Genomic DNA, 55,407 nt, shown 5'->3' on the forward strand with positions numbered 1-55,407 from the left:
ATTTATACATGAGCCACTCTCTTTCAACCGGAGGTAGCATCCCAACACATCTCCAGAGTCTCTATAAAGCTACCCCCGGACTGAATTACCTACATGGTGGCTGATCTACCATGTAGTGAGTTTTGTACAATTATAGCTTTAAATATAATTTTTTAAAGAAGATTCCATCACAGGTCTTACGCATATATTTTAAAACATTTGAGTAGATCAAAACAGAATCTTTTACCGCATAAAACAAAGATTGTTCTGTTTCTTCAGTGTTCTCAAGTCGACAGTACATTTTATGTTTATATATTTTATATGAAATAAAGGAGAAAAGTAGGTTGTACACTTTGATTGTGTTGTTTTGTGATGAGTAAAAACCTATAATCACATGTTTCCACTGAACTTGAAAAGTTACAAAATCACTGATTGCATTCCATATTTTCTGAACATTTTTACAATCAAAAATTAGATGTCTTATATTCTCTGTGTCATTTTGACACACTTTACATTTTTTATTTACTTGACTATTCCATTTGCTTAAATACAAGTTATTACATAAAATGTTATTAAGAAGTTTATAATTAAATTCTGCTATTTTTTTTATCTTCCATTGATTTTATTTTATTGAAATAGATACGTTCCCAATCTGACTTCGAGCTAATTTGGAACTCGTTACTTAATTTTTGCTGTGAACATGAGATTTGAAATTTCTTATTTTTTAGTATGGAATAAAAAAAATTGGTGTTCTCTTTTTCTGGAATTAATTTATCAATCTCTAGATGAATGTAATTTTTCTTTGAAAAATCAAAGTTTTTTTCATATTTCCTAAATACTTTTTGTAGTATGGTATATTCACAAAGCCAATTACTTTTGTTATGTATAACAGTTGCAAAATCATCTAAGGATTTTAGTTTTCCATTTGTATTGAAAAGGTGTTTTGTAAATAAAATTCCACTTTTTATCCAATTTTTAAAACAAACAGTTTTGCCCTTGTAAGTAAAAGAGCTATTAGACCAAATAGGTTGCTTCAAAAATGATTCTGTAGTTTTAAATTCAGGTCTCGTTTTGCAAATATTAAAACACGAAAAAATTTCTTTGTAGAATTGGGGCATTTTTTGAACAATATCGAATTTCTTAATTGATATTTCTGATGTGATAGAGATAAAGCGAATGTCTATGTTTAATTCTTTGAAAAAGCTGTTTACAAAGTCGTTTATAGCATGTTTAGTTTCTAATAATCTTGGTACCCATGCAGCTTTTAAAGCTTTTAATTTTGATTCAATATCTATTAAACCTATTCCTCCGTCTTTTATATCCCCTATCAAAGTATTTCTCTTTATTCTATCATGGTTGTTCCATAGAAATTTAAAAATTAATCTATTTATATTTTTTATATAGTTTTCTTCCGGTAATTCTAGTATTGTGGATAAATATATTAATTTCGGGACTGCTAGAGTATTTATTATAGAGCATTTACCAAAAAGTGTTAATTTTCTTTTCTTCCTAGATTCAAATAGTTTTTCTATGTCATGATAGACTTTCATCCAATTTTGTGTATAACATTCTGTTTTGTCGTGGCCTAGGTATATGCCTAGGCATTTTACGTGCTTTGAGACATTAATTCCGCTTATGGTTTCGTATTGATCTTTTAAAGTACCCAAAAGTATACATTCCGTTTTGTTTAAATTAATTTTTGACCCAGCATGTTTACCGAAGACCTCGATTGTATCAATTGCATGTGCCAAAGATTCAATATTTTTAAGTGTTAGCGTCATGTCATCTGCGTGTTGTATATTTTTAATTTCTTTATCTGAATTTCTGTGTTTAAACCCCTGAATATTTACATTATTCTTAATTTTTGCCGATAGGATTTCCGCTACAAAAAGATATAGAATCGCGGATATTGGACACCCTTGCCTGATTCCTCTTTTCATCTGGCATGTTTTTGACATCCAACCATTATTTTTTAATCGAAAGAGTGGATTTTTATACAATATTTTTATCCAGTTTATGAAGCATTTCCCAAAATTGAATTTTTCTAGGGTTTTAAACAGAAAATTCCATTCAACCGAATCAAAGGCTTTTTCAAAATCTAGAAATAAGAGTATCCCTTCCTGATTGTTATTTTCGCAATATTCAAAAATGTCTATAATCAATCTTGCATTTATACCTATAAATCTACCTTGAATATACGCTGTTTGCTCATTGCTGATGTATTTGTCTATGATATTTTTTAAGCGTCGAGCGAAGATAAAAGCGATTATCTTATAGTCCGTATTTGTTAAGCTGATTGGCCTGTAATTTTTTAACAAACGTTTACTTCCCTTTTTATGTATAAGTGAAATAACTGAGAGTTTTTGTGTGTAGCTCATTACGTCATTTATGTATGTTTCTTTCATCATACCATAGAATATGGTAGATAAATCTTTCCAAAAACTTTGATAAAATTCATTTGGTATTCCGTCTAGGCCCGGGGATTTATTTGATTTTAGATTCATCACTGCATCTTTACATTCTTCAAGTGTTGGAAAACTATCACAATTTTTTTTATCGTTTTCTGTTAAGTGTTTTATTTCACAATCACCTAGATATGAATTTATTTCGTTATCGGGTATTGAGTTAGAATTGTATAACTTTTCATAAAATCTGCACATTTCTCCTAAAATATCACTGGTGGAAGAGCGAATTTCTTTTTTTTCTGTTTCGATTTCATTTATCACATTGTTTGATTGATGTTTTTTTTCTAGTCCTAAAAAAAAATTGGTGTTTTTTTCACCCTCTTGGATCCATTTAGCACGAGATCGAATTTGTGCACCGTTTGCTTTTTTATCGATAAGGTAACTTAATTGAGTTTCCAATTCTCGTTTTCTATTCATATTTATTAGGTGATGAGGTAGAAGTTCGATTTCTGATATTTCTTTTTCAATATTCAAAATACTTTGTTTCAGTGTTTTCTGACGGTTTTTCGAATAATTTATTGAAAAATCTTTGACCCTTTCTTTAAGCGTTTCCCATTTTTCAACACATGATTTTTGTAATTTTTCTGTATCTCTTATTATTTGAATAATATTCTTTTTAAAATCATCTTCATTTAAAATTGAAACATTCATTTTCCAGTATCCTTTTCCTCGTTGGTTATTATAAATATTAAGTTCAAATTTAAGCGCTCTGTGATCTGACATCCTTGTACCGTTGCTATGGGTACCAGGGATTTTTCTAATTAAGATGTTTCTAAATTGATTTAGCAGGTCATTATTTACAAAAACAAAATCTATTCTACTTCTTGGTGTATCAGATGCATCGCACCATGTAAATCCATTTAAATCTTTGTGTTTGTCAAACCATAAATCGGTAATGTCTAAAATTTGTAAACATTCTTTGAGAATTTTAGTACTTTTATCATTCATGTTATTCATGTTGCAGTTAAAGTCTCCACAAAGGATAACATGAGACTCATATAATTTATGAATGTTAATATAGGTCTTCAATCTTTTAAAAAAATCTATTCTACTCGATTCTTTGTTTGGAGCATAAACATTAACCAAAGTAATGTTTTGTTCATTAATCTTGACATTGACAAGTAGTTTTCTACCATCTACTGATTTATGAATATCTATAATTTCTACATGTGTGTTTTTTTTAAATAAAATTGAAACTCCTCTGCTAAAGTTGGAATCTGAAAATGCATGAATTGATTTTCCTGACCAATTACAATTGTACTGGAATTCGTTTTTTTCAATGTAGTGTGTTTCTTGTAAAAAACATATGTCTATATTTGTGTCTGATATCCAGCTATAAAGTTTTTCTCTTTTTTCTTTTAAATTTAAACCTCGAGCGTTAACCGAAATTATTTTTAGTGCACACATTTTGATTAGTTCACATAATATTGCATATATATGGTAATAAAAGAAACATAATTAGGCAAACAAACAAGAGGTATCATTGGTATTGCTACTGTGAGTCTTTGGGGTAGTATGATCGATCTATCCGGAGTTTGGCGCCTTTTTTGCGCTGGTTTTTCGAGAACTAGCATTTTTATAATCCTGTATCATCTGTGACACATCCATCTGACCTGACTCTTTCCCCTTTGATCTCGAAGCTGATGCGGACCTTACCGACGGCGAGCGAGCGCGTAGGCGAGCAGACATGTCAGCTAGGATTTTTCCGAGGGTGTTCCTGCCGGGCCAGTGTTTAGCATTCGTATGGCTTGTTCCTATGACGTCTAATCCTGATGCCCAGAAGTTGTCGTATGTGGACTCTGCAAAAACTGTTGATTTTTTCGCGGCTTTCAGAGTATCGGCAAAAACGGGCACCTGTACAGCCTTGGCCTCTATGATCTCGGTCATCAAGGAGACCTGCTCAGCAGCGAACAACGGTGAAGGGGTGACAAGGTTGCCGATCTTTTTGGCCTCAAGAGCCGATTTAGCCGATTGGATGGCGGATGCTCGTGGTACATCCCCACTTCTCATGGCTTTTACATATTGGTAAGCGTGTTCGGCCGATTTGTGGTTGTGACCAAAGATAGAGATGTCGCAAGGGAAGAAGTTAGATAGACAACTTTTTTCCCCGGAGAAGGGCACAACATTTGTCGCAGGTTCTGTGTAATGCTTACATGCTGGATCGCCCGGAGTGTGTCCTTCTTCCTTACATACCTTACATCTAGGGCTGTTAGGACATTGTTTTTTGAAATGGGAGTCTTCCCAGCACTGGGTACAGTAAGGGGTGCGTTTGTTTGAGGGCTGGCCTCTATGATAAATGAAACACTTTAGACCCGCGCATGTACTTGTACGGGGAAGGAAAGTTCCTTCGCTTAAAGCTTTCACATAAATGAACCTGTTTCCATTCAAAATACCCGTCATTTTATGTGTTTCTGGGTGTCGGATCTTTTCATATTTGAGATCACTGTTAAAACTGAGATTGAATTTGTTGAGCATTTTCAGGACTTCATCGTCATCAACTGACAGAGGTACCCCCTTTACTGTTATTTTCAGGACTTGTTCATCAGGAGTTGATAGACCCGCAGAAAAGGGGTTTGTGTCATAGATTCGTATGTTTATGTTTCTAATTTCCAAACCTTCACAGACAAGTTTTCTGCGACTCTCTTGGGAGCTTACGTATAGCCTCCACAGATCGCGATCCTTCTGAACACATTTTAGATCAGGTGCGCTTGAAGACGCGGCAATGGACAACTCATAGTCAGAAATTCTGTTATTATGGTCTTGCGGGAGTTCAGAGTTTTTAAGATACACTGGTTTAATCATTTCCATTGTAGTTATACTTGGTTGGTTGTAACGGTATTTACAGTATTGACTGGCTCTATAGCGGGATTTTAAATAACGCTCTACATAACACAGTAGACTCAGGACTGAGCTTTACTCAGTTCCGTAAACACAAGTGTCTTGATAGATAATAGGATTAAAGTCTAACTTCAAAAATCTAAAGTTGCCAAAAAAACCAGAGTGGAATATACATACATACATACATAAATCTTGTCGATTTTCACACAAGAGGATCCGGGTTTACGCAGTAAATCCAGTAAAAAGAGCCAAAAAACACAGAGCAAGGAAAAACACATCCGATCATGTACGTGTGTTAATTTAAAATTCATCGTTACCAAATTTTTACAGCAGTGTTACCATGAAAATGAATGGACCTTTATGTTCGTTATAATTATTCCTGGAATTGGAACCGCGCTTTATTGTCTATTTAGGGAATTATCAATAATGTGTACATCTATTGTTTATTTTATAAAGTTAAACTTTTAGTTTTTAATATATATTTATTTTTTTGTTTCCTGAGGATTAAACAGACACAACTTTGAATTTTGTTGACAGTGTTTGTTTTGGAAATTCACGTTCTATAAATAATGTTAAATCAGAACAGTTGAGAAAATTAGATCCGGCAAAAATTTTATTGATGCAGGTATCAAAGAAATTTTTTGACCAATCAGAAGCGCCAATATCTTATCAAACTAACGATATATATTTTCCACATACAGTATGACTTATGATAATAAGGGAATAATATGGAAAAATAAAACACAAGAAACACAGTATTTTGAAATTTTTTAATTTTATCTAATCGTGTTGTTTTAGTATAAAAAAAACCGCTTTGCAGTTGCCATGGAATTTCTATTCATTCCTTCTTGAATAAAGGCGTGGCCTTTCATTTGAATAAACTTTTCCCCATTATCCTAAGATGCTTTGTGCCACGTTTAGTTGCAGTTGACACTTTGGTTCTAAAAAAATGAAATTGTGAATTTTTGCGACGATGACCACACCCCCTAAAAACCCAAACAATATAAAACCGGACAGAAAAACGAGCTTTTGGTCAAATAAACTTTACATCTAAAAATCAAGTGAAATTGGCATAATCCGATTTTCTTTGATCCTTTGTCTTTTGTTAAGCGTACTATGTTGGTTCTGCTGCTTCCTGAGCTTTTTAATCACGCAATACTTTGCACAGACATACGAAATGCAAATTAAAAAGAATATTCCAACCACACTGATAATGGAGTACCCAAGATATGGAAGCCATGGTGGTAACCTTTTTAACACTGAAATAGATAAGATTTTACTTAAAATGTTTAGTTTATATGTGTGTGTGTGTGTGTGTGTGAGAGAGAGAGAGAGAGAGAGAGAGAGAGAGAGAGAGAGAGAGAGAGAGAGAGAGAGAGAGAGAGTTCTACCTTTATCACAGATAGTTCCTTTGAAACCAGGGTCGCACTCACAAATGAAAGGCGACACCGTATCATTACACGAGCCATGCTTGCATGGATTTTCGCTGCATTTCACTTGCTCTGAAAAAAAATAAGAAGAGGCTAAGGGGCCACATCGCTCACCTGAGCAACAGTTGCAAACAAATTCTGTATATTGTATTCAGATTATCAATTACAAAATATTTAGTCAACCTATAGGAGTATTTTTTAATTTTATTCTTAAGTTAAACACTGAGCACCTTTTGTTGTTTACGTCATGATCCCTGTGGATTATGATATGTACAAACTTGAATTTACACTACATGAGAATGTTTCCACACAAGTTGCAGCTTTTCTGGCCATATGGTTTTTTGAGAAGAATATTTTAAAAGATTTTCGCTATACATTTATACGTAAAAATTCGACCCCTTTGTGGTCCACCGTACTTTCGGTGGCATGATTTGTACCACATAAATCTACACTAAATACCAGAGGATGATTTGTCACAATTTAAAGCTTATCTAGCCATATGGTTTTTAAGAGGTAAATATTATTAAAAATTTTTCTCTAAAGATTCCTATGTAAAATTTTGACCCCCCCCCCATTTTGGCCCCACCCTACCCCGGGGATCGGGATTTGAACATAATTGAATCTACTCTGCCTGAGGATGTTTCCACAAAAGTTTCGAAGTTAGCTTATTTGGCCAAATGGTTTTTGAGAAAAAGATTATTTAAATAAATCTTAGGGTGATCTCGATTTTGAAATGATACATTTTTCAATAATTTTAAATCATCTCCCCTTAAGAAAGGACGTGACCCTTCTATTGAACAAATTTGAATCCTCTTAACCCATTTATGCTTTATGCTTTTTGGATGAAATTGGCCCAGTGGCTTTGGAAGAGAATAAAAATTTGAAAAAGTAAATTTATGGCGACAACGACGACGACAACGACAGCCTTCGGCTCAGATGAACTAAAGATGAATATATTATGCATCTTGAAACATTAAGAAGATGACAAGCATATTACTTATTGATATTTATTGATATATTATATGCATCAAAAAATGTTCAAAAGGATATGTTGTTTAATCTATAAGTGGGAAAAACCTTTATAAATTATTCCGTATATACCTCTGTAGTAAAAGTTTAACTTTGAACCATTTATGCAGTAAATAGTGCATATTATATTATTTTAGAAAAGTTATTATATTTACTTGCAGCTATGTTCTGAATATCGTGTTTTACCAGTTATTAACGTATATATATTTAAATAAATCTAGGGGTGATCTCGATTTTGAAATGATACATATTATTCAGAGAAATTGTCATCGGAAAAATCATTAAAAATTAAAGCATTTTGTTGAATGAACTTTAGGCTAAGTAAACGCTTGTTGAACTAATTTTTGTCTATGAATACTTCATCGCAGTTTAAAGCAATATGAGCTGCAATTTTCATGTTGAATTTTAATTTTAGGAAAATGTTATTTTCTACCTATATGACAATTAATCTTGGTTTTTAAATTTCTGTTTGCTATGTTTTTGTGGGAAAAGCCATTAAAAGCCTTAATTATTGAAATTGAATTATTGTCGTCCTGTACAATAATTGATTTGCTATATATTCCTTTTAAGAGAATTCTTTCTTCTGACAAAAATTAATGGTTTTTACAAACCTTATTTACCCTAAAAGTTTAAGTTTAAGTTGCAGACTTATCTAACTGGGAGGTTGTTTGAGCAAAATAAAATTCCAAAAAATACAGCTCATATTGCTTTAATATAAAGGTGTTGCTTATTTAGAGTACTTGAAAGACAGGTGTCAGATAGTTTTTGGGTGCAATCATTCAAGCAATAATGAACACAAATAAATGAATAAATTAAGTTAAAATCAATAAAAAAAGAACAATGGCATGATTTATTTAATAAGGAAAAAAATCATAGACGATTTCTTTTCCTATGACACCTTTACCTATGACAACCTATGAGTCTCTGTCGTACGATAGCAATATGACTTACCACAACAATATGTTCCTTTGTGAGTTGGGGGACACTTGCATTTCTTTTGGTTTATATCGTAAATTCCTCCATTATTACATTTGTCACAGGGAGCCTCTTCTTGCCAATACAACGGGATATTACAGTAAGATGCACACCCCTCTCTTGTTGTTTGTCCTCCTGGACAACACATATGTCTCTCTCTTTTTTGAGTAGAATTACTACATGTGCAAGTCCAATCCATCCAAGAGTCGTAAGTGCAAAACGCATGACAAGTGCATTGGACGTTAGGAATGAATGTTATCAACATTAAAATAGAAATTGATAGGAACAAACACAATTTCCAAGTCGATAAAACTGTCATTGTTAAAGTTGATCACTTAGAACATGTCCAAAAATAAGCAAAGTAAAAGATAGTGTCCAGTAGAATTCTTTTAAAAAAGCATTAATCCTTAAGCAATCTTTTGATTTAGGCAAAATCCTTCCGATTTTTATGACCCTGAAATGTACGAAGCTTAATTCCTTTGCAAATTAAAATGGATAAAGCACCAAAGAATATGAATCGCATACTTAAGATAATTAAACGAATTTGAAAAAATAATTACCACCATAAAAGTTGTTTCGAATGCAGTGTTTAAGTTATTCCTTTGGAAATAGCAAGATAAACATCACTTCTTATAAAGTATGGATTTCATCTGAACTCTCAAATGTTTGCTTGGAATCAATTTGGTATTAAAGGAGCCATGATTTTTTTAGCGTAAATTTGTAGATAAAACACAATACTAAATGCCTAGAAATTTCATGAATTGAAGTTCAAATCTTTGATTACTAGTTTTAATAACATTAAATGTGAAACGAGTTTTAAGGGTGTTACGATTATCCAGTGTGATTTGTAAAGCTAAATACAGGATTTGATGGAATCGGAAAATTCTATTGGTTTTGACAAATATCCAATTTAATTTGATAACAAGCTCTAGGTAAAATATATGTGATTCTTACAATTTTCTACAGCGATACCATCAAACTTAAGAGAGACATCTGTGATCAAAAAGTTGTAAAACAATGCATACCATGTACTTTTGTTTGATAAAATAACAAAGCATACACTTGTCAAGATGTCTAAAATAGAGCAAGTAATTAAACACTTTGAAAGGAAATAGAACGTTTTGGAGAAGTTTAGGGATGACAAAGATTCAAGTCTCAACCACCGCCACCACTACGACTTTAATATTGCGGAATGATACATGTATACTTGTATTCGTTTTTATTTTCCACGATAGACATTTTTTTATGTTTAACATAAATTTACACATATTAGACATAAATGTAAATTTTGCATTTTTTCATATGAAATGTGGAATATTATACAAAACTGAAATCACTTCAAAAAATAAATCGGAATTTCTTCATTCAAATATAAAAAACATTATACTTTACGAAAACATCCGCTCTATCGTCGATTATCTGATGACAAAGAGTAAATTCCTTTGCACTAGCGTACCGGTGAGAGGGCTTGATTTGAGAAGGTTACTGCAACGGCAAGTTAATTTAAGTAGGGTTTAATATAGACTACCCATGTATATTCTATTGTTGAAATTTTTTCACAAACTATAGTTCATGTTTTACATTCTCTATGCTAATCAAACCCGATCACTTCTTCAATTGTTTTACTTTCCTATCTTACTTCCTGTAATCACAGTGTGGATAAACTTAAACATTATTTATATAACATTACTTTTTTCCATTAATTTCTCTACTCTTATAAGCCTGCGTTTAATAACAAAGAAAATTGAATCGGTCTTTCCATGCATTTTTAGGTACAAAGTGCGAATGAAAACAAAACATTGTTTTTATTTTATAACACCCAGCTGTAAGCCAATTAAAAATACTTCGTTAAATTCAAAAATTTAAATATTTTTTTTACATGTCTTTTACTAATTAACAAAATTTTATTTGCAATGAGTTCATGACTAAGTAATTAAACAATTTTTAAAAATAATAGTAATAGACACATGCAGAAAAACGTACAATCAATATTTGAAAACAAAAATAACAGTTAAATTCTGGTTATTATATTCTACTTCTACAATATGTTTTTTTTTCACCGTTATTTGCTGTATTTAAAACAACCATTTCAACAATTTTGAAAAACTAAGCTAATTATTCAATTTCATCAATTAAATCATACAGAGTGAACATAAAGGTTGACCTTAACGGTTTTCATGAATTTTTTATTATTATTCAGTCATTGATTAGTACGAGTCTTACTTTATGTCATTTTATATTATTGTGCGATTGTCCATGATATATAAAATCAAAAATCCAACCCAGAGCGTTTATTAAGCGATCGAGGATATTTGGTGTCTAGCGGAATGATATTGTCCCGTTTTGATTTTTTGGAGCCATCTTCATTCCGCTTTTCATCATCATCGTCATCGTTATCTCTTATGACACCACATGCTTTGCAACATTTCAGACAAATGCAACCCATCGTCATCATCCCAGTAAGTGACACCAGGGTCAATAGGGCATATTCCAAATAAGGAAACCATTTTGGCAGAAGGAGTTCCTCGGCCTTATCTGTTCCTAATAAGTTAACATAAACTATATATTAAAACATTATCATAATATATTTGATTATAAAACAATTTTAACTAGCTAGAAACCATCTTTTGTTAAAAGAAGAAAAATTGCCCAAGGCTTCGTCAGGACGCATGGTGAATTAATGTAAAATTCAAAACAAAAATGTAAGAAAGGAAAAAGCGTTCGGTTATTTAGGAGAAAATTATATACGAGGACATCTTTTGAAAATTTTCAGCCAGGCCTTTGAAAAGAAGAAAATAGTCTAACCTGGGTCCTCTTTTTCTGGCTTGTACTTTTATGTTGGGTAAACTTTTAACTTATATTTCATGACTCAAAAACTGATACCTCTTCCCTGCAAACTACATATAATAATGTTATGAATGTTAATTGAGATTGTTTTTACCTTTCTCACAGAAATCCCCTGAATAGGTAAGAAGACACTTGCACAGAAATGAACTACCTGCGTTGGTACACGATCCTCCATTTTGACATGGGGAATCACTGCATGTTAGAGCTTTTAGATTAAAACAAAACAATTAGTTCAGTTTTGTTTTTCACAGATGATAAAGATTTCAAAGTAAAATTATATTCAAAATTAATATAAGCGTATCGAAAGGGGATGAAGTTGAAAATTCCCTAGCTAACGATGCTTTGAAATTTAACAGTACTTGTATTTGTTTTCATCTTAGCACAATTTTAACAGAATTTTCCCCAAGAACTTCTTTCAGAATCGGCATTGGATTCTAAGAATAGTCACAAGAAATTAAGAATACGTACGTTGATCACATTTAATTCCTTTATATTTTACATCACACAAACAACTGAATCCGGACGAAGTGTCTGTACAGGTTCCATGCAGGCAAGGATTAGACAAACACAGTATCTCTGAAATCAAGTAACATATTAAGCCAAATATCCATATTTTTGTCAAATTAAAATCATTCCAGATATATATTCATATATACATTTAAGTGAATATTAACGACAAAAAATTGTTTAAAGAGTTCAGTATACATACTTTGATCACATTTAGCACCTGTGTACCTTGCATCACACGAACAACGGAATCCGGACGGAGTGTCTGTACAAGTTCCGTGAAGGCAAGGATTAGATGTACACGGTATAGCTGCAATAAAACTTGTAACTAGCAAACTAGGTTACATTTATACTATTTCGTTTAATTTTATAAATTGCGGAATAAATACCCGCAAAATATTCAAACTCCTTAAAATCAATCGATTTTTCTAAAACTGAATTTGAAAAAGATTCAAATACTAGCAAAACACATACGTTATACATAAGTTTACCCCCCATATCCCCTCTCTCTCCTTTTCAAGCACTGGAACAGAAATTAATTAATTTATCTTGAAAAATACATGTACAACTGGCCTGGTTTGACATATAAATCAAGCACTGATTAAAATTGAAAATTCCTGGAATAATTCATAAATAAGTTGACAACTTATTTTGAAAACCGATTTGTTAACAATAGCTACATGTACCTTTCGAACCCTTCTTGATGCCAATTTTTATTAGAAATTACTTCATAGATAATTTGATGTCGTTAAAAGTACGTAGGAAAATAGAGTTTACTTAAATTGTTGTTTTCGGCATATCATTCGTTGTTGTATTCCTTAATATCTGTATGCATGCTTTTTTGTCAATGATGTTTTGTTTAAATAACATCTTTAAACTGTAATTAGATTTTATTGAACAGTTCTAAAACAAGAGAATAATCAGAAGTTGAGTATACATGTACATACGTTGATCACATTTAACACCTTTGTGTTTTATATCACACGAACAACTGAATCCAGACGGACTGTCTGTACAGGTTCCATGCAGGCAAGGGAGAGACGAACACAGTATTACTGAAATAGAACATGTAATATGTAAATAAGAGTAGTTTTTATGACCCGCCATGAAATGGCTTGGACATATAGTGTGACACTGTTCCGTCATCATTCTCTTTCAGATCAGTAGGTCTTTCCATATTTTAGGGAAAAGACCTTTTGTATCTCTTATGTTTTTTATTATTTTATTCTTCTCTTTTTCCCCCGGCACAGCTTTTTAATTATTTGAGATAATGAAACAATTGTTTCTTTATGTTATTAGTCACAAAAAGTAGTTATTGCCCCTGAAAGTTTCTTGGGTTCTTGGAAAAAAACAGAAAACATTTTTTTACTCTACGTTGTAGAAACATCGGACCACTTGGGATTGAAGCGTCTACCTTGGCCGATCAAAATAGTAAATCTGTATATTATTTAGTTTTCATATTTCTTATGCTTACAATGATAGAAGAAAAACTTTCCCATGAATGTAGTAGGATTCCTAATGACATTTAAAAATAAAGCCCTTTAACCCCTATCAGGAAATAGTTATAGAGTTATTACCCTTATTGTACAAAATGCTCGTTATCGCTTCCATATAAATTTAAAACTTTAACCAATGTCTTTAGTTGACATACGTCGTAGAGACATCGGACCACTTGAAAATGAAAAATTGACCAGGGCCAATCAAAATAACATAAAGGTCAAAGTTCAAGATCACTAAAAAAAAATCACACTCAATATTTCAACATCATTTTTTCATGAGGTAATGCAGAGAGGGCATTTTATCAATTCTAATGAAACAAAAAAATTTAAGCATAAAAAATAAAGACTATTTAGTTAAACCGTTAGCCGGGTGAAAAGATCATTAATTGTTCGAGAAAATTAGCCTACTAGTTAACTCAATAACCGTTGCACAAATTCAACTCAAATTTAATATATGCAAGTGTCATATGAATATACAGGTTGAGTTCAAATTTGGTTCCGTTCCGATGATTCTTGACAGAATTACATGTACTCCTCTTGAACAAATTCAACTCATATTTGGTGTATGGATGTGTCATAGGAATATTCAGGTTGACTGAAGTTTGGTTTCGCTTTTTAACAGATTTATGCCTCTTGAATGTTAGAAAATTAAGTAATTTTCAGGAATATATACACATAGTAAATTCTTCTGAAATTTAACAAATATTTGCACTTTAAGTTTTGGCTGCCTGTTAATGAAACTGACTAATTAAAATGAATTTTCAAAAACAATTTACCTTTCTCACAAACATCTCCTGTATGAGTAGGTGGACACCTGCACTGAAAAGATCCTCTTACATTGGTACACGATCCTCCATTTTGACATGGGGCATCACTGCATGTTAGGGCTTATAAATAAAAACAGACGTTTAATCAGTCAAAGTTCATATGAAGATTATTTTTTATGTTAAAATCATTTATTCCTTTGTAATTCATAAAAATTTAGATTATGGGTTGATTTTAATCTTCAAACTGATTCAAATGAATCGCAATGCATAGTTTCTTCAGCATACGTATATCACAGAAGTCTCCCGAGAACTTTTTCGAGCACTGACATTGGAATCCATTTGGTCCATCGTGACATGTTCCACCCTTTTGACAAATGATTCCTTCGCTGCATGCCTTCCCTTATGAAAATGAGGAGGTTGTAAATTTTAGATACTCTATTCTGCTGGTATATTTAGCAGATAATAATGGTAAATAACACTATGAATTACATTGGCTTAAAGGTCAAAGTGATTTCAACACTGAACTACATTTTTCTCTTTGAAAATAAAAGCTCTCTAAATGCTAACATCTTTTTTCCTTTTCTCAGTATCAGATAACAGTCGAAGGCTAAAAAAAACATCTCTGAAATTTTAACGGAGTTTTGATAGATAATTTGTTAAGCATCCGTCCTACTTTATCATTAATCTTTATCTTTGTATGTAACATGTCACATAAATATATATACTAACGAGTGTCACAGACTGTGCCTTTGTATCCAGGATCACATGTGCAGGTAAAGGAGGGAGAATTGTCAGAGCACGTGCCGTGTTTACATGGGTTGTCAGTGCATTTCACCATGTCTAAAACAATACAATCAATTTAGAAACAAATAATCCAGTTTATATCATTGCAGTTCAAATGATGCTTTAAGAAATAAAAGAAAAAGCAGACGTAAAAATAAATATAGAGTAATCTTTAAGAAAGTGTAGCCAGTTGAGAATATCGACGCATAAAACAAGCAATTTTACACGTACAATGGTAATTAATAGAATATAAAACTATAATTGACTTTTTGATTGGGTGTTAAGAATTTCACAGATTGTAAGGATGGATCGTAAACATTTATAATTACTTTTATAAAAGAAGATGATTTTTTATAATTTACCAATTCTGATTTTCAATCATAAAGGGTAAGCTTTAGTAAAATGAAGAATAGACTTGTACTATTTATTTAGAGTTAGGATACCCCTTTAATATATTTTTTCATTGTTAGGAATCTTCATTAATAATTATCTCCATGTTATGTTATTAGGCATATTTATAAAATTTTAAATACCAAATATAACGGTAAAATCAGAAACGTCTTATACAATGAATTCCATTTCTATGCTTGATTTGGCCCCGATATCTAGGTATTAAGCTTAAGCACAGAAAGACTTATCTTCGTGTAATTTAAAATCGTTCGAAAAGCATAAACCTTTTGATTAATGAATACATTTTCATATATTTGTATAAAATAAAAAAATAATAAAACAGAGTAAAAGTGAGGTTTGATTTGGATCGATATATCCTTCATACTGAATCAATGTTCCAATAAATGCCTACCACATCTGATTTAAATTGTCTGCAAAATAACGATAATGGGTAAAAATATATAAAACGCCAATGAATGTCCGTGTCTTGATAAACTTTTAAATACCGAGACCCAATTTTCTTCTGGAACAACTAATGGCATTATGTTGTTTGCATTTCGTGATGTTTCCTAGTTTGGAATTGATAAATTGATCCCCTGGGAGACTCTATTCTGATATTGCGATTTTCGGCCAATTTAATCAATAAAATCACCTACACTGAACATATTTATGCAAACAGATTAGGAGTAAATTTGTTCCTATCATTTTATAAATGTTCAAGTCTTAATACCTTCTTCATTATTTAAGTCATTGTTCAATCTGGCAAACAAAAAAAAACAAAACAAAAAAAAAAAAACCAAAAAACAAAACAAAACACAAAACAAAACAAAAAAAACGTGATATTTTGTTTCGATATTAAATTAATATTTAAAGTAAAGTTTACGAAGCAATTTTTCAGACGTCTTAATATGTTATTTAAAGAGCATTGTAAAACACCGCTTTAAGCAAGAATCTAATTATTTCTTATATTTAAAAGATCTTTTTAAAGTCAAACTAAAGCGAACTACATCTACACGGACACACATCGCTTGAGCAATCAAAAACCATTTACACGGGAAAACATAACTTATAACATTAGAACAGAATATAGAATTAATCTAAATTCTAAACTCAGTGAAAAGACAAAGCCAAAACTATGTTATGTTTAAATTATGTTTTGACATAACTACAAGGTTTTAAAAGTCTAAGAGAAATGCATGACTACGATTAAGTATTGCAAAAAAGAAAAAAAAATATTAAATACATTAAACATCACACCATGCACTATGTTCAAATCACCGACTAACTATATGCTGCATACTGCAAAATTCACTATAAGAAGTCGAAATGAACGATTTCAAAAAGAATAATGATTTTGTATATCAAGATGTTTTTGCCATATTTAAAAACGATGCATTATTGTTTGCATTCATACAACGTGTATCGACTTCAATTGTTATATATATAAAAGGAAAAAATTGGCAGCAATAAGCCCAATTGATGTTTTGTATAAAAAATTATAGAATAATCAAATTATTTTATTGGCAATGACAATACCGATATATAAAGGATATGTATATTGTGTGATTTTATATTTGCTCTCTCCAACGAGTTGAAATGGTTTGTATATTTGCAAAGGAATGCCAAAGAAATATAAGTGGCACATAATCTCGTTGGGAATAAAGAACATAAAATTACACATTTTTCTCACTAAGTTTGATTTTAGTACATGCTCTTGGGTATATATAGGAAAATAACGACTTTCAATTCGATAAATAAAGGCAAAGAAATGTATTGTTGGCAAAACAAGATTTTCTACCGCTGTTATTTGTTTTTTATCATTTGTCTTCAAAATTGTTTCGTGAGCATAACTAATGTTTCATGTAATTTACATCATGTATTTATTTGTTTTTTAAAATATTGTTATGATTGTAAACAACTGTCATTTTCGATTTTTTAAATAATCTTTTCAATTGAGCTAGTGATCAATTTGAACTTGCATGAATTATACACTACAAATTTAAGCATATTTGGTTGTTGTTAATATAGACATTACGTTTAAAGCTGTCTATAAGTACTTATATCATGAGTAATACTGTAAATTCAAATAAGAAATTTCATACATTAAGACCTATAAAAATTAAAAAAAAAAATAAACACACATGTATACAATGTAAAATAATCAAATGTTCACTCTAACTGTGGTCCTGCTATGTTACACGATAAATTTATATAACTTGGGGATATTTAGATAATTAAACGACCGCCGTTACGATATCTTACAACACCTTGTCAATTTGTTTTGCAAAATAGCAGTACCTCAAATACTTAGATAAAGCTTTTACCAATATACGGCATCAAACGATATTAATGACACACTAAAAGATAACTTCTGTAAAATTATTCCTAAAATTCCTGTTTTCAAATTAAAGAAGTCAAATGTTTTCTTTTGTGGAACAAAACATCTCGTCGTTCTTGAGTTCTTTAATTCTAAAAAAAATCCAGAGCGAAAAACATAATTCAATATTAGTTGTTTTATCCAAAACTGATAATGTTCCAGAGTAACGAATGTAAAATCACCATATCAATATTAACCCCGAAATAATTGCCTGTAACGCATACATTTTAATTCCTGTCAATGAAATTCGACCCGAATGTTTCTACTACAGGTATAATTTATTTATCTATTAAAGGGGCATTCTCACGATTTCTTCTATAAATTTTACGTTTTCAATTTTTTGTTGTACAAGTACCAGTAAATGTATTTTTATATGCAAGTTAATTATGAATTCAATTAAATGGTTTCTATTGTTTTCACTTTTTAATTCGTTTCAAATACCGTAACATCTAATCAGCAATCTAAATGTAAACAAAATATATCACAATCCTTGTTTTAATAACGAAGCATTGTGAGGTCTTCATCTCGTTTGTTTATTGAATGCTGACGATACAATTTTGGTCCCTTTAACCATACGCATTCGTTCCGAAAAATTCATTCAAACATTCTTGCATATTTTGCTTTAACGTCCCAAAATCGATCTATTGAAAAATACTACCAGTCACAATAATACTGCTCGTGTTGAAAATTCAGTCATGCTGTATTTATACCTTAGCTCTGATAAGATTTTCTCAAACTTAACATCTTTATTGTGTTTGTGTGATTATTCAAACAACAGGGCGTTTAAAGATTCAAAGTTTAGTTGTCGTAAGAGAAGCCTGGTTTGAGCATGGCAGTTGAAAAGAAAATTGAATCGGAAATTTGACAAGTTTAAGTTTAAATCTTTACCATGCACCTTATTGTATATTCGTTTTGAAATATTATAATAGTATTTTTCAATTTAAGACAGTATCTCGTATTCAAATTAAAGAGAGGAAATAATTCATCTCCAATCTTTGCAACTGAATTTGTTTATGATAAAAAACATAATTTACAGGGCATTCTAAATAAGAAAAAGAATTTTTTTCCAGCTTAACTAAATGATTATTGGTTTGAACCTTTAACTTGCAATTTCTGTTAAAATCTGCTTGTTTTCAGATTTTTCCCCTTTTTTGGTGGGTTTGTATGCGAGAGATAGAGGGAAAGTTTATCCGTAGTTTATAAATAATCTTGCGTTAAACTTAAAGTATTAAGAATAATTGATTGAAGTTTGAACTTCAAAGTTATGTACACAACTTTAAGTCAAATAGCGGGTCTTAAATGTAATAAAGTACACTCACATTTAATGCAGAGAGACAATGACGATAATCCTTTTTACACAGATACCCCTTTAAAGAGATCCCCTGAGATAAGATAAACACCCCCAGTGTTCAAAACCATGTGTCAACTTGTAATAATTACTCGTAAAAGTGACACTTTAAAAGATACCGCAATTTGTTTGTCAGATTACCACAGGAAACAACTCATTTGGGACAACCGACCGATAGGAATAGTAAATAACACATAAATCTTATTATTTACTGTGATGTCGACGAAGAAACAAAGTGGACACCCTCCCCCCCCCCCCCCAACCAGAAACGAATTAAATTGCTTATGACGTCGCATAAACAAGTATTTACACATGACAAATCAAACAATGCATATATTTTGGTTGATTCTTATATGTACTCAGAATGATGATACTTGACAAAACAAAATATAAAAACATGTATTGCAAGGATTAAGGTCAAGTTTGTCGAACACTATATCACACATAAATGAGGTAATAAATGTATAATTATGCCTTATCAACATGTATTTCTACATCATTTAAAAATAGTGTTTGTAAATTATATGAAATCTTTCTTGGTTTCATAAATTTTCTTATCATTTAATCGAAATGTATCGTATTGATTTTAGAACCGGAAACTTCAATTAGAATTGAACGTTATAAATGGTTGCGGACACGTAATCATAGTTTTTTTTAAATCATGTAATACATGTATTTAGTCTAATTAATTTTTTTTATTATTAACTGAATATGAGCAATACATGTACAAAAATTCAAATTACCATCTCTTGCGTAGCTTAAATGGGAAATACTTAACTATTAGCAGTGTGAAAAATACATTTAATCTAAATATTGTGAAATGGACAAGTTTTATTAAAGATGGACACCGTGTCTTCTAGTTATTACATTTGATAGTTTGGCGTAAGCCCCTACTACATGAGATATTACAAATTTAATGAAATTATTCTGTGTTGTGTTAGCACTACTGTCTAGTTATTATATACATATCAACGTGCATATGAATGCAGCTGAATGAGAGGAGTATAAGAGATGAATATTTACAAACAATACCTTAATATCAAATTATTTTAATATTGTCATTTTTAATTAACTTGGAAATTGCAAAGCTCACTTACCTAGGCTATAAGGATATACATAAGAACTCGGGAAATATAAAAGTATTTTTAAAAACCCACATATTAATTATTTTTTGAAAAATCATTGATATTTCAAATAACAATAAACACAAATGCAATGAAGCTTTTAGCGTAGGATGGCACACCATCGGGTATCAATAAATGTTTTTTATTTTGTAACTATTATTCAAAAGTAGGAAATTTCCCAGCATACAGTAATATAAACTGTTGAATATTTTCTAAGATTTCTATAATAACTTAGGTAACAATCTTTTAGGTGATACTTTTAAAGTAAAGGTGGACTCCATTTTTTTCTTAAAAATTCTAATTTTGATACCTTCTATAAAATGATTTTTATATTTTCCTTAAATGTATTTACCATTTGTGTAAACTATTTGTTTATGATAATATAAATAGAATTGAAAGGTATTCAAAAGAAATCGGATACTAATGACTTGCATCCTTACCTTGACAGCAGTCTCCTTTAAACTTAGGGCTACAACCACATGGAGTCGACACAGAATGCAGTGTGCCGCCATTTAGGCATATTCGACAAGTTTTGCTTTCCTTTGTCGGATATTGCCTACTTAAATTGCAATGCAGTAAACAATTCTCCACAGTATGGGGAATTACCTCTGAATTGCAACAGAAAAAGCGCTCTCTGGTTTGGTTTTGATAACCACATTTTCCAATGCACGAACCCCAAGGCCTCCAATTGAAGAAATGGCAATCATCAGAGTTATTTTGATTACATGTTTCGGTTGCCGTTTTTACTATCGTTAGTGACAAACAACAATTTGCAAAAAACAAGAATAAAATCTTCTTAATCATTGCAGTAACATAAATTTAGATTTAAATCAAGTCTTGCGGAACGTCACGATTTGTATCGTATGGGTTTTTAAAATATATATACATATAACGTTATCGATTTACACTTTTCAAAGCGAGACGAATTGCCGTTTAAAAATTAATCTGCTAATTTTTTTATCACTTTCAGAGGAGTATGTGGCTTCTTGGCGCATTGCATAAAGTATATTGGGATAATTCTTTTAAGAAGTTCTCTTTGTAAAAACTCTCTGGGAAGATAAATATCTTAATAAGGTAAGCATACGTTTACGATAACCAGTTGGTTCGTGATAGAATCAAATTTAAAATATCAACTATTATCACACTGTGACACATACTAGTATGTAAATAAATGCAAAGAGGTTCTGAGTTTCTTATCTTAAACAAAAGAATCACTGCAGCAACAGTTTATTCAGATATCAATGTGGTATTTTTTTTTCAATTAAAAGGCCACTTGCTGCATTGCTCACTTCAATGCATTTTAAAATTGAATGTAAAACTAATGAAGACATTACCATTAGTATGAACTTTATAACTTTAATTGCAGCCAGATCATGCATCCAGGTCTTACTAAATTTAAAGTTAAGTAAAACTAAAAATAGAATGAAAGCTTTCTTTTTGTATAGTCATATCTAAGGATTTAAATCCCATTATGTCGTGATAATTTTTATTTATTTTAGCATAATCTTTTTGCCCCATTTTTCGTTCAATGTCACAGATGAATAAACTTACAGAGCAATTTATCGTGATGCTTACATTGTTTTAGCACAATATAAATATGTATATAAATATGCATATACTTCTATGTTAAACATTTCATCCCTTCTCTATACTAGTAATTTGCGAGGGTCCAGTATGAAAAAAAAAAACTATTATACATTTTATAAGATTTGTTACATTACAAAGCCAGGTCATATATTGTAGAATTATATTTGTTTTTATAAAAAAATCGCCAAAAGAAATTTTATTTTCTTTGCAAAATTTAAGCTCAATTTTGCCCGTTGTTTGTTATTAAAGAACCACCTTCTTCATAGCCTTTAAGCTAGACATTAAGGGATATTGGGCCCGGATAAGGACTCCCTATATAGGCTTGGTATAGAATTTCCTCAGAGGAACAGTCAACCATAGCATAAAGTTACACCCGCTTGCCTCGAATCTCACCTTAATGGAAAGCTCACTTTCCTCTTCTTACATTCTCAGGTACAAATCAATCGAGAGAATACCGTTTGATCGCTCGGTATTTTATAATTACATACCAAAACAAAAATTCTGCTTTGTTTCGTACGTTTTGTTTATCAAAGTTTGTTTTTATCAGATTAATCGTGAGATCGTTTAACGAGATCTAGTAGTATATATAGAGGATATCGATATTGTGTGATTTTATATTTGCTTTATCCAACGAGTTGAAATGGTGTATATATTCGCGAGGCTTGCCGAGCGAATATAACCATTTCAACGAGTTGGATAAAGCAAATATAAAATCACACAATTATAGATGTTCTATTTATCTCATACAATTTGATTTATATTATGAAGCTTTTGAGACAGTCCCTTGTGTGACCCAAATTGGTTTTTTAAGATTAAAAACGATGATGCAACGTTGTGTTATGCGGCTATTGTGACCTTGCGCAATACAATTTAGTACGTCATTCCTGAGATAAATCTAACTGTTTTAATGTAAAGTTTCACTGAAATAAACCTTAAAATAATTTTTTAGCCCTAGATAATTTTTCTTAGAGCTTATTCACTTGATTAAATGGAAATTCCGATTAGAAGACTTTAATAATCAGTTTTTGTTGACATACACAAAGTTGCGAATGCTCGTTAGTTTGAATTGACTCGAACGAGGAACAGTTCAACGTTGATGCATGATGTTTAATAAAACAAACACTAGGCTAGCCTTATGATTCAAAATTGAAAATAGTGAATAAGGATGCTTACTGGTGGTGGAATAAAGGTCTCATAAAACATTATTTCGGTAAGTTCTTGTATATAAACACAATCAGAGCGCTCTGTTTTCATCGCGTCGTCAGGATACTCCTTGATAGTTAACGTAATTTGTAGTTTTATAAACTTCACAAAGCAAATTGAAAGTTGGAAGTGGGCTAAATTTATCAAAAATCTTGACAAACAAGAAAAAAGGGTCTTGTGGTTACAGATATGAATAACTTTGCAAAAAAGGTGTGTGTGTGTGTGTGGGGGGGGGGGCTAACTGCCCCCCCCACCTCACAATAGGCCCCCGGTTCCGACGCCTGAGCTTCGCAGTTATGTGTTTTCCTTCATATTTGTAATTTAAATCTTTGACAAAATCAATTTTATATTAATTTTTGTAGAAGATATAGTTATGTTGAAAGTACTAGCAAATCTTCGAAAATAGGTCACTGAAGCGTTGAAGCGAGGGGCTGTGTCAAAAGTAGTTCCGACCGGAAGTATTTGATATAGCATCACCCGTGTGATATAGCATATGTTTATCACACGGGTAATATACACCACACGTATGAGATAAACATGTATTTAAACATGTATTTATGTTTTGAGCCTTTTGTAGTTTTCTTAATTTACTTTCCAATTTGTAAAAGTCTTACTGAATCACTGGTGTGTACGAATATATATATATATATATATATATATATATATATATATATATATATATATATATATATATATATATATATATATATATATATATATATATATATATATATATATATATATAAAGAAGCACTAACAAACCAAAAATACTAAAAATAACCAACGACACGGACAATTAATGATTTTTAAGATTTCTTAAAATATTTTATGCATATTGATGATTTCTGTTCAGTTCGCGAGAGTTATCGTTCCTGCGGTATTGTAAAAGTTATTCAGCATCTTCATATATGGACACAAATTCAACGTCGCCGGAGGTAACCAATGAATTTATTCCGCGGTAAAATCTTGGGAGCGTCATTTTAATAGCGTGGGTTCTCACTTCTTTCAGGACGCCGATAGCTAAGCATTGAAAATTTTCAAAGCGATCTATAAAGCGGTAAGGTTTATATTTTTGTTTTATTTTACTGATGGAGCCCAATAAAGTACTTAATTGGGTCATTCTATTGTACGCCGCTTTCAACAATTCCTAGTTAGTAATGAGGATGTTAGGTACTGGGAGGATCTTGGTCTAAGAGCAAATCATAGGATATTTTATAGAGGAGTGGGAGGTCGCACTATTTCGGGCATTCTCCGCGAGGATGCGAGTTTCACTGAAAAAGTAAAACCTCGTAACATAATTCTAATTGTTGGGGGCAATGATGTTCGACTTGCGACGTCTTCCGAAGAATTGGCAGCAAATATTGAATCTCTTGTATCGGTACTGCACTATAGATTTGGAGTCGCTCAGATCCATGTGTGTAAATTGTTGCCACGATTTAAGCAATGTTTTGATTACAACAGTACTGTGGATGAAGTAAATATCCTTCTCAAATCTTCTCTGCACAGATTTGAATTCGCTTCATTCTGGGAGCATAATGACCTCTTCCCTTCGCCCAAGTTCAAGGCGTGTGACCATGAATTTCTTTTTGACGGCGTCCACCTCAATAAACAAGGCAACGTTCATCTCTATAGAAGTTTGCGCGGACTTATTTTGTCTAGAATGCGTTAAAGTTTCGGGCGATTATCTCTTGTAATTTCAAAGTAATCATATATATATCTATAACGTTATATATGTAGATCTACATACATATTTAGTATTATTTTATTTCTTGTAATAAGCAAGGAATGGAATCCCGTATTTGATATCCATCACATAGTTTTATCATAATTTACTTGTGTTTTCCTGTAAATTTTCAAATTTTTATTGCCTCACTGAGGCAGATCTCATTGCACTATCAATCTCAGTATCCGTTTCTTGGGTTCAAGTGGAAGAGTAAATATTACTTTGATACATGTTTGCAGTTTGGTCTAAGTTCATCTTGTAAAAAATTTGAGCGATTCTCAATAGCCCTACAATGGATAGCACAAAATAAACTTGGTATACCATGTATATCACATGTTTTGGATGACTTCATCATTGTGGATATATCGCCAACTCAATGTGTATACAAGCTTAAATCTTTCTTGAATATGTGTTCAGATATTGGGGTTCCCATTTCACTTGAAAAAACATGTGGTCCTAACCAAGTTATAACTTACCTGGGTTATGAATTGGATTCAACAAAAATGGAATGCAGATTACCAAAGGAAAAAATTGTAAAGTGTGTCAACAAAATCCAGTTTGCGATGGAACAATCTAAATTAACATTAAAGCAACTGCAGTCAATTATAGGTTTATTGAATTTTGCTTGTAATGTAGTGTTGCCAGGCAGGGCCTTTTTAAGGAGGCTAATAGATCTGACCATTGGAGTAAAAAAGCAGTATTATAGAATTATGATGACGAAACAAGTTAAGGAGGATTTAAGTGTCTGGTATGATTTCTTGAGTAATTTTAATGGTTCTTCAATGTTTTCCCCAGATATATGGTTAAGTTCAACTGAACTAAGGTTATATACAGATGCATCTGGAGCTGTGGGGTATGCTGCGGTTTTTGGTAGTCAGTGGTTCAAAGGAGAATGGAATGACAGTTGGCGAAATCAGAACATAGCAGTTTTAGAATTATACCCAATAGTTTTGGCTGTTGATGTCTGGTCAAAATATATGGCTAATAAGTGCATTTTGTTTAACACAGACAATCAAGCACTGGTTCATGTCATTAATAAACAAACAGCAAAAGATAAGCACATCATGTTTCTTTTGCGAAAACTGGTTTTGATATGCTTGAAGTTTAATATTTATTTTAAAGCTCAGCATTTGACTTCAAAAGAAAATTTACTATGTGATTGTCTTTCTCGTTCAAAGGTAAATCAGTTTTTACAACTGGCACCCTGGGCCGACAGCAATCCAGTCAACATATCTCCACTACCGCCCTTTCCAAATTAAGATGTGACATACAAAGACTATTGGATGCGAGCCATACTAATTCTTCTTTAGCTTCATACTCTCATGCTTGGGCAGTTTTTAAAGATTTTGCCGAGAAATACGAGTTAATTATTGAGTTCCCAGTGAAGCAACACATATTGGTATATTATGTTGCCTACCTATTTTCAAAGGACTATGCTGCAACAACTATTTCATCATATCTCTCAGCTATTAGTTACATCCATAAGCTCAACAGTTTTGGGGATCCATGCTCGTCTTTTTTAATACAAAAATTGCTCTTATCAACACGCAAACTTAAACCTTCACAAGATGTTAGAATACCTAATACAAAAAATATTTTGCATCAAATTTGTGACTTTTTACCAGTTACAGTTTCCAATGCATTTGAAAAGACCTTGTTTAAAGCAATGTTTTTGTTGGCCTTTTATGGATTCTTGAGAGTTGGGGAAATAACATCATGTCAAAAGGTAATTAACAAAAATTTAATTCTGTTTAATCAAATTTCCAGGCAGCAAGATCATTTAATTATCAAATTTGTTACATATAAACATCACATGGGCAAACCATTTTTTCTCACTATTCACTCGGCAAGTAACAAAAAGTATTGTCCAGTTCAATGCCTAGAAGACTACATTAAGTTAAGAGGAGTACAAAATGGGCCACTTTTTTGTTATGTACCAAATATTCCAGTGTCCAGGGGTAAACTTTCGGCGGTATTAAAAAACTGTCTATCATTTGCAAAGTTGGATATGAGTCGCATTACTAGCCATTCTTTCCGGATAGGCATGGCGTCGCACTGTGCGGACATTGGCATGAGTGACAGCAAAATTAGACTGTTAGGTCGATGGAAATCAGATGCATTCAAAAGTTATATTAGACCAGTTAATCTAGTATAGAGAGAGCAAAGACTGACTGTGAACTTATGGATATACACTGTTATTCAGGAACATATGTATATTTCTTGATAACTTATAATGCGTTAAAATAATTTGAAATATACGTTGTTATTTTCATTCAAAGCTTTGAATGGGTTAGACATATGTATGTTCCTACCTATGATTACTATATATTACAAGTATTAGGTTACATTGTACATCTTTTTGGGTGGGGCATATGTATATCCTTACCCATGCATGAATAGTATTTCACTATTTGTATGTGTTTGCATGTTGATGGGACTAAAGTTTGTAAAGCATATGTATATCCTGGCAAATATTAGTCCATTTTAAAGGTATAGGAATGCGCTTTGCCACTTAAAATTTTCTCCCTCCCTCCTTGGGGTCTGAACTTGATTTAATTAGAATTAATCAAGTACATGGCGCTTTCAGACCACAAGGATTATGTTTGTCATAAATTATCTAATCAATCACATCATTGATTACATCAGTAATGGGAGTTATGGATTATTTTAGTTGTAAAATATTATGGGTAAAGAATTAAATATTCATAATTTTATGAACTTATTAATTATTGTTATATAATCATCTATTGTCATTTTCCTGATTATTTCAAACCAAATTTGGTTAACAATAAGGTCACAAAAGTGGCAGAGTGCAACATACCTATTTGTTATGTGATGTTTTGCTGTACAAAGATGAAGGGCTCAGGTGGTTCAATTTTGAGCGGATAGAGGTTAATTATTTCATGAGTGAGAAATAATGCTATATGCAGTAATAGTCTATTTTGAAAATTATCAATTATGGATAAATGATTTTTAAGATTTCTTAAAATATTTTATGCATATTGATGATTTCTGTTAAGTTCGCGAGAGTTATCTTTCCTGCGGTATTGTAAAAGTTATTCAGCATCTTCATATACGGACACAAAATCAACGTCGCCGGAGGTAACCAATGAATTTATTCCGCGGTAAAATCTTGGGAGCGTCATTTTAATAGCGTGGGTTCTCACTTCTTTCAGAACGCCGATAGCTAAGCATTGAAAATTTTCAAAGCGATCTATAAACCTCCTCCACCCCTCCACCTTCCTTTTTTATGAACATGTTTATTTCAGACCACAAGGATTATGTTTGTCATAAATTATCTAATCAATCACATCATTGATTACATCAGTAATGGGAGTTATGGATTATTTTAGTTGTAAAATATTATGGGTAAAGAATTAAATATTCATAATTTTATGAACTTATTAATTATTGTTATATAATCATCTATTGTCATTTTCCTGATTATTTCAAACCAAATTTGGTTAACAATAAAGTCACAAAAGTGGCAGAGTATAAACATACCTATTTGTTATGTGATGTTTTGCTGTACAAAGATGAAGGGCTCAGGTGGTTCAATTTTGAGCGTATAGAGGTTAATTATTTCATGAGTGAGAAATAATGCTATATGCAGTAATGGTCTATTTTGAAAATTATCAATTATGGATAAAAATGTTTACAATGCTTAAGTAAGGCATTTTAAAAAGGCAACCAAAATTTGAGTGTCATTTGTTGAGTTATAAGCGAGTTACAGAGCTTACAATTCCTCGCTATGTAAACAAAGCTTTTGTTTACATTTTGAATGTTGAAATGAAAATTCTATAGTCTTAAACACAAAATGAATGTGTTAATCGTTAGGAGCTTTTAATTCTTGCTTAAAATGAATAAGAGGATAAACAAATCAGTTTGAAAAAGATTTTTACTGGTATATTAAAACTATGTAAACAAAAACAGGGCACGAGCCTTGTTTACATGACGAAGAATTGCGAGCCCTGTATCTTGCCTAAAACTCAACGACTGGCACCAAAATTTCATTTGTTCATTAGAAATGCATTCATTAAGCATTGTAAATAATAAAAACAGAAAAAATAAAATTTGACCAAAATCGTGACCATGCCCCTTTAAAGTCCTTCAAAGAATTAAGAGTACTAAAAGCTAATCCAGTTTGATATGTGCATATGTATATTATATTTTTAAACAAGAACAACAAATTCTCTACCTTAAAGTAATATATTAATTTTTCTTTTTTATAAAGCAAAACTTAACACAGTTTTAACCCAGGGTTGGATAATAAAACGACATTTTTAAATACAACAAATGGATTTGTAGTTTAAAAGAAATATCCTATGGAAAAAATAATATTGTAATATATGAACTCATTCAAGAACATCGTCTTCTGTCTCTGTATGCATTAAAGTTCGGATGACCATGTTCTAATTTATTTAGAGTGTAAATGGGGCAAAAGATGTTTAGTGGTCCTTTTAGTGCGTTAGACGATCATAGTTTTAAATCGGTTTAAAATATGAGGTATAAGTAAATTGTTTCAGTCAAAATACTGTTTACAGATCAACTCTTAGGGCCAATTGGGTTACTGGTATGAAAACAATAAAAAAAACCCCACAGATTCTCATAATAATATTTTTTTTATATAAAGAAATATGAGTACCAGTGTAAGCGGCCAAAAGCAAAGAAACGTCATTTATAACAGATATCGAACGGTGAAGAAATATAGCAATGCACAGAACCCAGGCGGTCGAGATAAAAACTGTACATGAGCATAATAAATAAACTAAATAAAGGTACGATCAAGCAATCTTTAGTACCGAAAATAATTCAGCGATGATGAATTGATTGTGAATGGAATTATTCTTTGATAAGTAATGAAAAGCATGAAAAAAGGCATTACAAACAGTGGTGTTAAATCAAATAAAGTTTGATTAGGGGGAGATCGATTTGATATCAAAAGATCTAAAAAGATTGGAGTTGAAGTTTGATATAACAGGTGCTTAGCCTTCTCATATTTTTTGGTACCAAGAAAAACTAAAGTTTACGTCTAGGAGTCAATTTTAGAAAAGAACCTCGAAGAGATTTATTAAAGATCACACAATCTCTAAAACATTACGTGTCATACTAAGGACCATTATTGTGATGTATTTACCTTAAGATGCAAATAGCTTAATTGTTGCATAATTAACTCACATTTAGGTTTATCTATGCGAAAAAAGTACAGTTCCTTTGTGATATTTATTCATTCAACTTCAATATAATCTAATAATTCTACTACCCCCCCCCCCCTAAAATCGCCTCATTCTGACAGACTTGTAGTAATGAAATCACTACAATTGACATATGATTGTATAATATGTCCACAAATTAATTATAGCCTTTCAGTTCTTTAGAATAATTATTAAAATGATGTTTTTACTTATTTTCTTTTCATACTTTAAACCCATAGTAGGGCCCCTTTATGACGCCAGTTTGTTTTGATTTGAACAATCTTGAATCAACGAAATGATAAAATTTCGATAATACAGGTGGTTTGGTTCTTGAGAAGATTCTTAAACAAACCCACCATAGTTTCGCTCTTTCCCAATTATCTCCCATTTAAAAGGGAACAATTCCTTAATTTAAACAAATTTAAAAGCCCTTTCCCCAAGGAAAGTTTAAATTAACGCAAAGTTTGATTGAAATTGGCTTAGTGGTTTTGGAGAAAAAGATAAAAATGTTAAAAGTTTACGACTGCAACGACGACAACGAAGACGACACACACTGATAAAATATTTTTTATTTAGAAAAGTTCACTTGAGCCTTCGGCTTAAGTGAGCTAATAAGTGCCATGTTCGCGTACTACACAAATACAACTTTGATGATCAGATCGAATATTGCTGGTTTGAATTGAATTTTAATATTAGAAAAGAATGATTTAAAATCGGACGATGATGTAAAAATCTGTGAAGAAGACTGTCTATGTGAATAGTGTCCCGTCGTGATTTTAATAAGTCTTCACTTAAATATTTTCAATGGAAATTGGTTGTTTTTTTTGTTTTTGTTATTTTGTTCTTTTTTACATCAGTTTAACTTAATACACTTACTTTACAGGTACTCGTTCAAAGTCATTATAAAACGTTTTATTTCAAATATTAATTTTTACAAAGTTATAAATCAAAATGAAAACCGTGTTGGTTTGAACACATGACTTACACAAAAAAGCTACAACAATCCTTGCTACATTATAAATATTTTATTTTGGGAAACAACTATTAGTTCTATTGTTCATACAAGTTGTTCAATACAAGCAATTGTTAAAAAGTGGATCGTCTGTTTTAAAAATGTTACCTTTTCAAATGATTTATTTTCGTTTTAGCAACACCCTCCACAAATGATCCATCAAATTAATTATTGATAACAATTATTATCAAAGGTGAAGAACGGCAGAGGAGTAACGTCTTTCAAAGCAGAATCAAAATTGAATAAAAATTAATTTCCCTTTGTTCTGCTTAATTTCACATTTTTTTAGGTAAAGGTATTATTACTAATCGAAAGCATGTGAATCGATTAACAAGGTAAATGTTAAATAGTAGGTAGACAATTTTAATAGAATTGATAAAAATAATCACTATATTGCCATAAACTTTTCGCCTTAACACCAGAACTCAAGTCCCTTGGGCAAATTTTTTTCCAGTTTAGCAGAGGTCTTCTTGCTCATGAGAACTATATGTTTAGTTTACCTCTTTTGTTCCCAATAGTAGAACAAAGTTTTTAGGAAGTAATATATTTTCAGTAAACGATTGTTCTTATTCCACCGTAACATTAAAGACCCTGCTCATTAGACCACAATTTTTATAGAGGATTCTTTGCACATAACCATGTGCCTCATTAGTTTATCTTTCGAATGTTCTCCAACATATATGGCCTCTTTGGGCGAGACTCATCAATTTCACATTTTAATGTTCCCTTCAGTTTTCCAGAAGATGCAACACACCAAATGTTTTGCCAACCAAAGTTTTTCATATATATATATTCAATATATAAGCAATTTTAAGAGAAACACCTTATCTATTTGCCCAACTTTGAACTTTGTTGCTACAAGTAATTTTACCCAATACAAGTACCTGAATCAAAAATATTCCAATGAGCCCAAATTCCTTTGCAATGAAATAGAACAAAAAAAAATACGTCAAAGGTTGTTTATTCAACGAACCAAATTCATATTGTTCAAATTGAAAACAATAAATTAAACAAGAAAAAATCATTGAATAAATGTCAAATAAAATTAAAATCTTTAGATTTCAGTAAACAGAAGTTGAAAAGTTGAAAAATATTTGAAAGCATTTATAAACATATGTATGTTTTAAATCATTATTTATTCATTGCTTATGGTGATCCATTAATGAAGAAAATCTTTGGATTTCACTAAATAGATGTTGAAATCAAAAACATTTGGAAGAATTAATAAACATGTGTAATGTTTAAAATCAGATATAGATTCGTTTGATTCAAGACAATTTTGTTTTTTTTTAAATTTTGATCCAGAGGCATAAACACGTTGATATATTTACTACTGGTCGGATCAATGTCGTGACAAATTACTGCAGTGAAAATCTCGCTTGTTAAAATCTTCGTTCTATATTTATCATTTTGAAAACAATCTGGAAAAATGGACGTGTTTGCTAAAATTGATTAATCAAAGTACTGAAGTACTGAAGGGAGTTGATTTTAACGATTGTTATTTATTTTAAAATCAACGATATATTATTTTGCGTGGTAATTAAATTCCTACAAGTATTTGAATTACGCACATTTTTATAATCTGAATCCTACAGGAATTTCGTGAAAACCCAATATCAATCATGATGTGTAATATCAAAGAATTATTTGATCAAACTACGTATTAGTAATCGAAATAGGCATGAGAAATTGTTTGGATCCAAGCAAAATTGAACTCTACTCTCGTTCAACCAGACTCTCAGCTGTATCCGTTAATCTCCGACAAGCAAGAGAGACTCTATGCTTGTCGGAGATTTACGGAGACAGCCGTCTGGTTGAACGAGACTATATTGAACTCTGGCGTAGGAATACATAAAATTTACGACTTCAAAAAATATCTAAATTGTTCGTACCATTTAAAATCTGACTATTTACAAGGTACATGTATCTATCAAATAGTTTCCTTGTAGAACAATGCTTAAAAACTCATTACATCGAATTTATTGATTAGAACTAAATGTTGTCAACGGTGTTGATTTGTACTTAGGTCCAAACACTGTTACACATTCGGTTTGCCTGAATAACTGCATAGGAGAGTTGATTAAAATCAACTCCCTAAAGGAACATAAGTGTCATTTATAACGTTATATTCTGCCAATGAGTGTAAATGATTGAAATTTGTCTTATATCAACGCTACTAAAGGTAACAAAGCATCTACAATGATGATGGTCAAAACGATTTTTTCCTTTGTAATACAAATTGTTTATGAATAGCTATTATAACGGCCTATAATTGAGTCTTAAGTTTCACTAACAATTGAGAACATTCCGATTATAGGTTCGGACACGAAAAGTGAATATTCCAGTCTATAACACCATAAAACAAGATACCATTCTTACCTTGACAGCATCCACCTTTGTACCATTTTGTGCATTGGCATAATGAACTTGAAAGCACTGTGCCACCGTTTTTGCAAACTCGACATGATTGATTTTGAAATCTGTCGGAATTATGAAAATTGCAATGTTTCAAACAACTCTCAAGAGTCACTGGTTCTATAGAACAGCAGAACTTACGTTCTCGGCTTTGTTTTTGATGTCCACAATAACTGTTACAAATGCTCCAGGATTCCCAAGAAAAGAAATTGTGTAGAAGGTAGATAAATGAAAATCCTGTTATCTTGATGATTAAGAGGTTACAATCCAAGTATTTTACACCATCGACTTTTAAAAAATGAAAATATATTACAGCGGCTCTTATCTAACGAAGATTGGTCCTTGAAAAGAAAAAGAACCTCCTGCTGTTAAAAGATTTTCCTCAATCAAATCAGAGCCTTAAAATAAAATTTGCTGCCATGTTAATCTACATGTTAAGTTACAGTCATGAACATAAAAAGATGTCATTACTTTTCTGGATGAACACTAAATCAAATTTCCCCTTTTTTGTTATAATCGTTAACAAATGTTAAAAAATCAAAAAAAAAAAAAAACAAAAAAAAAACCAAAAAAAAAAAAAAAAAAAAAAAAACAACTTATCAATCTCTAGTTTCATGTTAATGTTTTTTTTTAAATGAAAGTTTATCTGATGAAAGGCGGAACAGTACTTGTAAAACATAAAAAAAAATGAATCACCAAGTGGTTGTCCATATGCAAATTATAATTATTTTATGCAATTTGCAATATAACGTAAAATTTCCTTAATGTTCAATAATAATTCTATTTAGCATGCATGTTGCGTGTGTTTATCTAATGGGTTTAACTGATTTATAAAGCTGTATTTCCTTAGCATCCCTTTCGGTCTACATCACTCAAGTTGGAAACAGCGGTTTTCGTAATTATTTAACGTCACTGTGTAAAACTTGCATGTTGACGATATATCATAATGTTTTCATTAAAGAGTATTATTTTAGACAAATAGACATTATTAACTACAACTAAGATTTACTGTTTTAAGGTTTCTCCACCCTCGATGTTTTTATGGTTTAATCTGTGTAATTTTTGTTTAAATTTGATGATTAATATGCAAACAATCAAATTGAAGTTAAATATTGGTATGTTGCAAATATTTTGTTCATGCTGTAGGAGCTAACACAGGTACACTATCAGGACAGTTATAGCAACGACTGCTCTCTTATCAAACATCACATTTATTTTAACTAATTTCGATATAATAAAGCAATTTTTAAAAGAAATTAATTGCAATCCTTTATTTTAAGTATTTTAACATTTTAAGGCCATTTAAAAATTGCCAGTATGAAAGATATCACATTTACAGTGCATTTTGATACGATTTTTCAACCATGAAAAAGTACAGTTTAGCAACATAAAACGTCTATAACTTTTGAAATAATGGTTCAAACACACTGAAAATTGGTACATTTGTAATTCATTATATATCCTATCGAAATCGGCAAAGAAATGTTTACCTTGCCGGGTAAAAAATTATGAATTGTGGTCTCTGTCAAGTTTGCCTATATACGGTTTTATCAGTTTTTCATTGAATTCAGCGATTTCAACTCAAACTACTCTCTATGAATTGTTAAACATTGGTGTCATTTCACTTTACATAGCTTAAAATGTGTTAAACACAAGTATAAATCAAGAAATATTGGCAAAACTATGCACCACATAACACTATTATTATAACCGATAACGGTAAAATATTCCGGAATGCTCACAATGACGTCACACGACAATCGAAAGACCTTAAACGCTTTAAAGGCATTTCCCGCAAACCGTTGTTCTCTTGGCTTGATGACAGACTCTGATTAAGAATGACCATAGGTAATAGGGTACATAATACTAGTAATCCCCCGCTCAGCAACTTTACATTGCAAACTGAAAGTATGTAGAATGCAACAAAGAACAATATAACCATGTGTTACTTGAATATATTACATGTGAAATTTCACTGATCAACTGACATACAATACATTTTGACATTTTTTTTGGCTAGAACTATATTTTTGTGCTAAAAACGATTTAACAATTGTTCAGTCACCATTCGGAAAATCCTGCATAGTAGCTATAGCCTGACCATGATTGCTGTCGCAATAACAAATGTAGGCTAACTGGCTTAAAACGTTGAATAATAAAGAAGTCATTGATTATTTAATACGTGATATCAAATCGGTATCCTGTTTTATTTTTTAAATTTACGAAACACATTAGTGTCCAGTCAATATTTGATCCAATGGCTTTGTCAAGTTTATCCCCTTGTTACTTGAAATTGATTTGCTTTCCAAATCACGGACTTTCTTGGTGTTTAAAAAATGATACATATCTATTAAAGTTGGCATGTCAATCAATATAAAGTAATCTTTCATGGAAAAGTTCAATTTTCAAATGATTTTATAAAAATGTTCTTTGTAGATGTATGCTAATAAATTTTAAATAATAAAAAAACCCAGCCATTTATGAGGAAGTTTAGTACACATTATTTAGCACTGGTTTAAAACAATTTGAAATGAAGAAATTAAAAATATATTCTTTTATTTTTTTAATGGCGCAACCAGAGGTACAAACAGTATGAACTAGCTCGGGAAAAAGCCGAAAAAAAACTGTGAAAAGTATTCAATGGTGTACAGTACCCGCAACGTTATTTTTTACAATCCTATCCTATCGTATCGTGTATCAATCCTATCGTATCGTGCGTGTATACTGTTCTATCGTGCGTTAATCCTATCCTTTCGTGCGTGTATACTGTTCTATCGTGCGTTAATGCTATCCTATCGTGCGTTAATCCTATCAGGTTTATCGTTTAATTTCAACAATTCTTCCGTTTATCCTATCGTTTTAATCGTTTCGTGCCTTTTCATAAGCAAGTAAATTTATTACTAAGTTGCAACTCGTTCGGTGCGCCGTATACGAATATTTATCGAACAAGAATTGTAAAATCCTATCCAACATTCCGTCAGGATACTAATCTTTAAATTTTTTAGATCAAAATTAACCAATATTATATGTAAATCATATTTGTTAACATTGAAAATGAAAAACGAAATTGTTAGGAACAAGGTAACATATTTACCTGTATATCGAATATATTAAATCGTACGCAGAGTGTATACCTGCGTAAACATTAACTTTTATGCAATATAATTTTGTTGCATCATATTTTACAGAAACAAAACTATTTATGATATAATTTATATTTAATTAAAAGCCGAGTTGTGTTTTGAATCCGTTATTTTCCGTGTGATATTTGATTTCAGGCTGAAATGTTCTCGGCAATCAGCTAGGGTGTGTGGTAATGAAAACAATGTTAACAAATCGTACGCGGAATGTGTATCTGCGTAAATATATATTTAACTTGTCTGTAATAATTCGTTTTTAATGCATCATTTTCTTATACAGAAAGAAATGTTCTTATGATAGATTTTATATTTACTTTATACAAGAGTTGGATTTATATAATTAAACCCGCTATTTTCCGAGTGATTTAATCTCGGGCTGAAATATTTGCGGCGATAGGCTAGGGTGTTCGGTAATGAAAACAATTTTAACATTACAGAAAATTTATTGATCATTAAAGTTCATAATTTTAGGTGGAACAAAATTAATTGGTCATTCTTATACATTCTATAAATGATGCAGCGATGATTAACAACTCGGCAATTGTTACTAAAAAGAAATTCCACGTAAATCTTTATTTATACGTGTTCTCTCTCAAATTCTGCCATTATCAGTTTGTTCGTAAATATCGTTTAAAGCAATCATACGTTTATCATGAACATCGTTTATCCTTTCCTATCGTGTATCAATCCTATCATATCGTGCGTGTATACTGTTCTATCGTGCGTTAATCCTATCCTTTCGTGCGTGTATACTGTTCTATCGTGCGTTAATGCTATCCTATCGTGCGTGAATCCTATCCTATCGTTTATCTTGTAAAAAATAACGTTGCGGGTACTGCAGTACCCGCAACGTTATTTTTTACAATCCTATCCTATCGTATCGTGTATCAATCCTATCGTATCGTGCGTGTATACTGTTCTATCGTGCGTTAATCCTATCCTTTCGTGCGTGTATACTGTTCTATCGTGCGTTAATGCTATCCTATCGTGCGTTAATCCTATCAGGTTTATCGTTTAATTTCAACAATTCTTCCGTTTATCCTATCGTTTTAATCGTTTCGTGCCTTTTCATAAGCAAGTAAATTTATTACTAAGTTGCAACTCGTTCGGTGCGCCGTATACGAATATTTATCGAACAAGAATTGTAAAATCCTATCCAACATTCCGTCAGGATACTAATCTTTAAATTTTTTAGATCAAAATTAACCAATATTATATGTAAATCATATTTGTTAACATTGAAAATGAAAAACGAAATTGTTAGGAACAAGGTAACATATTTACCTGTATATCGAATATATTAAATCGTACGCAGAGTGTATACCTGCGTAAACATTAACTTTTATGCAATATAATTTTGTTGCATCATATTTTACAGAAACAAAACTATTTATGATATAATTTATATTTAATTAAAAGCCGAGTTGTGTTTTGAATCCGTTATTTTCCGTGTGATATTTGATTTCAGGCTGAAATGTTCTCGGCAATCAGCTAGGGTGTGTGGTAATGAAAACAATGTTAACAAATCGTACGCGGAATGTGTATCTGCGTAAATATATATTTAACTTGTCTGTAATAATTCGTTTTTAATGCATCATTTTCTTATACAGAAAGAAATGTTCTTATGATAGATTTTATATTTACTTTATACAAGAGTTGGATTTATATAATTAAACCCGCTATTTTCCGAGTGATTTAATCTCGGGCTGAAATATTTGCGGCGATAGGCTAGGGTGTTCGGTAATGAAAACAATTTTAACATTACAGAAAATTTATTGATCATTAAAGTTCATAATTTTAGGTGGAACAAAATTAATTGGTCATTCTTATACATTCTATAAATGATGCAGCGATGATTAACAACTCGGCAATTGTTACTAAAAAGAAATTCCACGTAAATCTTTATTTATACGTGTTCTCTCTCAAATTCTGCCATTATCAGTTTGTTCGTAAATATCGTTTAAAGCAATCATACGTTTATCATGAACATCGTTTATCCTTTCCTATCGTGTATCAATCCTATCATATCGTGCGTGTATACTGTTCTATCGTGCGTTAATCCTATCCTTTCGTGCGTGTATACTGTTCTATCGTGCGTTAATGCTATCCTATCGTGCGTGAATCCTATCCTATCGTTTATCTTGTAAAAAATAACGTTGCGGGTACTGTACCATAGGAACTGAGTGTTGTGAAGTCTGACTTTTAGATCTTTCAGTACATTGATCCTGCCAGAGGATGAAACATCAATCATTGTTCTTATTAGATAATTCTATGTAAAAGGTTATCGGGGTTACTGCCTGTATAAAAAATAAACTCGGATAGGAATTGATCAGCTAAGTAATATTTATAAGATTGATTGCAAAAACTTCTCATTAGTTTGCGAAATTGAATAATTTTAAAATTGTAAAAGATTCCTTTACTCTTGATCAAGGTTCAAGGTTTCTAAAGATTTATACAACGAGACTACAACAAATAGAGCATTGTCGGTTTTGTTGTTGAGACCCACAAGCTCCAATACATATTCCCCACGGAATCCAATGATAAATATGACAATTATTTGTACATTTCGCAATAGCACATGTCCCCCAAAGTTAAAGTTAATCAAAAGAAACAATAAAGCCGTCTGGCAGCATTTTTAAAGTCAATGAAAGAATTTTCGATTGAAAAAGAACAATAAACTCTTTGCAATGAAATATCCGCTTTATCCCAATCAATGTAAAGAAAAGAAAGATAACAGTTTTATCCAGCAAATACTTTTAAGTCATTAAAAAGTGTTATATCTAATAGAATAATTCATGTTTTCACGACCAGAATAGCCTTTTAAATCATATAACTGTCATCTCGGACTACATCACTTGGCAATTTATCATTAAAAGCAAAATATGTATAGAAGAGAGATAAGCCATTTAAAAATACATTGTAGTATCCAATTTTATCAAATTTTAATGGAAATTGTAAGAGCTTAACATATATACATGTACCAGCACTAATTTACTTACAACCAATAATTCTCTGAAAATCTATGTTCAGTTTCGAAACATCAATGTTTTCCTTATATCATACATGTATACTATACATACAAGGTTTGTACGGAAATTATTGAGCCAACACAAATATTTCCTTTTATAAGTGACAAATTTTTGTGAAATTGGCAAAAATCTAAACAAACCTAAGCAATATATGAGCAAAATAATACTACAAAATGATTACTAATTTGTTTACGACTGATAAAAAAACAAGTGTACCAGGCGCAGGCACAAACTTGGGGTTTAAAAAAGTCATCTACCTTTTTAAGTGCTGGGAGACCTACAGTTAATGATAAAAGAAATTAGGTAAAATATGTCCATTTTGCTATTTTTTGTGATCAACTTTTGTGCAAGATTCACTAGTGTTCGAGTTGAAATAGTACAAAAATATTTACCAAGCAATAAAAAACTTACTGCGACGGTTTATTGAAATTTGAAGTGAAGGCGGTGCAACAAATATACATTAAATTGGTAAGAATCTCGGAAGACCTTTTCTGGCCAAGACATTGCTTATACATAAAGAATGCGATATTAATGGATCAAGAGCTCCCGTTAACTAGACTTAAAACAAAATGTCTAAATACCAAGTACTTTTTCCACACAGACTTAATTCAAAATTTCTAAGATATACACAGAATGAATGTGAGAAATAGTTCGCGGTAACCTGACTTTTGGGAAGAAAAAACTCGACCTTTTCACACAAAAAATCAAATCAAGAATGGAGAAAATATGTAACTCTCGCCAGTTTAAAATAAAATGAAAAGATAAAAAATAAAGAGTAGTTCATATTCCCCGTTCGTTTGTAAGGTGTTTAAAACATTGGAGCATGGCAAAACCTTAAAATAACGTCGTGAAGAGTTTGTAATTGCTCCGTGTCAATGAAAGTAGGCACGTTGGTTAGCTTACCAGGAATGAACAAACGATGGCATTAATTTCAGTTTGTTACGGTAATAAAAGGTATCCTGGTTTACTCTCTGATAAAATTTCAATGATTTAACTTTTGCCCAAAGGGATAAAGAGTAAATGTCACAATAATTTTCAAACAATCCTCGTACATGTAGATATGTAGGTACATACTTAGTGCAAGAAATTAAAAAATACAAGAAAACTAAAAAAACCACATGTGTTTTCTTAATATACATATATATTTACCTATTACCATTTGCCATACTTTTACTCTTGAAGTCGGCAACATGTACATGTATCAATGACAATACATTGATCAGTGAAACACTGAATACCAATGTTCTGTTGTAAATATAACTGACTTAACAATGGATCATTCCTCGTTTATCACTATTCACCCTTTTAGAAAGTTGCATTTTATAAACATCTTTCCCCCCCCCCCCTAATAACCCCCATCTATATAAATCATCCAAACAAATTGCTGAACAATTGGCTCAAATTTCTGGAGATAAAACCAAGCAATATATTTTTATTAATTCAAATTAAATTGGATAGCATGCGCAGGGTATGTTAAACATGAAATTTCATAGTTTATAAACAAGCATGATCAACATATATTCACCTTTTCGGGGATGGCTAACAAGCAACATGCTTTCACCGAAAGAAATTTGCATTTGACCATATTATGATAAAAAAGACATACTCAAATGAAAACCATTCTATTTTAATAAGTTGTTTTTGATAATTAATCTTAATCAACGGGCTAGATGATATATATGATAAACTGTGTCAATGTTACAGGTTAGGAATTGCAAAATTTACAAACAATAGGTGGTCATTAAAAACGAAGCCTTGGGTGTTGATTCCACCTAAAAGGTTTTTAACACTTAAAATTTTATCTTTTTATTTTTCACAATACTATACAAAGGTTTTTTAATCGTTAATGCGATATTGAATATCAATTGTCATGCGAGACACAGTGCTAGTAATTAGTTGTTCTTTAAAAAGGCTCATGACAAGTTTTAAAACATTTATATTTTATTATAACTGCTCTTTTTCATTATTTTTATATTTGCAAATTTATGATACGTTTATAGCTTCCTCTGTATTTCACATTTTATTTTGTTTCAAAGGTTGTGTTCATTTTTCAACAATCTTTTTTGAAGCACAAATACACAAATGATAAATACCTATTATATAAGAAAGTCCTTTGTGAAGTTTTTCAACCATCACAATATAAAATTCAAACAAGACGTTCTCCCCAAAGCCACTGTCATTGACTTTTATAACTACATGTGTGTAATTATCGAAATTAAAAGTAACAGGTGAAATACTAGAGTAGTTTATATCATTACATCTTATTTAAAAATGATTCATGTTAAACATTTTCAAAAAATGATCATTTTGACGCAAGCGTCAAAGAAACTACCAAATCCATGTGTCATTTTCAAATAAATTATTTTCAATAATACAAGGGCAAAGTTAGCCAAGTTTACATGTGAAATATTCCTGTTCCATCAATATGCATTAATTTGCTAGAGAATCAATCACGTATTGTGAAATGAATTGAAATATTTTAGGTTCAGTACACATTTATCGTCATGCCAAATGTTTGTTTTAGAAATCTACATTGCTGCCATCATCATACTCACAGTCAATGTTACTTTTAATTCTACTATTGAAACTGGCATAGAGAAAAATAGAGAAAAAAAAAGGGATGTTACCTTCACAGCACAACCCTTTCGAAGTAGGATCGCATATGCAAGACGTATTAAAAGGCGATAATCTCCCGTTTTCACACACAATGCATGGTTTTGATTCAGACATATTTGTTGTTATATCAATATTGCAAGCTTGAAGACATGTTGTTGCTGTCTTTGTGATTACCTCTTCTGGGCAACAAAACGGTCTCATTCTCAACTGAGTTTGCTTGCCACATGCCCCTTGGCATGTTTCCCAATGCGTCCATGGATAAAATTTACATTTTTCATTCAATTTACACTTCACGAATTCTGCAGAGCATGAACCGAGTTCATTCAAAATCACACCAAGTACACAGAGAAAGCTTCGAAAGATGATGATCATAGTTTTGGGTGTAGCAGTGTTATAAATGACTAGTCAGAGTGTTGAGTTACACGTTTTAATGGAATATATCGTAGTAATTTTAATACATATCTGAATGTAAACCCAAAGAATGATATGGGATTGCTTTTAGTTTTAAATTAAAGTAAAATTTAATCTGTTTAGATATCACATAAGTATACAAGAGTCCAGAGGAATTTTGTTAGATTTTCTTTTGTAAAAACTAATTTAATCCAATAAAACGGGGACCTGAAATAGAGTAATATAAAAAAAACCGGTGCTGTAAATATTGTTTAAGGTTGAAAATGTAATACAAGGCATGATCAATAAGGTATTTTTTGTCAAACGATAGCCTAGTTTTCAAAAAAGGCATATAAAAAGTCATTTCATAAAATCGATATACAATTTAAATATTATTTTAGATAGAAATATAAAAATTACCCCAACTTACAAGAAAAACTCATACACAACCTTAAAAAGTATTAAGTATTTACATAAAGACAAAATTATCAGTTTTACAAATCTGATAACACTTTTATTTGACTCTTCTGTCTGCATGTTCAGGCTGTGCTTTCTGAACAACTCTTTTCTGTTAATTCATATGCCCTTCGACATCACTTGTCTGGAGAATACTTTTTCTTCCTCTTGAAGGTGAAATCGTGCTAGGTATCTCTTTATAAAAGCTTTCTCAAATTTTAGGCTCAAGAAAGCATTTCTGATATGTAAGTTTATCCATATCTCTAATTAGTTTTCTTCTCAAGAATACGAGTGAAAGATAAAGAAATCAAAGTATTGACGGCCTTGAAATTGGTTAGCAAGCTTGTTGTGAAGTTGTTGAGAATATATCTATTAATATTTCATTTTGGATTAAGTTAGAGTCCACGTACAAGCTAAGAAAAGCTAAGAAAAAACAAATGTTTGTATAAGACAAGCCAATTTTTCTCGTTTTATCTCTAAAATGGTTTGAAAAAAAAATTATCCTTAAACATTGAATTTTCTAATGTTTACTCATATCTGGGTTAAGCATTAACTTTTGCTGATTTATAAAAAAGCGCTTCAAGTTTAAACTCACGTTATGCCCAGTATGAATACCTTATCAATTAAGTTTATTTATTCAAATCCCCATTCAGGTCGGTGAACATGTCCATTTTAAAACTGAATGGATCCCCAAATGTAGAAGGACAGGTCTTAATAAAGATAAATAAGAATTTTCCAAACTAAACGCTCATATTTATAGAATTTTTATAGTTTATAACTTAATAAAACTTATCTAAAATCTAAGATAGATATGTCAACCAGCCAGCCTTCTTAATTGCACTTTATAAAAATCTAAGATGGTAACGGTAAGGTCTATAATTGCGATCACACATTTATTTAATCAAGAATTGTTTTTATTACGAAACAAATTCTGAAGCATGCGAAGGCAGATAACGATATCCTTGAATTATTCGATACATAAAGATATAACTTTCTTCCTAATTTTATTTCTTAAATAAAAACTACAATTTTTTAAAGGTATTTATTGCGTTTAAATGACATGTGGTGATTTGAATATATCGTTTTATTACCTTACTCTGAGTTAAAACCTCAGTTAAGGTTTGCTTCATAGAAAAAATCAATATAACAAATTAAAGCTAACATGAATTCATAAATACGCATTATGTCCCTTTTATCTTCGACTGCCGTCATATCAGTTGTCGATTACTATTGCTATGCTCATCGCTACACACCCCCTATATAACAGTGGCGTCGGAAGCAAATTGAAAGTGGGAAAGGGGCGCTAGACTAATCATCAATCTTGACAAGCAAAAAAAAAAAAAGAAAAAAAAGAAAAGAAATAAAACTAATTCCCAAAATCATAAAAATTCCTAATGCGGATGGGGGGGGGGGGATATCATTGTCATCACTGTTAAAAACATCATATACATTTGCACATATTAAACTTAATTTGCTTTCATTACTCTTAATACTTTGAATTACTTTAAGATAACCCTCTGACTAAGCTTCAGGTTGCGTAATAGTATTCGTTTTTATGACTTTAACCTTGAAAACATTTACTAACCGCATAAAAGAAGGTACAGATTCTTTCATGTCTTTCCTTTATATCTTAAACTCAAAAAAGACATGCAAAGAAATTTTAAAGTATGCAATTTTATTCTATTACATATTAGGGAAACTTTTATATCATTGCAACTTAAAAATAATCTTTCTTTCTAGTGTTTAAATATAAAAAAAATATATATGCAGCCGTCGAACCCCACAAAGTTGTGACATTTGATGTTAAATCGTATAATGAATAAAGAAATGTAAATTTTGTTCTTGAGGATAACGGCACATTCATCATTAAGTCAGTAATAAGATTATTAGTGAAAGTGAATATCAAAACCTAGCCGCAGAACTGTAGCTGCCCAAGAAATTCGGGTTGACGGATTGTGGAGCTATAGATTCATCTATACACAAAAAATATATTTATTGAGCACAAAAGTTGTGCATGGGTTTTTACTTATTTACGTTGTTAAAGAATAAATGATATAAAAAATTTCCAATGCCAAAATTTTACTTAAGTTGTCATTGCTTTACTTGCCTTTGAATATTCTTAACACCATCACCAGCCCCGGATGAATATAGTGAGGTTTGATTCGCGGTAAAAATACCAACTGTTGATTCCGACGTGAATTGGATTTAAAACACTTTCAAGATCGGTTAGTGTTTCGGAAAATGTTTGAAAGTGGCGAATCTTTAGGGAAAATCCCAGGAATTCTTGTGGTATTGAAATATTTACAGAATACATTATTAGGTTAGTCCAATAACTTAAAAAGTCCAAATTCGTGCGAAATTTTTTGTGCGCATTTGTATGGATGGAGCTTGTCGCTTTACAATCCGTCAACCCGAATTCCCTGCGGAGCTAGAGTTCTGCTTCCAGTCCAAACCTTGTATCGACTCTGCAGAAAATTATGTGTTTATCTCAAAACTTGTCTATTGTTAATCTTGTCTGCTTCTTAATGGAGTCTTTTTGAGTTATTTACTCATTTCTCTCTAATCAAAATTCTGTTTAAGTAACAAAAAAGAAACATCGATTCCAATCAAACATTTTACCAAATCTGCAATAAACTTACTTGATTTTTGAACAAATAGAACATTAAATCATACCATCACAACAAGGTCCTCTGTGCCAACTATCACACTGACATCTCTCTGGGGACAAATTGAATCCGTGCGTACACATCCGACAAGGACGCTCTTCATCTAAACCCCCAGTAACGTTGCAGTGCTTCACACATGTAGCTTTTGATCTGTGTGGCAGATTCCTAGGACAACAAAGTAAACGGGTTCTAGTCTGGGTCTGAGTGTTACAAGACCCGTTACACACACTCCAACCGATCCAATCATAGAGATGACAATTTTCAAATACAGTACAACCGGTATTTCTCTCGATTTTTGTAATGAAATACATAAAAAGTATCCCAAATGAATAAACAAGTCTATGAAAATGCATTGCATGTAAATTTTGTATCTATTGTTCCGTTTGCAGTAAGTAACTTAACTATTACTTGAATTTCCCGTTATCTGATCAAATTTAAAATGCTGCGTATCTGTGTTAGAGTTGTATTATAACATTGCTTTAAATCTTAAATTGATCCATTTTACGTAAATCCGTCATTCACCGTTTACATGTTGATTATGTAACATAATCAGGGGATAACTTTAAAACTAATCGTTAACATGTTCATTCTTGTATTTAGGTAGTCAAGATTTGAGAAGAAAAGTTTTCAAAAATGTTATCCTGTATGATTTGTTTAAAGTTGATTTTTGACAAGTTTTTTTTACATTAAAAGACGACAATAGTAAACTAAAGAATGACTTTGACAAGTTGATTGGTGAACTTGGTTGTACAGGAAAATTGTATATTCTTAAGTTGCCATCGAGCCATCGGATATTTTTTTTTTAAACACAGCAACATCATAATTATCCTTTTTCTTCGACTTGACATCATCTCTGATTTTCTCCTGATAAAGTTTATCACAATTTTACGATAAAAATGGCCAATAAAATCATGTCGATAACCCTTTGCTTAAATTTATTTGACATTTTTTTCTTACTTTCACTCTTCACCTAGCTAAATCTCTGCCGAGAAAAGGCGGTATAAATTACGCTTAGCTTAATGCTTTGGATGGAGCTCATTTTAAGCATTGCAATGTGTTTATTCTAACTTCGACAATTTTACGGTTCAAGAGAGAAAGATAAACTCAAGAAGTTTAATGATATGCCCTGGTTATCAAATAATTATTTTATTACTAAGTAATCATTTCTCATATTTTAAGCATTGCAATGTGTTTATTCTAACTTCGACAATTTTACGGTTCAAGAGAGAAAGATAAACTCATCAAAAAGTTTAATGATATGCCCTGGTTATCAGGTAAATGTTTTATTAATAAGTAATCTTTTCTCATGGTGTTATAACCTAAAGGGAAAAAAAATATTTAAAGTTTTGAAATGAAAATTTATACTTTATATATCTCTCTTTAAACATTTTGTTTTTATGAATTATTGTTATTTAAGGGGGGAACCAAATTTAAATTGTTTTCACTTGTATAAATGCAAAGTACAAATGCTTTTTTAACTAATCCAGAACGTAGCTTAATTCACTGGTTGTGAATTACTCACTGGAAGAACTGAATTCCACGCGAATTTCCTTGTGTTTTCACCCCGATTTTCACCATCATCGTCATCGTTTCATTTACTAACGCAAAACGGTCGACAACATTTCACACATATGCAACCAACTGCGATTGCACCTGCAACTAATGCCGTGGTCAACAGATCATATCCTAGATAAGAAAGCCATAATGGCAGGTGTTCTTTGTGCTGCTTATGGTTTTACATGAAATCCTAAAAATACCATCATAACTATTCATCATGTTGTAAAGTATAAGGTGACTTCAATTTATACTTGTTCTAAAACGCAACTGTTAAACTAATAATAATCTTCATAGTAATTTTAATAATCACAAGTGTATTTTACACAATTTTATCCTGATGATTAATGGGTTACAAACCAGGTATTTTACATCATCGACTTTAAAATAATGAAAAAATATTAAAGCGACTCTTATCTAACAAGGATTAGCCTTTAAAATGAAAGAGAAGGAACCTCCTGCTGTTAGAAGATTTCTTCAATCAAACCAGAGCCTTAAATTAAAACATGCTACCATGTCAATCTTTTTTTGTCTTTAAGAAATGGGCATGGTCATAATTTGAGCTGAAATCTTTCAAAAATTGTTTATTACTCTCTCATTTTCTAAACCCATTATTAGATTATTTCCAATGGTCAACCACAACTTGAGTGTCAGTTATGACCGAGGCAGGGAGATTACAGTTCTTTATTATGTGAACAAAGCAAAGGTCTTGCTTTTGTTTACAGTTTGACTACTGAATAGAAAGTGATTGGTTTTAAGCTCAATTAATTATGAAAATTAATATTTGCCGTGTCTTTGCGAAAATAACAAACAAGAAAATTAAATGTGAAGAATATATTTTAGATAGAACTTTTACCGGTATATTTACAAATGTAAACAAAATCATAACAGGAAGTCTGTTAAAGAACGAAAGATGTATATAATTTTTCATCTCTGATTTTGTGAAAACGTGTAAATTGGCATCTGACTTTCAGAGTTTAGTTAATCATAAAAAATACCTCGGTAAAGTTTTGTATTCATTTCAATTGAAATGAAAATTTTACCACAAATCTTTGCCATGCCTCTTTGTTTCAATTTTCGAAAAATGTACATTAAATCCATGAGCTGCTTTTATTGTACATTTACAGTCAAATACATAAAAACAATGTAATTACTATTCTGGAGCTAAGTGATGACTACCAAATGAAATTTACTGTTTTTGTTAGAATCTGTAACAAATAGTGAAAAAAAAACAAAAAAAACCAACTTATTAATCTATAGATTCATGATTTATTTTTTAAAATTAAAGTTTATTTGATAAAAGGTGGAACAATATTTGTAAAACATAAAAAAATAATCACCAAGTGGTTGTACAAATGCAAATTAGTTATATGTAGAACTATGCAATTTGCGATATAAAGTAAAATGTTCTCAATGTTAAAAATCAATTCTATTTAGCATGCATGTGACGTGTGTTTATATCATGGATATAACTGATTTATACAGTTGTATTTCCTTAGCACCCCTTTTGATCTACATCATTGACGTTGGAAACAGTGGTTTTCGTAGTTATTTAAAATCACAGTATAAAACTTGCATGTTGCCAATAAATCATAGTACTCAAAGCAAAGATATGCGCGCTCATGTGATGTAAATAAAGAATGTTTTCATTAATGGGTATTAATTTATACAAAGTAGACTTTATTAAACCAAAACAAAGATTTACTGTTTTAAACACTCAGTCGCCATTCGGTAAATCTTGAACAGTAGCTATAGCTTGACCATGATTGCTGATGCAAGTATCCTAGCTAAAACGTTGAATAATAAAGAAGTAATTGATTATTTAATACGTGACATCAAATAGGTATCCCGTTTTTTTTTGTAATTTTCAAAACACATTAAAGTCCGGTCAATATTAGATCCGATAGCTTTGTCAAGTTTATCCCCTTGTTACTTGAAATGGATTTGCTTTCTAAATCACAGACCTTAATGGTGTTTAAAAAATGATACATATCTATTTAAGTTAGCATGTCAATCAATATTAAGTAATCTGTCATTGAAAAATAATTTTATAAAAATGTTCTTTGTGGATATATGCCAATAAAGTTTAAATAATAAAAAAAATCCAGCTATTTATGAAGAAGTTTGGTAGATATTATTTAGCACTGGTTTAAAACAATATGAAATAAAGAAATTAAAAATATCCTTTTTTTTAATGGCGCAACGAGAGGTACAAACAGTGTTTAATAGCTGGGGAAAAATCCGATTAAAACTGTTAAAAGTATTAAATTGTGTTCACCCTAAGTCAAAAATTATTTGCACATTTGTCTTTAAGTGTGATACATTTTGTAGGGGTTGTGGTAATTGTATTTTGGACATCAAACATTCCGATCTGTTAATATTTGTTCACAAGAATAAGTTACGTCATCTGACGTTCAGGGTGTTCTTTTCTGTAAACTAAGAGACACACGGACAAAAATATGAAAACTTTGAAGATCTAACTTGTGATTTTCGCACATGAGCAAGTTTGATGTTAAGTGGTATATATTATGTCATTGTAAATTGTTAGTTAAAAGGTACAGGAGGCTATGCGTCAAGAAATAGGGTATTTCTATTAACTGTGCGTTCGTCATCTGACGTCATGTTTTGAACGGTATCGTATTCCGTGTTGACAAAACATGTTGTTTTTAAAATAGGATAAATACAATACCGTTTCATCAATTCGACTGAAACATAAAAATAATAAATTTTTTTTTACACCGATTTCAATTATTATTATTTGACTGCATTTCTATTATAACTGCTTAAAACATGACGACAAAAGTTGACTAAAACGGTGTTATCTGATTTCGTAGACTTTAGGTGTAATTTCAGTTAACTCAGTATCAACATGTCTTCAGTGATAATAAATTGCAGCTTTTAACCTGAGTGTGATCCAAGTAAATTTCTTATACTGCTTTAAAGGTAACAGACATTTCTCCCCAACTAATTTGTTATTTTAAATTTTAAAAAAAGCTGTTTTATGCTCGATACGTTTTTGATTAGTCATATCAAACCGAGTTATTGCGGTTTGTTTTGTTTGCATAAAAATTAAGGTTTGAGGTAGATCTTTGAAATTCACAACAGATGCTGAATGCAGGGTTTGAATTCATACAATTCAGTACGGCGGTTAAAGAGTAATTTCAATGAAAAACTGAACTTTAAATTCAAAAGGGGGCTTAGCTCCTGTCAGAACAAAGGAATTGGGGTTTTTTTTGCAAATGAGCAGTAGTTTCTGTTTTGTTAAGTTTCTCCAATAATTTTTTTTTTTGCATTTTGGAAAAACTGACGGCGGCTTTGAAACATAAAAATCAATACCCCGTTTACTTAAGCTTGTTGTGTGGGTTATAATTAATCGGACGCTTGCCAGATCACCGCTTTTCGTATTAAGAACAGGTTACAAAGAAACAGATACCTAGGTACCATTGGAACTGAGTGTTGTGGAGTCCGACTTGTAGGTCTTTCAGTACATAGACCCTGCCAGAGGATGAAACATCAATCATTGTTCTAATAAGATAATTCTATGTAAAAGGTTATGTGGGTTACTGACGGTATGAAAAATAAACTCGGATAGGAATTGATCAACTAAGTAATATTTATAGGATTGATTGCAAAAAGTTCTCATTAGTTTGCGAAATTGATTAATTTTAAATTGTAAAAGATTCCTTTACTCATGATCAAGGTTCAAAGTTTCTAAAGATTTGTACAACGAAACTACAACAAATAGAGCATTGTCTTTTTGTTGTTGAGACCCACAAGCTCCAATGCACATTCCCCACGGGATCCTATTATAAACATGACAATAATTTGTACATTTTGCAATAGCACATGCTTCCAATAGTTAAAGTTAATCAAAAGAAACAATAAAGCTACTGGCAGCATTTTTAAAGTCAATGAAAGTATTTTTGCATGAAAAAGAACAATGAAATCTCCACAATGAAATATCCGCTTTATCCCAATCAATGTAAAGAAAAGAAAGATTACAGCTGTATCCAGCAAATACTTTTAAGTCAATTAAAAGTGTTATATTTAATGAAATAATTCATGTGTTCATGACCAGAATAGCCTTTTAAATCATTTAACTGTCATCTCGAACTACATCACTTGGCAATTTATCATTAAAAGCAAAATATGTATAGAAGGGAGATAAGCCATTTAAAAGTACATCAATTTGTAGTATCCTATTTTATCAAAAATTTTAAAGGAAGTTTGTAAGAGCTTAACATACATGTACATGAATAAAAATGTACCAGCACCGATTTTTTTACAACCAATAATTCTTTATTTACCATGACTTCTAGTATTTTTACGAATCTATGATTCAGTTTCGAAACATCTTTTTCTTATATTTTACATGTATACTATACCAACAAGGTTTGTACGGAAATTATTAAGCCAACACAAATATTTCCTTTTCTTAGTGAAAATTGGCATAAATACTAAAGAAACCTTAGCTATAAATTGAGTAAAATAATACTACAAAATGATTACTAATTTGTTTACGACTGATAATAAACAGGTGCACCAGGCGCAGGCACAAATTCGGAGTTTAAAAAAGTCAAACATCTACCTTTTTAAATGCTGGGAGACCTACAGTTAAAGATAAAAGCAATTAAGTAATATAATTATTATGTTCATTTTGCTATTTTTTGTGATCAACTTTTGTGCAAGTTTCACTAGTGTTCGAGTTGAAATACAGAGAAAGTACAAAAAAATATTTACCAAGCAATAAAAAACTGACTGTGACGGTTTATTGAAATTTGAAGTGAAGGCGGTGCAACGAATATACATCAAATTGTTAGGGATCTCGGAAGACCTTTTCTGGCCAAGACATTGCTTATACATAAAGTATACGATGTTAATTTTGAATTATTATTGATAAGAAATAAATAATTTAAAAATTAATTATTTACTGATTGTATAACTCGACTTAAAAAAATGTCTTAATATCAAGTACTTTTAACACACAAACTTAATTCAAAATTTCTAAGATATACACAGAATGAATGTGAGAAATACTTCGCAGTAACCTGACTTCGAGAAATAACTCGACTTTTTCAACACAAAAAATCAAATCAAGAATGGTGAAAATATGTAACTCTCGCCAGTTTAAAATAAAATGAAAAGATTTAAATAAAGAATAGTTTATACTCCCCGTTCGTTTGTAAGGTGTTTAAAACATGCGTCAATGGAAATAGGCACGTTTGTTAGCTTACCCGGAATGAATAAACGATGTCATTAGTTTCAGTTTTTATCATGGTAATAATAGGTATTCTTGTTTACTTTCTGATAAAATTTCAATGATTTAACTTTCGTGGATCAACTAAACAACGAAATCCACGAAAATTGGTATTCAACGAATATTGATGAAACCAGAGTACTTTGTGAAAGCAAAGTAAACAAGAAAAACTGAAAAACACACATGTTTTCCTAATATACATATACATTTACCGATTACCATTTGCCACACTTTTACTATAAAGTCAGCAACATGTACCAATGACAATAGATTAATCAGTGAAACACTGAATACCAATGTTCTGTTGTAAATATAACTGACTTAGCAATGGATCTTAACAATTAATCTGCGTTAATTACCTGTCACCCTTTCGAAAGTTGCATTTTGTAAACAAAATTTATACATCCTTTTCTCTCGTAATAACCCTTATATATTTAATCATACAAACAAATTGCTGAACAATTTCCTCAAATATCTGAAGATAAAACCAAGCAATTTTTTTATATATTAACTTGTTAAAAGTTTTACATCCTGATTGCTTTATAAATTATATCAATCGGACAGAAGGATATGTTAAACATGATATTTCATAGTCTATAAACAAGCAAGATCAATATATATTCATCTTTTAGGGGGATGTCTAACAAGCAACATGCTTTAACCGTGTAAAACTTGCATTTGACCGTAATATGAAATAAAAGACATAATCAAATGAAAACCATTCTATGTTTATAAGTTGTTTTTGATAATTATATATATATATATATATATATATATATATATATATATAAAACAAGCACAAACATTGCAATAACTCTCAAATTGACATGTACCTGCCCATAGTGAATGATAAAGATATAGATAAAGCACAGAGAAATTCACTTTTGTTGGAGCTCCACCATCCGCCCCGACCGAGGCTTGAACTCACGACCTCTGGAACCTATTCTCCTAGCAGTGACCGGCCACCGCGCTCCCCACTCGGCTATCTAGGCAAGACAAAAATCTTGCTTTCGATAACGAACGGAACCTAGCGCGCTGGCCGCGCACTACACAGTCGCTTGAGATACAGGTGGAATACAGTTAAACGACAATCTGAGAGGATCGGAACGATACACATTGCATAGATACAAACATATATAACAAGCACAAACATTGCAATAACTCTCAAATTGACATATAGCTGCAGGACTGTAGCTCCCGGTCTGAAAAATTCGGATGGACGACCTGGGAGCTACAGTGCCTCCCATAGTAAAAAACTGCAATTTACGGCGCACAAAAAATTGCGCTAAGTTTGGACTTATTAACCTTATTTTCACACAAATTCTGTAAAAATAATTAGAACCATAAAATTCTTCAGCAAATTTACTACTGATATCATCACTTTACTTGCCTCAGACCTTCTCTTAAACATGATAACCGACCTCGGAAAATGAAGTATGTTAATTTACGTCGAGATCGAGAGTCGTCATTTTTAAATGTAAACAAACATGCACCACTTTAATTGACAGGGCTGGGGATGGTGTTTAAAAGAATATCAGAGGCAAGTGAAGTGACAATAACTGTAGTAAATATTCCGAGGATTTTTTTGGGATTTTTGTACAGAATGTGATCGTAGATGAGATTAATCAGTCAAAACCTAGCGCATTTTTTTGTGCGCCGTAAATTGCAGTTTTTTACTATGGGAGGCACTGTATCTCCCAGGTCGTCCATCCGAATTTTTTCAGACCGGGAGCTACAGTCCTGCAGCTAATTGACATATACCTGCCCATAGTGAATGATAAAGATATATATAAAGCACAGAGAAATTCACTTTTGTTGGAGCTCCACCATCCAGAGGTCGTGAGTTCAAGCCTCGGTCGGGGCGGATGGTGGAGCTCCAACAAAAGTGAATTTCTCTGTGCTTTATATATATCTCTATCATTCACTATGGGCAGGTATATGTCAATTTGAGAGTTATTGCAATGTTTGTGCTTGTTATATATGTTTGTATCTATGCAATGTGTATCGTTCCGATCCTCTCAGATTGTCGTTTAACTGTATTCCACCTGTATCTCAAGCGACTGTGTAGTGCGCGGCCAGCGCGCTAGGTTCTGTTCGTTATCGAAAGCAAGATTTTTGTCTTGCCTAGATAGCAGAGGGGGGAGCGCGGTGGCCGCTCACTGCTAGGAGAATGGGTTCCAGTGGTCGTGAGTTCAAGCCTCGGGGGGCGGATGGTGGAGCTCCAACAAAAGTGAATTTCTCTGTGCTTTATATATATCTTTATCATTCACTATGGGCAGGTATATGTCAATTTGAGAGTTATTGCAATGTTTGTGCTTGTTATATATGTTTGTATCTATGCAATAAGTATCGTTCCGATCCTCTCAGATTGTCGTTTAACCGTATTCCACCTGTATCTCAAGCGACTGTGTAGTGCGCGGCCAGCGCGCTAGGTTCCGTTCGTTATCGAAAGCAAGATTTTTGTCTTGCCTAGATAGCCGAGTGGGGAGCGCGGTGGCCGCTCACTGCTAGGAGAATGGGTTCCAGACGTCGTGAGTTCAAGCCTCGGTCGGGGCGGATGGTGGAGCTCCAACAAAAGTGAATTTCTCTGTGCTTTATATATATCTTTATCATTCACTATGGGCAGGTATATGTCAATTTGAGAGTTATTGCAATGTTTGTGCTTGTTATATATGTTTGTATCTATGCAATGTGTATCGTTCCAATCCTCTCAGATTGTCGTTTAACTGTATTCCACCTGTATCTCGAGCGACTGTGTAGTGCGCGGCCAGCGCGCTAGGTTCCGTTCGTTATCGAAAGCAAGATT

At 31.6% G+C, this 55,407-nt stretch overlaps 2 protein-coding genes and 1 long non-coding RNA gene across 4 annotated transcripts; 1 reads left to right on the forward strand and 2 right to left on the reverse strand.

Moving 5' to 3' along the window:
* Positions 1 to 6,037: 6,037 nt before the first annotated feature.
* LOC128190204 (uncharacterized) lies at positions 6,038 to 9,369 on the reverse strand. The gene is made up of 3 exons (XR_008244332.1): positions 8,693 to 9,369; positions 6,674 to 6,784; positions 6,038 to 6,541 (listed from the first exon to the last, which is right to left on the reverse strand). It is a non-coding gene; the product is annotated as an uncharacterized LOC128190204 (long non-coding RNA).
* A 646-nt stretch (positions 9,370 to 10,015) lies between these two features.
* Positions 10,016 to 33,550, reverse strand: LOC128190200 (delta-like protein 4). Of its 2 annotated transcripts, none has more exons than XM_052862147.1 (9): positions 20,799 to 21,166; positions 15,066 to 15,176; positions 14,622 to 14,735; positions 14,346 to 14,456; positions 13,018 to 13,125; positions 12,273 to 12,380; positions 12,032 to 12,139; positions 11,658 to 11,768; positions 10,016 to 11,257 (listed from the first exon to the last, which is right to left on the reverse strand). In XM_052862147.1, exons 1-9 carry the CDS (start codon positions 21,160 to 21,162, stop codon positions 10,986 to 10,988), a joined length of 1,407 nt encoding a protein of 468 aa, XP_052718107.1. In that variant the 5' UTR covers positions 21,163 to 21,166; the 3' UTR covers positions 10,016 to 10,985. The 2 variants fall into 2 exon arrangements, with proteins under 2 accessions (XP_052718107.1, XP_052718108.1); XM_052862148.1 differs by lacking the exon at positions 20,799 to 21,166 and adding an exon at positions 33,458 to 33,550 and having other exon boundaries at positions 10,018 to 11,257.
* LOC128187427 (uncharacterized) lies at positions 25,706 to 27,234 on the forward strand. Its single transcript, XM_052857871.1, has 2 exons — positions 25,706 to 25,724; positions 26,050 to 27,234. The coding sequence occupies exons 1-2, from the start codon at positions 25,706 to 25,708 to the stop codon at positions 27,024 to 27,026; spliced, it is 996 nt and encodes a 331-aa protein (XP_052713831.1). The 3' UTR covers positions 27,027 to 27,234.
* Positions 33,551 to 55,407: the final 21,857 nt, after the last annotated feature.

Source organism: Crassostrea angulata, chromosome 6, assembly GCF_025612915.1.
Source record: "Crassostrea angulata isolate pt1a10 chromosome 6, ASM2561291v2, whole genome shotgun sequence".
In the NCBI taxonomy this organism is placed as follows: Eukaryota; Metazoa; Mollusca; class Bivalvia; order Ostreida; family Ostreidae; genus Magallana; species Magallana angulata.

Excerpts from the sequence above, each read along its gene's own strand:
- LOC128190200 (XM_052862147.1), bottom strand. The coding sequence starts at position 21,162 with ATGATTAAGAAGATTTTATTCTTGTTTTTTGCAAATTGTTGTTTGTCA. Across the intron at positions 14,736-15,065 it reads AGGCACAGTCTGTGACACTC|GGAAGGCATGCAGCGAAGGA; the intron begins GTTAGTATATAT and ends CATTTTCATAAG. Across the intron at positions 11,258-11,657 it reads AGGGGATTTCTGTGAGAAAG|GAACAGATAAGGCCGAGGAA; the intron begins GTAAAAACAATC and ends TTAACTTATTAG.